The following is a 72,089-nucleotide window of genomic DNA, read 5'->3' on the forward strand; positions in this document are numbered from 1 at the left end:
TTTTGTTGTTATATTAAAACTGAAGAATGGTTGGCGATATTGGCTCCAGAAGCTCAGCTAGGGAAGTTCCTGACCTGCAGGGACTCCCAGGGTTAGGCAGGGAGCATCTGACCTGCAGGAAGTCCTGTGGTTACACTGAGCCCTGTGGTCCGAGGTCACCAGCTACCATCTTGGCTCTGGGAGATCAGCCAGGGAAGCGCCTGCCATTCAGGGAATCCAGTGGTTAGACAGAGCCCCATGGTCCAAGGTCACCAGCCACCATCTTGGCACAGGCAGCTCAACCAGGCCCACAGAATGTTCAAGCACCAGCCAGTGACAACAGGACTAACTAACACCAGAGATAACCAGATGGCAAAAAGCAAACTCAGGAACGTTACTAACAGAAATCAAGGCAATATGGCAGCATCTAAACCCAATTCTCCAACAACAACAAGTCCTGGACACCCCAACACACCAGAAAAAACAAGATTTGGATTTGAAATCACTGGTCATGATGCTGTTAGAGGAACACAAGAAGGACATAAATAAATCTCTTAAAGAAATACAGGGGAACATGAATAAGTTAGAAGGCCTTAAAATGGAAACACAAAAATCACTTAAAGAAATTCAGAAGAATATGGGTCAACAGTCAGAAGCCAATAAAGAGGAAACACAAAAATCACTTAAAGAAATGCAGGAGAAAAAAAATTATAACTCTAAAAAAAAAAAAAAGAAAGAAAGAAATGCAGGCGAAATTGAGTCAATAGCCATGAAAGGGGAAACACAAAAATATATTGAAGAAATACAAGAAAATACAAACAAACAAGTGAAGGAACTGAGCAAATCCATCCAGGATCTAAAAACAGAAGTAGAAACAACTAAGAAATCGCAAAGGGAGGCAACTTTGGAGATAGAAAACCTTGGGAAGAAATCAGGGGCCATAGATGCAAATATCAACAAGAGAATGCAAGAGATGGAAGAAAGAATCTCAGATGCGGAAGACACCATAGAAACCATTGGCTCAACAGTGAAATAAAATGCAAAAAGCAAAAACTCGTAACCCAAAACATCCAGGAAACCCAGGACACAATTAGAAGACCAAACCTAAGGATTATAGGTATAGATGAGAGTGGAGATTTATAACTAAAAGGGCCAGCAAATATCTTCAAAAAACTTATGGAAGAAAACGTCCCTAATCTACAGAGAGAGTTGCCCATGAACATAAAAGAAGCCTACAGAACTCCAAACAGACTGGACCTAAGCAGAAATACCTCCCATCACATAATGATCAAAACCGCAAATGTACTAAACAAATAAAAAATATTAAGAGCAGTAAGAGAAAAGGGCCAAGAAACAGATAAAGGAAGACCTATCAGAATTACACCAGACTTCTCACCAGAGACCATGAAAGCTAGAAGATCCTGGGCAAATCTTACGCAGACTCTAAGAGAACACAAATGCCAGTCAAAATTACTACACCCAGTAAAACTCTCAATCATCATAGATGGAGAAAACAAGATATTCCATGATAAAACCAAATTTACCCAATATCTCTCCACAAACCCAGCCCTACAAAGGAGGAAAACACCAATTCAAGGAGGGAAACTACACCCTGGAAAAAGCAAGATAGTAAACTTCTTTCATCAAGCCCAAAAGAAGATAACCACTCCAATATAAAAATGACATCAAAAATAACAGGTAGTAATAGTCACTACTCCTTAATATCTCTTAACATCAATGGACTCAATTGCCCATTGAGTAACATAGACTAACAGACTGGATATATAAACAGGGCCCTACATTTTGCTGCTTACAGTAAGCACACCTCAGGGCCAAAGATAAACACTACCTCAGAGTAAAAGGCTGGAAAACAAATTTACAAGCAAATGGTCTAAGGAAACAAGCCAGAGTAGCCATTCTAATATCAGATAAAATTGACTTTTAACCTAAAGTCATCAAAAGAGACATGGAAGCACACTTCCTACTGGTCAAGGGAAAAATCCACCAAGAAGAACTCTCAAGTCTGAACATCTATGCTCCAAATGCAAGGACACCCTCATTCGTAAAAGAAACTTTACTAAAGCTCAAAGCACACATTGCACCTAACACAATAATTGTGGGTGACTTCAACACTCCACTCTCCTCAAAGGACAGATCAAGAAAACAGAAACTAAACAGGGACACAGTGAAACTAATTGAAGCTTTGGACCGATTGGAATATATATATATATACAAACACACAGAGAGAGAGAGAGAAAACATTTCATCCTAAAGCAAAAGAATATACCTTTTTCTCAGCACCTCATGTTACCTTCTCCAAAATTGACCATATAATTGGTCACAAGACAGACCTCAACAAATATAAGAAGATCAAAATAATACCATGTCTCCTATCAGATCACTATGGAATAAGAGTGGTCTTCAATAGCAACAAAAACATCTGAAAGCCCACATACACATGGAGGCTGAACAACACTCTACTCAATTATACCTTGGCCAAAGAAGAAATAAAGAAAGAAATCAAAGACTTTTTGGAAATTAATGAAAATGAAGGCACAACGTACCCAAATATGGGGCACAAGGAAAGCAGTGCTAAGAGGAAAACTAATAGTCCTGAGTGCCAAAAAACAGAAAAACAAAACAAAACAAAACAAAAAAACAAACAGGAGAGAGAATACAATAACAGCTTAAAGGCACAACGGAAAGTCCTGGAACAAAAAAATACCATGCCTCCTATCAGATCACTATGGAATAAGAGTGGTCTTCAATAGAAACAAAAACATCTGAAAGCCCACATACACATGGAGGCTGAACAACACTCTACTCAATTGTACCTTGGCCAAAGAAGAAATAAAGAAAGAAATCAAAGACTTTTTGGAATTTAATGAAACATAAGAAGAAAAATTAATTCACTCAGGAGGAGTAGAAGACAGGAAATAATCAAACAGTACTGAAATCAATCAAGTTGAAACAAAGAGAACCATAAAAAGAACAGAAGCAGGAGGTAGTTCTTTGAGAAAATCAGCAAGATAGATAAACCCTTAGCCAGACTAACCAAAGGGGACAGAGACAGTATCCAAATTAACAAAATCAGAAATGAAAAGGGTTAAATAACAACAAAAACTGAGGAAATCCAAAAAATTATCATATCCTATACAAAAGCCTATGCTCAACAAAACTGGAATATCTGGATGAAATGCACAATTTCCTAGACAAATACCAAATACCAAATTTAAATCAGGATCAAATAGATCAACTAAACAGTCCCAAAACCACTAAAGAAATAAAAGGGATCATAGAAAGTCTTCCAACCAAAATAGCACAGTATCAGATGGTTTTAGTGCAGAATTCAATCAGACCCTCAAAGAAGACCTAACACCAACACTCTTCAAATTATTCCACAAAATAGAAACAGAAGGAACACTATCCAACTCATTCCACGAAGCCACAATTACACTGATCCGAAAACCAAACAAAAATCCAACAAGGAAGGAGAACTACAGGCCAATATCCCTTATGAATATCGACGCTAAAATACTCAATAAAATTCTTGCCAATCAAATCCAAGAACACATCAAAATGATTATTCACCATGATCAAGTAGGCTTCATCCCAGGGATGCAGGGATAGTTCAATATATGGAAATCCATCAATGCGATCCACTACATAAACAAACTCAAAGAAAAATCCACATGGTCATTTCCTTAGATGCTGAAAAAGCTTTGGACAAAATTCAGCATCTATTCATACTAAAAGTCTTGGAAAGAACAGGAATTCAAGGCCCATACCTAAACGTAGTTAAAGCAATATACAGCAAACTGGTAGCCAACATCAAACTAAATGGAGAGAAACTTGAAGCAATCCCACTAAAATCAGGGACTAGACAAGGCTGCCCCCTCTCTCCATAACTTTTCAATATAGTACTTGAAGTTCTAGCTAGAGCAATTAGACAACATAAGAAGAACAAAGATAGCCTTTTCAACAAATGGTGCTGGCTCAACTGGAGGTCAGCATGCAGAAGAATGAGAATTGATCCATCCCTATCTCCTTGTACTAAGCTCAACTCCAAGTGGATCAAGGACCTCCACCTAAAACCAGACACACTGAAACTAATAGAAAAGAAACTGGGGAAGACCCTTGAGGACATGGGCACAGGGGAAAAGTTCCTGAATAGAATAGAAATAGCATATGCTCTAAGATCAAGCATTGACAAATGGGACCTCATAAAATTGCAAAGTTTCTGTAAGGCAAAGGACACTGTTAAAAGGACAAAACAGCAACCAACAAGTTGGGAAAGGATATTCACCAACCCTACATCTGATAGAGGGCTAATATCCAATATATATATAAAGAACTCGAGAAGTTAGACCCCAGGGAACCAAATAACCCTATTAAAAAATGTGGTACAGATCTAAACAAAAAAGTTTCACTTGAAGAAATTCAGATGGCAGAGAGGCACCTTAAGAAGTGCTCAACATCATTAGTCATTAGGAAAATGCAAATCAAAACAACCCTGAGATTTCACCTTACACAAGTGCTTGCTGACAGGAGCCTGATAAAGCTGTCTCTTGAAAGCATCTGCCAGAGTCTGACAAAGATGTGGATGATCCCCCCACTGGACTGAGCACGGGTCCGAAATGGAGGAGCTAGAGAAAGGACTGAAGGAGCTGAAGGGGTTTTGCAGCCCCATAGGAGGAACAACAATATCAACCAACTAGACTGCCCCCCCCACACCCCTCAGTTCCCAGGGACTAAACTGCCAACCAAAGAGTACACATGGAGCGACCCTTGGCTCCAGCGCATAATTAGCAGAGGATGGACTTGTCGGGCATCAATGGGAGAAGAGGCCCTTGGGCCTGGGGGGAGGGTGTTTGATGCCCCAGTGTAGGGGAATGCTAGGGTGGTGAGGCAGGAGTGGGTGGGTGGGAGGGGGAGCACCCTCATAGAAGCAGGGGGATGAGGGATGGGATAGGGGGTTTTCGGAGGGGAAACCAGGAAAGGGGATAACATTTGAAATGTAAAGAAAGAAAATATCTAATTAAAAAAAAAAAACTCAGGAGAAAGTAGGTATTGGTGAGGATGTGGAGAAAGAAGAACACTCCTCCATTGCTGGTGGGAATGCAAGTTGATACAACCACTCTGGAAATCAGTCTGGCTGTTCCTCAGAAAACTGGGCATAACAATTCCAGAGCACCCTGCAATACCACTCCTGAGCACATACCCAGAGGATTCCCAACATGCAATAAGGACACATGTTCCACTATGTTCATAGGATCCCTATTTATAATAGCCAGAAGCTGGAATGAACCCAGATGTCCCCAATGGAGGAATGGATACAGAAAATGTGGTATATTTACACAATGGAATACTACTCAGCAATTAAAAACAATGAATTCATGAAATTCCTAGACAAATGGTTGTATCTGGAAAATATCTTCTTAAGTGAGGTAACCCAGTCACAAAAGAACACACATGGAATACATTCACTGATAAGTGGATATTAGCTCAGAAACTCTGAATACCCGAGACACAATTCACATATTAAATCACTCCCAAGAAGAAGGAAGGAGAGGTCCTGGATCCCAAAAAGGCTTGTTCCAGCATTGTAGGGGAGTACCAGGACAGAAAAGTAGGAGGGGGTTGATAGGAGAATGGGCAGAGGGAAGCGGGCTTAGGGAACTTATGGGGAGGGGGGAATGAGGAAGGGGAAAATCATTTGGAATGTAAACATAGAATATAGAAAATTAAAAAAAAGAAACATAATAAGTAGTCACTTGAGGTTATTGATAAAAAGGTAAATTCTAAAAGATGAAGGTAGATATCTGCCTGGCTATTCTTGTGTTGTTTAAGGTTTATAAATAATAAAAGTTGTGTGTCTTTTATCCAACATCTAAATAATCAAAGTTGGGTAAGAACTCATGGGTTGGGATTAACAATTTCTACCACATACTGTTTTGTTTTTGTTTAACATAACTATGAGTCTCCTCAGACATAAGTCTGAAAAGATACAATGGATAATTTTGAGGGGGTGGGACGGGACGAGGTGTATTTGACACAGTTTTTCAACTCTGTGTGTAGAAATCACTGTCAAGGAAGAAACTCAGAAAAAAAAAAAAAACTTGGGTGGCAATGATGTGCATAAGGAAAAAAATAAAAACGAAAAATTTAACAGTTCCTCCAGTCCCTCCATTTGTAGAGCTTTGTACTAATTCTGTATTTACAAACTGGGCATTAGTATGAATGAATATAATCCTAGCTTTCTGTAGTCTGAGATAGACAAGCTCAAGGCTGTTTTGGGGTGTATTACAAATTTTAAGGCAAACTAGATGATGACATTCACTTTCAAAAGAGTAGGGAAAACAAAAAGTTCTACTACAAGGTATGTGATTAGTAGGCATGTCATTCTTTAGCACCATTACTGATAAGATCTTTTCTCAGACAAGCTTACATAAAGGAATCTAACCTCCTGGGTCTTTCAAATGTAATTAATACTGGGTAACAAGAGTTCTTTGGATAAAAGGAGCTTTTCAAGTAAACTACTTATAGATGTTATTACATGGTAATGATAAGAGAACACATTTGAGAATATTATTCACATGAAAACTTGTAATTCTAAGTATGAGTATAATGAAAAACAAAAGTTCTGATAAGCGCTATTTATCTATATGTCGTTATTGCATGCTTTGTTATGAAATCAACCTGAAATTGTTTATATGTGACTAAAAGAAACACCATGATTCTCTTAGAGTTTTATTGCTGAGAAGAGATACCATGACCATGGCAACACTTATTAAGAAAAATATTTAAATGAGACTGACTTACAGTTTAGAGGTAAAACATTGTTCTCTAGGAAGGAAGCATGGTGACATGCAGGCAGACATGATGCTGAAGAGTTCCTGCGAGTTTTACGTACCTAGGCAGTAGGCAGAGAGCAATGCTATGCCTGCCTTAAGCATAAAATTATCTCATAAATCTAAAGTATAGACAAATTATGTTCTAAAATTTGTACCTTATTGAAACCTCAGCATACTTATTTCTATCAATTTGATCTATAAAATACTGTGTACAATAACTGTCTTTACCATTTTAGAGATCTTTATTTTTTCACAATAAATGTCATAGTGGTTTGAATAAGAATGGCTCCCATAGATTCAAATGACTGCTCAACTTTGAGTGGCAGTACTTGACAGGTATTAGGAGGTATGGCCTTGTAGGAGGAAGTAAGTCAATGGAGGTAAACATTGGAGATCTGCTGTTAAATTTAAAGGCATTAGACTATAGAGGTCAATTATTATGGATAGAATTTTAAGACAAAAACAAATGTTATAAGAAAAAAGTCATTCTCCTAACTTCAATACTATAGGAGAAGGAGGTTTAAGTTACAGTCTATTATATCATATATGACTCATTTCTATCAAAATAGAAGAGAAGAAACAGTAGCTAGAATATTGTTTTTAATTAACTTTATATTGAAGAGGAATATAACTAGTTAATAAAATTCATATATTATGAAAAAGAAAAAAATTATATTTAAAATTAACATATGACTGCATATTATTTATACATACAAACAAATGAATAATTTAAGTATGCATTTGTGTGTGTGTGTGTATGTGTATGTGTGTTACCAAGATTCAGAAGTTTACATATTCAAAGCATCCAAAGGAAATATTTAATGGATCTTCTCAATAGAAGAATACAAAGCATTTTGTTTATTCATTGACACATAGTTAAGGAACAAGACTTTTTTTTCTGTGATTTTTTTTTAATTTTTTTATTCGATATAATTTATTTACATTTCAAATGATTTCCCCTTTTCTAGCCCCCCACTCCCCGAAAGTCCCGTAAGCCCCCTTCTCTTCCCCTGTCCTCCCTCCCACCCCTTCCCACTTCCCCGTTCTGGTTTTGCCGAATACTGTTTCACTGAGTCTTTCCAGAACCAGGGGCCACTCCTCCTTTCTTCTTGTACCTCATTTGATCTGTGGATTATGTGTAGATATACCACATTTTTTGCATCCACTCTTCTGTTGAGGGATACCTGGGTTCTTTCCAGCATCTGGCAATTATAAATAGGGCTGCTATGAACATAGTAGAGCATGTATCCTTATTACATGGTGGGGAATCCTCTGGATATATGCCCAGGAGTGGTATAGCAGGATCTTCTGGAAGTGAGGTACCCAGTTTTCAGAGGAACCGCCAGACTGATTTCCAGAGTGGTTGTACCAATTTGCAACCCCACCAGCAGTGGAGGAGTGTTCCTCTTTCTCCGCACCCTCTCCAACACCTGCTGTCTCCTGAATTTTTAATCTTAGCCATTCTGACTGGTGTAAGATGAAATCTTAGGGTTGTTTTGATTTGCATTTCCCTAATGACTAATGAAGTTGAGCATTTTTTAAGATGCTTCTCCGCCATCCGAAGTTCTTCAGGTGAGAATTCTTTGTTTAACTCTGTACCCCATTTTTTAATAGGGTTGTTCGGTTTTCTGGAGTCTAACTTCTTGAGTTCTTTATATATATTGGATATTAACCCTCTATCTGATGTAGGATTGGTGAAGATCTTTTCCCAATTTGTTGGTTGCCGATCTGCCCTCTTGATGGTGTCCTTTGCCTTACAGAAACTCTGTAACCTTATGAGGTCCCATTTGTCAATTCTTGCTCTTAGAGCATACGCTATTGGTGTTCTGTTCAGAAACTTTCTCCCTGTACCAATGTCCTCAAGGGTCTTCCCCAGTTTCTTTTCTATTAGCTCCAGAGTGTCTGGCTTTATGTGGAGGTCCTTGATCCATTTGGATTTGAGCTTAGTACAAGGAGACAAGATGGATCAATTCGCATTCTTCTGCATGCTGACTTCCAGTTGAACCAGCACCATTTGTTGAAAAGGCTATCTTTTTTCCATTGGATGTTTTCAGCCTCTTTGTCGAGGATCAAGTGGCCATAGGTGTGTGGGTTCATTTCTGGATCTTCAATCCTGTTCCATTGATCCTCCTGCCTGTCACTGTACCAATACCATGCAGTTTTTAACACTATTGCTCTGTAGTATTGCTTGAGGTCAGGGATACTGATTCCCCCAGATTTTCTTTTGTTGCTGAGAATAGTTTTAGCTATCCTGGGTTTTTTGTTGGAACAAGACTTTTTAATGATTACAAATATTGTATATAGAATACATCAGGACTTTGACATGAACTCACAAAATATTAATTTCCTTTGCATTTTCTCTGAACCATCCTTGGACATTATTTATATAAGATTTAGTCAGTCATTCACTTGCTCAGCAAATATTTATTAAGCACTTCTTGTATATTAGGTATCATACTGAATAATGGAAATGAACTAGTGAAAATAGAAGAATATCTATGTCTCTTAGAGATTTTAATCTTCATAAGAGGGTTTCTAAAAGTATAAATATCTATGAATCCTTTGAGAGTTTCAGTCAATGTACTTTGATCCTATTTACTCTTGCCTCTTCCCTGTCCTTCTCCCAGATCCACCACCATCTCATCTCATCTCTTCTACCTTCTTTATTTTTGTTTTCAATAATCAAGCCTATTTTATGATATATATTAATAGGTTTGGCACCATCCACTGTTGCATGAACAACCATCTAGAAGTAGTCATAGACTTAAATAAACTGATACTACCTCCACCAGAAACAATCAACTGTCTATATTACTTTACTTCAGTTAGGGTTGTAGAATCATAAGCCCCTCCCACCTGCATGTGTACTGGATTTATCCAAGCAGAACTTGTGGAGGCAATAACATTTTCTCTGAATTCATTAATGCAGCAGGCAGCCCTTTTGTATCCAGAAGACACTGTTTTCCTTGTATTCCACAACGATTGGCATTTGTAATATCTTCTCACCTCTACTACAATGATCCTTGAGCCTGGGACAGGAGATGTTGAAGCAAAAATGTCTCATTTCTAGGTGAGTATTTAACAGACTCAAACCAAGCAGAGCATATTCTTATTAGGGTGAGACTACCACGAGCCTGAATTTGTAAAAGTGCAATGCTTGAAAGATGGCTTTCACGTTGTTAACCCAGACATAAGAAATAGACTCAAGCCATAGCACTGGACAAATTTGTGTTAAGATATAATTGGCATAAAAGTAGAAACAAAGATGAGAAACCAAAGCTAATATAACAGATTGTAAAATATTGTCCACAATTTAGCATTTTGATAATGTAATAAAGTTAAATTCCTAGGATGTATCAAAATAGAAAGCAAAATAGACTGAGTATCTGCCACATATACAAAATTATTAATAGATATGAATCAATAAAATGTGTGGGAAGAGAACTAGAGCATAAGGTTGATTAGGTATATAGTAAAAAAGTTTGAGTATAAAGTATTAAGAATAAGCAATCAATAAACTCAAAAAAGATGTTCATTAAAACTAACACTGACACATGATCTATGTGACAATATTGACTAAAGTAGAGTTCTCAAGAGAATCACAATTGGCAGTAGTTACATAGTTCTATAGTTTCTTTTCTGTTGCTGTGATCAAATACCTTGGCAAAAATAAATCTGGTTTATTATAACTTAAAATTCCAGGTTATAGTCTATACTTGCAAGGAATGTCCTTGAAGGGAAACTAGTCACATGATATCCACAGTCAAGAGTAGAGAGAAATAAGTGCATATGTGTTTAGTTCTCTGGCTCAACTCACAAACTCATGCTCTTGGTAATCTCACTCTGATAAGAATGTCATGGATGATTTGAGCCCATGATGTGCTCAGCCACAAATAAGGCATTTGCAGGGCTTAAAGTTTAAGAGTGGAGCCACAGGCCCTCAGGCAGGGTCTTCCCACATTACGAAGGTAAGAAATGAAAACAATCTCCCACACACTCCAAAGATCAACATGAACTACATAATCCCTCATTATGATTCTCTTTCATGCTGATTCTAAGTTCCAGCAAGTTGAAGATTATAATTTCACCATCACATCTCTACCCCTCATCAATATGTCACACAAACACATCATTCTATTGCATACCCATTCATCTCTTGGGCCCAATGTCCTGTTAGACTCAGGTCTGCCTCATTAAAGAGGTGCCCAGAATGTCTGCTTCCTGCTCAGGGAAGGCAGAATGCAGTCTATAGTTGGAGTTCTCAGTCTATGGACTGAGTGGAAAACAGTGAAGTCTGGGATGATTGTTGCGTTTCCCAGTCACCTGGGGTACCACTAGGGGTTGGGGCTAGGGGTGGGGTTCAAAGTCTGAGCTTCCCCTCAGGGCATCTACAAACCAGGCCAGGAAAAGGCTGAGCCTGTGTGAGTGACAGGACCATAGAGGGGCTGGGGGAAGGAAGGCCTTCTCTGCAGATTTAAGCTCACCTCTCTTTACCACTAAGTCCCCTCCCCCAGGCAATCCTTGATGAAGAGACAGTCCTTCCTTTTCCAAACTGTTTTATTTGATGGCGGATGTAATTGTATACACCTTACTTGGGATGAACCAGGGATTAAATACATCCATTTTTATACACATAATTTGGAAATAAATACTTTATTAAGAGATGTATTGTGATTAAATATAGGTGAAATTTTCATTCCTGCTTCAGCAGAAATAATACAAATACACATTTTTTTACCCATAAACACATCTTTCAACAGTGTGAAAAATCATATGCAAGAATATGCTTGTATATATGTGAATTTGTATAAATACATATTATGCATTTTTGGTTAAGTCAGATCATTCACTTATTCAAATGTATGTACTCAAATAAACAAAAAATGTAGTTTTTGTGAACATAATATAGATTATATACGTAGATGTATTTATTGGTATATTTGCATTGGCATACAATATGGGGATATATATTACATTAGGCATTATGTGTTTGTGTATTTGTGTGTGTATTCATATGCTCTCAATATTTCATAAAGTTATGTCTGAAGGTACTATCTCAGAAGCATAAACAATATCCCAATTAGATGCAAGAAGGAATACTCAGGAAGGGAAGATCAATGATGAACACTCAGAGCCTATCTAGATTCCTCTTCAGCATGGAAAACTCCAGGTTTTTAATGCTACATGACTAATTGCCATTGTTCTCCCAGTGGGGTGTCACGGGTATGTGTTCCAGAACAGGCAGAGCTAATCAGGGAGCTGGCTCCACTCCTGCTGTTCTCAATTCTGAGGTTCCCCGGGGTCTGAGTCTGCTCAAACTTACCAGGTCTTCTGTGCACTGGCCCAACTAAGTTTCACTTTTAAAATACTATAAAAGTACATTACAGTATTAAAATTCTCACAATCTTGAAAATTTCCAAACTTTTCAAAGGCCAAAGTCTCCTGTGAATTTTTATAGAATTAAAAACTGAGTTAACACTTTCAGCAAACAATGTAACAGTTACATTCTTATTAATAAAGGAAAGGATCACAGCAAAGTGATAACCATACCAAAGCAGAGGAACAATATGAGCTACCCAGTACTCCCAGAGCTCCCAGGGACCAATCAACCAAAGAGTACATATAGAGTTATCCATGTCTCCAGACACAGAGGCAGGAGAGGATGGCCTTGGTGGACATCAAAGGGAGGAAAGGCGGTTGGTTGGTCCTGGAAAGGCTTGATGCTACAGTGTAGGGGAATACCCAAATCCATCAGGTGCTACACCAAATCTTGTAGTTTCTAGTTCTGAAATCTAGGGCTTGTCACATAGTCTTCTGTGTTCCAAAGAGGTTAAGCAACCATACCCTCTTCAGCACATCAGTTTCTCTCTCTCTCTCTCTCTCTCTCTCTCTCTCTCTCTCTCTCTCTCTCTCTCTCTCTCTCTTTCTCTCTCTCTCTCTTTCTCTCTCTCTCTCTCACTTAAACAGCTCCAGTCCACATCTACAGCTCTCAGTGGTGATTCCTGCGTGGTCCCGATATGCTGCGATCTCCTTTATTATCTAATGATTTGCCTTCACAGCTCTATAAAACAGTCTCTCAGGGACTCTCTGTCTGAAGTACAACCCTGACACAAAGTACCTGGCCTCAACTATACTCCAGGACTTCCTCTCTCGTGCATCTATCATACTTAAAAATCAATATCATTTGATGAAACTTAAACATTGTCAATGTTTGTTGCTAGCCCCATATATAGCCTCTTTCTTTTAGACAACAGTGGTATCATCTTCTGTGTTCTGCTCCCAAGGAAACACTAACCTGTTTCCCCATTGCTTTGCAATGGCACTTTCTTTGCTGTGTGCTTATTTTAGGACAAATCACAGAGGTTTCCTCAGCACCAACCAGAATAATCTTCTGGGAGATTTCTTCTATCAAACAAACTCATTATCATTACTATAAAAACTCAATTTCTCAGGAAAAAGTGAAGCCAGATTCTTTTTTTTATTAGATAAATTCTTTATTTACATTTCAAATGTTGTGCCATTTAGTGGTTTCCTAACCCCCAAAAATCCCATAAGCCATCTTCCCTCCCCCTGTTCCCCAATCAATCTTCTCCTGCTTCCCTGTCCTGGTATTCCCCTACACTGCAACATTGAGCCTTTCAAGGACCAAGGGCCTCTCCTCCTTTTGATGTCCAACAAGGCCATCCTCTGTTGCCTATGTGTCTGGAGCCATGGGTAGCTCCATGTGTACTCTTTGTTTGGTAGTTTTGTCCCTGGGAGCTCTGGGAGTACTGGGTGGCTCATATTTCTGTTCCTCTGACAGAAGCCAGATTCTTAATCAAGGTATCAAGAGAAATTTCACACATCGTCATCCATGAAGGATTCCTTGTTCCTTTCTAAAACCTCGTAACCTGGGCCTTCACTGGTCTCATCTTTCCCATCATTCTCATTTTCTAAGACCCTCACAAGATTATCGCATCAGTCAGTGGCTTTTCCAATCTCAACTTTCAAAAATTCATCTACATTTTGTTGCACAAATCTGGTTCCCAATTTTCAAGATCCACACGGTCATGTTCATAACAGCAATGACCTCACTTGCTCGGTTCAAAATTCTGTCCTTGATTCACTTCATATGGAATCATCATTTTTATAATAAAAAATGTAAGGAGATAAAGAAATTCTGATCTCTCAAACACTATGTTACTTTAAAAGAAATGTTTGTTGCTAGTTGTTAAGTAAATAGAGAATTAAGAAAACCAGAATCAGTACAGATCAGAGTAAGGAATGGAACATGATAAAAGACTTATAATGGGAGAAGAATAGTATTTCTAAAAAGTATTGGAAAGGAACAAAAATGATGGAGCAGTGTCTAGAGAAGGAATTCCATCTTCAACATAAAAGATCCCTTGTTCTTCCTAAAGACACCGTTTCTTGTAGTTAAAAGTGACTTTTGAATGATCTTTTATAGAAAAATGTTAATAGAAAGCTTTGTGACGACCTTTTATGGAAAACTATAAAAAGCAGTTTGGGTAACAATCACTTCGAAAATCAAATAAAAATGCCTCAATGAGTAAATTAGTGAATTTACATAATTTTAATAGTGACTATAAGCACCTTTAAGTATTGAGCATTGCCATAAAGCCAGTTTTGATTTTACTGTCTCAGCAGCCTTACAGATCCCAGCTGTAAGGAGGATCTTGATTATCATGTTTTGTCAAACTTTCCTTATACCATTCTCAACAAGCCCATAAACAAAATGACTTGCCTTTTTCCAAAAATAATAAAGTGAGCAGATAGGTGCAAAGAAAGCTTAGAAACAGAATGTTCCAGCTTGAGTGTAGCCTTTGAATATATTTCCTAATTGTTGCAAACAAATGGTCTGATTTTCTTATCTAAATGGATGAATACACCCCTCCCTGCAAATAGAATTTGGTCTAGCCACACTACACTTGGTGTTTTCATAGGACTGTTGAGCTATAAAATGAATTCAAGCAGTGCTGAAAAGCCTTGCTTATTCTCAGTTATTAAGTATATCATAATTTGTGGTTATTTTGGTTTTATCAACATGGAAATTAGTGACTATTGATTAATTGTATTTTCCCACTCTGCTCTTTCCTATTTTCATCAAGAAGTTTGTCAATGATGGAAATTAAAATATTCCTGATTTTTTAAAAAAAAATTACAGAATCTTTTATACAGCCATTCTTCTAAAAAAAGTATTCAGTTCAAAATGATCACTCAGCCATTGAGGACAAAAATACAACTGTTGGATAGATTCTCCAAGGTCCGCATCTACTTTTTGAAACATCAATATATTCAAGTCTTTAAAATGGGTTAAAAACAGACTTGATTGTGGTGGCTCCATTGCACAACAATGGGCCATCTGTTTCATTAAATCTTTAACAGTGTTCAGTCCTTTACTTCCTCTTGGCTAAATGTGGTTTTCCCCCCAAAACTGTTGAGTTTCAGCCAGACTAATTCAGAACCCTCTTGAAGAGTTGTTCTCTTGTTAAATAGCTGAGCATCAGCTGCTTCAGCCACTGAATCACAACTATGAGAATATTATTGCCTCCTTCTTCCTCACATACCCATTATTTAAAAGTCTATTTTCTTTAGTAAATGGAACAGCTGAAATAAATTTGAACTTTAGTTTTATACAATATAATTGATTCAAAAGTATTGTTATGTGTATACACTTGAGTGTGCAAGTGCATCAGTATATATAAATATGCATATATGTATATGTATATATGTGTATATGTCTATATGATGTGTATATGTGTATATGTGTATAAGTGTATATGTGTATATGTATGATATGTATTTGTATGTGTACTGAGATGGCTTAATTTTTTGATAACATATAAATTGTAAACTTAGAATGAGTCATCAAAGTAATGCTATTTTGGCAGCTACTGCTGCTTAATTTCTCATCACTCTCTCTACCACCATTTATTTTTTTCTCTTTCAAAAGATTTCTCATGGACCTTACCTAATTTCTTCTACTGACATCACCCCATGCTTCATCTTTCCCCACAGAGGAAACAGTCTCAGTGAATCTTAGGTTAACTGGTTTGACTAGATAATGGCAATAAGAAAATAGAGACTCATTATGTTTACCCTTGTGAATGAAAACTAAAAATGAGGTAGGTACTGTTGTATGACAGAAACTGAGGCATGTTTTATAATCTCTGGAGAGCAAATGGTAAGAACTTAATTTTTTGAAATACTCCAGGAATTAACTCTATGTATTAGCATTCACACAACATTAAAAATGGTCAGTCAAAGGGGATTGCTGGATAGAATATTAATGTTAATAGGCTCAAAGAACAGATTACGGTGTCATCAGGATAGTTTCCTAGTTAACTAAGTTGAAATTCACTGGCTGAGACAGAAATGCCCCAAAATACAACAAAATGTAGTAGAATGACCATGGCACAACAGCTCATTGTTACCTTGTATAGGCAGTAAGCTCCATAGGAAGCTGGAGAAGCCCTAGGTCATGAATTTCAGAGATTATTTACTTTCTATCTGTAGTCTCATACCAATCATAGTTCTGTCAATCTGGAATTAATAATTTATAATATATTAATTTATTAATAATAATTTTCACTTCAAATGCATACACACACATAGTCAGAGAAAAGAATGACTTACCCTAAACTGATTCTCTCTCTCTCTCTCTCTCTCTCTCTCTCTCTCTCTCTCTCTCTCTCTCTCTCTCTTGCTCTGTCTTGCTCTTTCTCTTTCTCTAGAGAGAATTGAAGGTAAAATAATCACTGATGTTTAAATCTGCCAGTGATGGTAGTTAGCCTAGTGACAGAAATAGAATAGACCAATCATATTAATGTGGTTCACCAGCAGATGGAGTTGAAGGAGATCACAGGTCAGTTGTTTGTCTGTTCAGGCTTACATACTTAGACACTTGGCTAAACCACTTCTGAGTGATCCATGATGTTATCAGTAACAAGCAAAGCTAATATTATCTGTAGTCATTGAAATTCACTGTAAGCTTGAATGTACTCAAACATTGGTAAGGAATCAATTCTTCCTAGCCATGAAATTACATCATTATTGGCAAACATATAGACCAAAAGATTTTAGCTTAGTCAGAGTATGTTATTAGGGGTGAAGAATCAAAACATCCACATTTATTTGTTATCCCTTTTGTCATGGCTCATGTCATTTGGAGCTTCAGAATTAACAATGATCTTCATTTAGATTGTTTTAAGATTAATTTTTAGTAAAGTATATTAGTCAGGGTTCTCTAGAGGAACAGAATTAATAGAACAAATAAATACTTAAAAGGAAGATTACTTAATAGGCGTTTTGCAGTCCAAAATGATTATTTTATTAGTCTTGATATCTGATTATTCCCAATCTGGTGACAAATATGAGAAGGATTTGTGGAGGGCTACTGATGTGAGTACACATTACAAAGTAAAATGAACAGGTTTCTTATGTCAATGAGGAGCAGGGGCAGTGGAATCAACAATGGACCATACACACCAAAAGCAGGCAGAATGTCTTAGTTAGGGTTACCATTGCTGTGATGAATCACCATTACCAAAAGCAGCTTGGGAGGAAAGGGATATTTGGCATACACTCAACAATACTTACTGTTCATCATCAAAGAAGGACAGGACAGGAACTCAAACAGGACAGTAACCTGGAAGAAGGAACTGATTCTGAGGTTATGGAGGAGGTGCTGCTTCCTGGCTTGCTCTTCATGGTTTGCTGAATCTTCTTTCTTAGAGAATCCAGGACTATCAGCCTAGGAGTAGCACCATCTACAATGGGTAGGACACTCATTCATAAGTCACTAAGAAATACCCTAAAGCAGGTGTTTCTCAACATGTGACTTGTGTCCTCTTTGAAAGTCAAATTCCAGATATCCTGCATAGCAGATATTTACACTACAATTCATAATAGTAGCAACTTTTCAGTTATAAAGTAGCAACAAAATAATGATTGACGTTACCAAATATGAGGAACTGTATTGAATGGTTAAAGCATTAGGAAGATTGACAATAAAATAGCATATATATTTTAAAATGTGAGGCTATCACAAAAATATTAATAAAACCGGTAGGTTTCTCTGAATATATATATATATATATGTGTGTGTGTGTGTGTGTAGTCCACAGACAAAACATTTGAATTTATAGCAAAAATTATTATGTTTCTGTAACTTATTAATTAAAGAAGTCTGTTTCTTTTTTAAATTCTTACTAAAATATAGAATGAAATATGAATACAATAATATTTTCTTAGGTCACTTTTTTATATTTTTTAATTTAGCAAGAAATAATTCTTTGTATTAGAAGTTAGACCCCAGGGAACCAAATAGCCCTATTAAAAAATGGGGTACAGATCTTAACAAAGAATTTTCACCTGAAGAAATTTGGATGGCCGAGAGGCACCTTAAGAAGTGCTCAACATCATTAGTCATTAGGGAAATGCAGATCAAAACAACCCTGAGATTTCACCTTACACCAGTCAGAATGGCTAAGGTCAAAAACTCAGGAGACAGCAGGTATTGGCGAGGATGTGGAGAAAGAGGAACTCTCCTCCACTGCTGGTGGGGCTGTAAGATGGTACAACCACTGTGGATATCAGTCTGGAGGTTCCTCAGAAAACTGGACATGAGACTTCCAGAGGAACCTGCTATACCTCTCCTGGGCATATACCCAAAGGATTCCCCAGCATGCAATAAAGACACATGCTCCATTATATTCATAGCAGCCTTATTTATAATAGCCAGAAGCTGGAAAGAACCCAGATGCCCCTCAAAGAAGGAATGGATACAGAAAATGTGGTATATTTACACAATGGAATACTACTCAGCAGTTAGAAACAATGAATTCACAAAATTTTTAGGCAAATGGTTTGATCTGGAAAATATCATCCTAAGTGAGGTAACCCAATCACAAAAGAATACACATGGAATGCAATCTCTGATAAGTGGATATTAATTAGCCCAGAAGCCCTGAATACCCAAGGCACAAATTGCATAACAAATAACTCCCATGAAGAAGTATGGAGAGGGTCCTGATCCTGGAAAGGATTGATCTAGCATGGGAAGGAAATATAAGGACAGAGAAAAAGGAGGGAGGTGATTGGAGCAGGGATGGATAGAAGAAGGTTTATGGGACATATGGGGATGGGGGATCCAGGAAAGGGGAAATCATTTGGAATGTAAACAAAGAATATAGAAAATAAAAATATTTAAAAAAAACTAATTCAAGGGAGAATTAGCCCTGCTTCTGCTTTCTATTATAGTCCAAAAGTCTCATGAGGAATGCAGAATAGTCATGTGGGATCTATATATGCAAGGATAAATATTTCTGCCTCATCAGTCAATCTACAGAGAAGGAGGCGATGCTGTATAAAATGTCATATGGCAAACTGGAGAGATGACTTGGTAGTAAGAGTTCTTGCTGTTTGTCCAGAGACCTGAATTCAGTTACCAGTTCCCATGTGGATACTTCACAACAACCTGCAATTTCAGGGGCTTTCCACCAACTTCTTACCTCTGAGGAGACCTGTGTGCACATGGTCGACAAACAAATAGTTTTTTAATCTCTCCTCTTCCCTGATACTAATGACCTTCCATATATTCTTTGAATCTAATTGCTGTTCTTTTATATATTTCTGTTGATAATTCCTCTTTGCCCACCCTCACAGTAAGTGTACTGTAGTGAATTCTCTCTTCTCTTTTCATTTCATCCGAGTTTCTATAGGATAGAAACTTGACAATTATTTTCTTGGTATTATCCTGCACTCCAGGTTTCAATACATTTTCTTGGATATTGGAACTGTTTAGATTCATGCCTTACTATCTACCTACTAGATTTTAGTGTTCTTAACAAGGTTCCTGGTTTCCTTGTGCACTTCTGTAAGGGCCACACAGAAAACAAATCTTTCTGGATACAGAAGAGACTGGAGCAGGATAGTTAAGTCAAAAATAGGAAGCTATTAAATAATAAATTAAACTTCACAGTAGTCAACAATCTAGTTGGTATCACTTTCTTAACCAACTGTAATAATGTCAGAAGTACATTATGTAAAAAATCATGGTGTATCTAACTTTTAAATAGTTTTTAAAATCATAGTTGGTGTATATACACTGCAAACATATATACCTCAAATTAGCATAATTTTACATAGTTTCCTCTGAGAAGCTAATTTTAATAACTTTCTGTTATATTAATATTCAGGCACATAAATGCATAGAAATACACTTATTTAAAAGAACACATATGTGTGGTAGGCATACATTTATTTTTGAATCTAAATACTAAATGATAGCAATGTAATTATTTTAAAAACTATAAATCAGGTTAGCTAAATTTTATCCATTTGTGCTTACTTATTAGATTATATACAAATTAAAAACAATGAAATACAGAATTATCAAGTGCAACATTTTGTGTAACTGATACATTAGGAGAATTTAGAAATGTATATTAAGTATACATGGAGTTTGTTTACTTAGAAAAGCTACATATTGTCTTATCTCATTATTTTATGTATTTTCTGACTAAACCGTGTATTTACTTACATGGTTAATATGCACTTAGTTTAATAAATGTGGGATGGTTTATGATAACTTGTCCATTTCACAAGATCTAGCATCACCTTAGAGACAAATCTATGGATGTTTTTGAGACATTTTCTGCATCAGGTGCCCAAAATTTAATTAATTCATTAGATTTACTTACATTTGAATGAAGCTGAAATGATAAATAATAATTTCAGATAAGACAATAAAAAGTAATTAGGAACATTTAGTGAACTAGAAAATTTTCTTTACACTCACCAACCCGGCAGGTAAAGACTGAATAACTCACTGTGACAGTTGCATTTTCATATACAAGGGGGGCAAATTCTCTGCCTTTATATGTAACAAAGTAGGTGAATCAGATAGCACTAATAATAACAAAGAAAACATATCGAGATATTATATTGTGTAAACCATAGGGAGAAGATAAAAGAAATGTGAGTCAGAACATTATACAATGGGTCATATGTATAAAAATTCAATAATATAGCATATAAAATCTATATATTTTATGTTACATGTTTTGTACATTAGATCATAGCTTTATACCTATATACCTATATAACAGTGTCAAAGAAAATGAAAAATGTCAACACATTTTTAGGTGGTGAAAAGTAGGTGAAACTGTACTGAGAAGGCCACATCATAGCAGCTGAGGACAGTCACAAGCAGAAAGATAACATAAAAGACTTAACTGAGAAAACGATGGCGTCCAAAACAAACGCTCAAAGCTCAGCATCAGGAAAAGAAATAGTTCAACTACAGAATATGAACACTTGTTACTTGTACCCAAAGTCATAGAGAAGGCAACTATGTCCTCAATAAGAGGCAGCTGGTCCTTATATATTGTGAGGCAATTACAATTTAAAACAATGGCTAAGGACCAAAGCATGAAAGCATCCAATACTGGTGAGGATGTGAAAATTTCTTTCATCTTAATAATAGTAAGAAATGGGACAATGACTTTGGTTCACAGCTTGGTTTTCAATAAAGACCGAAAAATAATTAAGAAATCAATGAAATAATTCACCAGCTACAAAAAAAAAAAAAAAAAAAAAAAAAAACCAACTAACCATCAAAAATTAAATAAAAACAAAAAAAATGTAAACATGAGCTTATGTAAAGGTGAATTTTAACTCAATTTTAGAATACCAATGACCAAAAAACCTTTTCAGAGACATTCAAGTTAAATAAAACAGCAAGTCTCACCCACAATTAGTAGTATATAAATTATCTCTACCAGAGGAATTTATACTACACTAAGACAAATTCATTACAATTATGTGAATAATTTGAGCCTAAAATGTCTTCAACTGAGACAAATAAAGTTATTTTCAAAACAATTGTAAGGGTTTAAAATACCTATCTATGTGACTTTTCATCTTAATGGGTGAGTACACATGTTTCCTATGTAAGAAAGTTAAATAATCACACAAAGACATAAGATCCGGTAAACAGTGTGTCTACACAGGCTTATCAAGAAGTCCAGTATGGAGGGAAAGAAAGCCCAAGTGCTCAGTCTTGTTCTGCAGCTGCCTTGATATCTATTTACCCAACCCGAAGTAAGAGGAGAGCAGGATCCAGCAGAAAGGACTTCAATACACGTGATCATTTTGCTTTGTTAAATATTTGACCATGTAGTAAATAACATAGTATGAAGGAGTCACATTCTTTAATTGTCCCATAGATACATCCAAAATTACCCTTCCCTAGGCCCACTAGGTAAACATTCCATTCCTCACCCTTATCCATAGGAAAATTAGAAATGCATGTGTAATGTACCTGGATAAAATATATTCTCATAATAAAATACAATGATTTGTGTGGCAATTAGAATTAATTTAAAAAATAATTTAGAAAGATGGAAGAAACAAGACAACTTGAGCAATAATTCATTATCTTCCATAAAAATGGAGCAGAAAATAGTTTCATAACTCAAGAAATAGATGTTAAAGGTACAAGTTTTAAATATGAAAATCTATAGAACAAAGCCTTTTTGGAAAAGGTGACACATCGTCCATAGGAAGTCAGGGGAGTGTGGTTGAGACAAGAGTCTGAGTGCTTTATTACAGCCTTGTGGTACGAGCTGACTTCTTAAACTATGTGCATTTATTACTCTTTTAAGTATAGAAGTAGCTAAAACAAAAGATTAAACAGAATAATAGGATGAGTAGGAGTAAAGAATTTCAAGGTTTGATGATTTTGACAGTTCCTTACCTATGGGTGCACAGAAAGCATTTACCACTACTGTATAGCTATTGTTGTAGCTGAGACAGGCTCCCAGCTCCTCTCTAGGCAGAATATTTAAAGAACAAAGAGATTTTGAAGTCGGCATAATTATATTTAATAATATACATTGTTTTTACTATAAAACAACTCCCCTCAAATTACTCAAACTTTTCCAAGTTCCTTGAAACAGTCATCTGAACAGAGGCCTGCAGATATGTTTCTGTTGATCATGACTGTTCATTTGGCTTCTCGGCCGCCTATGAAACTACACACCTAAACACAAAAGGGAAAATACTATTATTAATATTATACTACATTACAGATAACAATTTCACCTTTTGCATTTAAATTTTACATCATTCTAAATGCTACCCATCATGTTGTCAGCTGGTGGCATACCTTTACCATGCATGTTTAAACTATTCTTTCTTTCTCTCTTCCTCTTTTTCTTTGGTTTTTTACTTTTATGAATATACATAGGTTTGCATATGGTTTATGATTCATGCAACATGGCTGAATCACTCTTTTAAAAGGATTCAAAACTATATATGTTAACATGTAAGAAGACAAAGTAAGATGATCCTTTCTCAAATATAAGTGTGAACATGTCCAAATTATGAACAAATTTATTACAATGAGTTAGCCTCTGACTAATTTCAGTCATAAGCACTATCCAAAGTACGTTTCTTTGGGATGAGTTGGGGGATATGTTGAATATGATGCGAAGCCATTTCATGAAATTCTCAGAGAACTAATAACTAATTTATAAGTTTATCATTTGTCACTTTCACTTCTCTTCTTCAAACCGTCCCATACACCTCCCATTGTTCTCTCTCAAATTCATGTACATTTTATTCTTCTTTTATTTTATATATATGTGTTTGTGTTTGTGCATGCATTATTATTGTATACTTAAAGAATACAAAGAGTTCATACTCAATCCATACAATGGTATTAATAATTTTAAGTACATTTCCCATTACATTTAAGCAAAACATCATGTACAGAAATCTCAGAAAAAAAGAACACACACATTTTAAATTATTTCTGCCTTAATTCAGCTTTACTTTCTATAAATGTATTTTGTTATTAAGTACAAGTTAAATAAAAATAAAATAATAGATTATGGCTAGACATGAGAGTATATATGATGAAACAGGTAAACATACAGCAGAGTTCCAGTATATAGTAAACATATATCCATAGTCATGGAGATGGCACCGTAGTAAGTCAACAAAACACAGTTGTGTAACTAAATGAACTATTAGCTTGCATCAAGAAACACAGTCACAATTTAAAAATGTATAGGACGAAAGTGGGAGAAAGCTAGAGTTGCCTTAGTGAGAAAATTGTGATTTGTATCCTTTCTTCAAAGTCTTGAAGTTCTCATATAGCTCTTTGCTTGCTCAGAGTAACACTAAGGTACTTTATATTATTTGAGGCTATTTTGAAGACTGTTTTTTCCCTAATTTCCTTCTTAGTCCATTTATTATTTATATATAGAAAGGCTGCTGTTTTGTTTTGTTTTGTTTTGTTTTGTTTTGTTTTGTTTTGGTTTGGTTTGGTTTGGTTTGGTTTGGTTTGGTTTGGTTTGGTTTGGTTTGGTTCAGTTCGGTTTCATTTCGTTTGGTTTCATTTGATTTCATTTGGTTCTGTTTGGTTGATTGAAAAGAGGAAGAAGAAAGTTTGTAGGAGCCAGAGGGATCAAGGATACACCAAGAAAACCAGCAGAATAAACTAACCTTGGCTCATAGAGGCTCACAGAGACTGAACCACCAACCAGGGACAGTGCATGGAATAGACCTAGACCCTCTGCAGGTCTGTAACAGTTGTGCAGCTTTGCCTTCATGCTGGACACTTAACAATGGGATCAAGGGCTCTTTTTGACTCTGTTGCCTGCTTTGGGGATCATTTCTTCCTACTGGGATGCCTCTTCTATCCTCAACAGAAGATGTGCCTAGTCTTACTCCAACTTGATATGCAAAGGCTGATAGGTATCCATGGTAGGCCTTTCCTTTCATGGTAGGAAAAAGGGAGAAGAGATTGATGGATGGGGAGGGAAGGGGGAAGAGGACTGAGTGGACAGGAGGAAGGGGAAACTGAGTTCAGGATATATAATAAATTATTTAATTAATTAAAATTAAAATGAAAGAAAGAGTAAAATGTATACCATAAGGATCAAGAGATTAGAGAAGGGGACAGTGCCCAAGATGAATAATCTGAACATCAATATAATGCACTTTAAATAAGACCATACACTCATTCATTTTTCTATGAGGAAAAATATGGAGGAAAATCTCTTCACTGCCAAACTTTGGAGACTATTAGGAAAGAACATTATTCTCTAAACTAATAAGTAAAAGCACAAATGAATGAAAAAAATCAGAATTTTTTTTATGATGCACAATTTGCACTTGTTTTTTGAGATGAGTTTTACACTATTTTTAAAATAAAACTACTTTCTAGTTTTGTAATCAGAACTTGTGGCAAGTGGTTTGGTTTCATTGTGGTTGTGAAATATCCTGCTATCATGTTGGTTGCCTATTTTTATATGTCAAATTTTTCTGAAGCTATACAGTAGTCCAGACACATACTGCATCTTTCCATCAACATTTCTAGAATTGATAATTCCATGGAGGTGCTATCATTGTTTGTTTCAGAGAACACTAGAAACTGATGGGTATTTCTCTTTCCTGAAGAGGATGTTTTTACATTGAACTTTTATTTGAGCAATTTTTAGTTCATTTCTATTGATTTTAATTTCTTACTCTCCTAATAATTGCTCCCCCTTTTGTTAATTATTCTAGACTCAAGTCATGATTATTTTTTACATTTGTGAACAGTCATTATGAGAGTATTTTTAAATGTTAGACTATCTTTCTGTGTGTATATATATATATATATATATATATATAATATACATATTATTTTCTTTTACTTATGAATATGGTCTTGTTCTTCACTCTGTTGCTTTTTGCCATCAAAGTTGTTACATTTGAAAGAACTATGGAGAAAGTATAGGATTGAAAGAATGGAGAAAGAATGAATATGGTTATGCTATCTTTCTTCAGAATCAAGTAATATATGTTACTGCAGATAAACAATTCCACTAACAACCCAGATCCTGAGAGTGAAGGCCACCTAGGACAAAATGCATTTAAAACTCTCCATTGCTACTATTATACACAAGATACAAGGCTTTCAAAAGTCAAAAATTAAATGACACACAGAAAATAAAGATAAGTGATATATTTCCAAGATATAGTACCAGGCTTCTGTGACAGAGGTATTAGAAAATATAATTGGACACCTAAAAATAGCTCTGGTTAAAATGATAAGGTGTCAGTGTAAAATATTAAAATTTTCAAAGATATCACTATTACTAAAAGCCAATGATGAAATTGTCTAGCAGAAAATACAGGTGCCAGCTACTACCTAAATACCCCTTGAGTAATAAAGATTAATTTTTCACTCTTTTACCAACTTGTTTAAATGTTTCTTCAAACTCTACCTGATATAGGAGTACAGCAAATGTAGATACTACAGTTATAGGTTAAAAAACACCAGAAGTCAAACTTGTATTTGAGATGTGAGAGAAGTATCAGATGAAAGATACCACCTCACTTTTTGACTTGAGACATTTCAACAGAAAGGCCTTGGGAATAAACATTCGCTGAAACCTATCCTAGAGTGGAGAGTACCAGGACCAGAGGACCAGTGTGTCATCTTTAGAATGAGCATCTATGCCACTTTGAATAATTGTAGATACTTCTATTATGCTGCTTATCCATAATCAGAGAAAACCTTGGGCTAAACTCTAATTTCTATGCAGGAATCACAGTAATAGACAGAAAGGGAGGTAGATGATGATCTAGTCCCATGGAACAAATACAGAAAAACAGAAATAAGTAAAGCTTGTGTCACAATCAACCAGCAGGCTTTTATTGTTATTATCATAATCGTGCTTATGTGCATATGGTTATAAACATTAGAATTCCAAATGGATATGAGCAACTTGATAAAAGCTATATTGTGGAAAATGAGCCTGGTATATATATAAAATGTGTGTATATATATGCGTATGTGTATGTGTATATGTATATGTATATATAGATATATATATATAGATATGTATACACACACACACACATTGAAGGAACTGTTTAACATGTAGCTCATTGAGATTTACGTTTTATATTTTCCTTAAATTATAATCATGAGATTGTAATTCTCTAATGTTATATTAGTTATATTTGAGCACTGAGAGGACTTCATATACCAACTTTTAAAATCTGATTACAAACCTATGTAAATAAGTTGTAAGACTGAGTAGTCTACAAAGATGCTTTGTGATCACCTTGACTAATCAAGATTTACATATGCAGTAATCAAACCACACAGCATATGCCTTCTGCTCCAAAGCCTAAGAAAGGCACAGCACCAATGTGGCAGTATTTCTCACTAAAATGAAAGAGCATTCATCGAGTAGTGAGAAGCAACAGAAACACTCAATATTCTATAAATTGCTTTGCCTGTTCCAAATCAGAAAGTACTCTAAGGGGCAGATCAGGGAAATAAAAATATTCATTGTCTCAGAAACATCTGTCCTCTAGTTTTGTTTCTATAGACATTATAAAATATTGATAGAAACCAACTTGGAGGAAGAAAAATTTATTTTATCTTACAATCCATCTTGGAGGGAAGTCAGAGCAGAATGCAGGCTATGAACTTGAAGCAAAGACCAGACGAATGCTCTGTACTGGCTTGCTTTGTCTGGCTTGCCCAGCTATCTTTCTTATATAGTCCAGGTCCACCTGCTTTGGCACAGCACAGCTCACAGTGAGCTGGACCCTCTTGCATTAATTAGCCCATAAGAAAATGCCTCACACATATCTCTGGAAGCTAATCTTACCTGGGCAGTTCTTCAGTTCAGGTTCCCTTTTCTGGATACTTGCACTGAGAAGCAAAGTTTGTTATGACAGATTGGAAAAAAACTTAACAGGTGATTCTGATAATTAAATATAATCGTAAAAGGCAGAACACTATTAATTCTAAATACACAGGACTGAAATCCTTCATGCTGTATATATGAATTCATAGGTATAACTCATGTATAACTCATAGGTATGTCTGTCTCTCTCCAATATTCACCAGATAACTCCATTCTCTCTTCTTGGTAGTGCAACCTATATAGAAACAAATATAAGTGAGTTAGGGTTTGGGAATGAGGAGGAGGAGGGAGTATGAGGCATTGCTGAGGCGAATCTCTTAAACATTGAATAGTTGAAAAAGAAGTGGGAAAGAACTGTGTAGCTAAGATCATTGTGTGATTTCCATTCTTGAAAATTTCAAGGGCTCAAAAACAAAAGTAGAAATACTTCTGTGTGGTAACTTAATTAGGATTCATGAGGTCTGAATTTCATAGAAATACACACCACCACCAACACCAACGCTACCACCAACAAAACAGCCAAAAGAAATATTTTTTCCTGCCAGTGAGGTAAATTGTACATTTTTCAAAATAAATTGCTACTTAGTTGTAACAGTTTAGGTTAAATGAATATAACAAAAGGCAAAAACATACTTATAGCCAATACATTAAAACTCAGAAATAATAAAACAAACAAACAAACAAACAAACAGCAAGGTAACTTTTTCCCCCACTAAATTATTTTCCAGGATTATTTGGAGATACCTATCATCACCTTTATTTGTATTTTCAACATAAACTTTGCAATTAAGGGATTATGGTTTTTAATAAGCTCCATCTGTCAAATCAATTGAGGCTTTCATTTTGTTGGGTAATCTTTTCATTTTTCTATGTATTACTTATGATATATACAGTTTCTGCACTATAATTAATGATAAAAGACACAATTCATAGATTCTTATTTAAAGTACAGATGAATCACCTTATATGAAGTACATCAATGTCTGAATCGCACAACTGTATTGAACGCATTCCTGTAGATACAATGCCATACCCTGAACTGAATTTTAGTTGCTCTGATATTTTCAAGAAATAACTCTCAAGGTCAAAGCTTGAATGAAAACATTATTCTCTCTCATTGCCTCAGGATGTAATGTTCAACCACCTTTGATTTTATGGATTTCACTGCAACGTTAAGCAGTTTTAGGCTCTCTCCCAAAGCTGGATGTTGTCTATAAAAGCAAAACAAAAAAAAAATACATCTGAATTTTTTCATTTTTCGCTTTCATTTCATTTTCATTACATTTCATTTTTCAATGAAATATAAGAGGAAAAATGATGAAGCTGCTGGGAACTGGGAAGTTGGGACTCAAAAGGAAAGAGTTTTGTCTTTGCAATATGGCAAAATCTAGATATGTTCTTCCATGCACTATTGATCTGATCTGATGAAGCCTTTTACAAGGAGGTTAACAGTCACACCAACCACTAAACAGCCTTTATGGCTGCCAGTTTCAACAAGTGTGTTTGAATTACAACAGAAAGCAAAATAATCATGATCTCTGGGAAGAGCTGGACCCCATGTCTCTGCACTGATGTTGCTGCCAGCATTGGGTTTTTTTTTTTTCAGTATTTCTTTCAGTATTTTTTTATTTGATATATTTTTTATTTACATTTCAAATGATTTCCCCTTTACTAGACCCCCACTCCCCGAAAGTCCCATCAGCCCCCTTCCCTCCCCCTGTTTTCCCACCCAACCCTTCCCACTTCCCTGTTCTGGTTTTGCCCTATACTGCTTCACTGAGTCTTTCCAGAACAAGGGGCCACTCCCCCGTTCTTCTTGTACCTCATTTGATGTGTGGATTATGTTTTGGGTATTCCAGTTTTCTAGGTTAATATCCACTTATTAGTGAGTGCATATCATGATTCATCTTTTGAGTCTGGGTTACCTCACTTAGTATGATGTTCTCCAGCTCCATCCATTTGTCTAAGAATTTCATGAATTCATTGTTTCTAATGGCTGAATAGTACTCCATTGTGTATATATAACACATTTTTTGCATCCACTCTTCGGTTGAGGGATATCTGAGTTCATTCCAGCTTCTGGCAATTATAAATAGGACTACTATGAACATAGTGGAACATGTATCCTTATTACATGCTGGGAAATCTTCTGGGTATATGCCCAGGAGTGGTATAGCAGGATCTTCTGGAAGTGAGGTGCCCAGTTTTCAGAGGAACCGCCAGAGTGATTTCTAGAGTGGTTGTACCAATTTGCAACCTCACCAGCAGTGGAGGAATGTTCCTCTTTCTCCACATCCTCGCCAACATCTGCTGTCTCCTGAATTTTTAATCTTAGTCATTCTGACTGGTGTAAGGTGAAATCTCAGGGTTGTTTTGATTTGCATTTCCCTAATGACTAATGAAGTTGAGCATTTTTTAAGATGCTTCTCCGCCATCCGAAGTTCTTCAGGTGAAAATTCTTTGTTTAACTCTGTACTAGAAACCTGTATAATGGAAACACAAAAATCACTTAAAGAAATGCAGGAGAATAAGGCTCAAGAGATAGAAGCCAATAAAGAAGAAACACAGGAGAACTTGAGTCAACAGGCAGAAGTCATGAAAGAGGAAACACAAAAATCTCTTAAAGAATTACAGGGAAACACAAACAAACAAATGATGGAACTGAGCAAAACCATCCTGGATCTAAAAACAGAAGTAGAAACAACTAAGAAATCACAAAGGGAGACAACTTTGGATACAGAAAACTTTGAGAAGAAATCAGGGGTGATGGATGCAAATATAAACAACAGAATACAAGAGATTGAAGAAAGAATCTCTGATGCCGAAGATACCATAGAAACCATTGACTCAACAGTCAAAGAAAAGGCAAAAAGCTTGTATCCCAGAACATACAGGAAATCCAGGATACAATGAGAAGACCAAACCTAAGGATTATAGGTATAGATGAGAGTGAAGATTTACAACTGAAAGGGCCAGCAAATATCTTCAGCAAAATCATGGAAGAAAACTTTCCCAACTTAAAGAGAGAAATGCCTATGAATATATAAGAAGCCTACAGAACTCCAAACAGACTGGACCTGAGCAGAAATACCTCTCGCCACATAATAATTAAATCCCCAAATGCACTAGACAAAGAAAGAATATTAAAGGCAGTAAGAGAAAAAGGCCAAGTAACATATAAAGGAAGAGCTATCAGAATCACACCAGACTTCTCACCAGAGACAATGAAAGCTAGAAGATCCTGGGCAGATCTCATGCAGACTCTAAAAGAAAACAAATGTCAGCCAAGACTACTATACCCAGCAAAACTCTCAGTCACAATAGATGGAGAAACAAAGACATTCCATGACAAAACCAAATTTACACAATATCTTTCCACAAACCCAGCTCTGCAAAGAATAATAGGAGGAAAACTCCAAGAAAGGAGGGAAACTACACCCTGGAAAAATCAAGATAGTAACCTTCCTTCATCAAACCCAAAAGAAGATAACCACTCAAATATAAAAATAAAATTCTTTTTTTTTATAATTTATTTTTTTATTCGATATATTTTTTATTTACATTTCAAATGATTTCCCCTTTTCTAGCCCCCCACTCCCCAATATTCCTTAATATCTATTCCTTAATATCTCTTAACATCAATGGACTCAATTCCCCAATAAAAAGACATAGATTAACAGACTGGATAAGGAAACAGGACCCTACATTTTGCTACATATATGAAACACACCTAAATGTCAAAGACAAAAACTACCTTAGAGCTTCCAGCATTGTAACAGGAGATAACTGGTGTGCAATCCATCCTTTCTGAGGACACCAAAACCTACACATTATTGCTGATTCCCAGAAGGGCTTGGTGACAGGAGTCTGGTATAGCTGTCCTCTGAGAGGCTTTGCCAGTGCCTAACCAATACAGATGTGGATGCTTGCAGTCAACCATTGAACCTGAGCCATTGGGGACCCAATGGAAAAGCTAAGGGAATTAGGGGAAGGACTGAAGGAGCTGAAGGGTTTTACAACCCCAATGAAAGAACAGCTATATCAACTAACCAGTCCTCCCCGTACCCCCCACCCCCCAGCCAGGAGCTCCCAGGGACTAAACTACCAACCAAAGAGGATGCACGGCTCCAACTGCACATGTAGCACAGGATTGTCCTATCTGGCTATAATGGAAGGGGGAGGGCCTTGATCTTGTGGAGACTAGCTGCCTCAGCATAGGGTGGGTGAAAGCACCCTCATAGAGCACGGGGTTGGGGGATGTGATAGGGGAAGTTGTGGAGGCAAAATCAGAAAGGGGTCAACATTTAAAATGTAAATAAATAAAATAACCAATGAAAAATTAGTTCAAGAAAAGCAGAGTTCCACATGAACTCGAGATGGTAGAGGTATCAATTTTGAGGCTTGAGCAAAATATTCCTTAGTGTATCTGACAGATGGTGACATAGATAATGCTGATTATTTATAGGAATAATTGTGCTAAAATATACTTTTCAGAGAGCTATTACCCTCTTGGATAAGTAGAAGTTTAAGTATAACTACAGCCTTAGTTTTTAAATTAGTGAAATGTATATGTAAAGCAAATTACATTTGTTGGAAAAGTAATATACCAAACAATTTTCAAAGTATTCTGGTAATAAAGAGTTCTAATAGAAGATGTCAAAATAAGTTGTTCCTTAAAAGTTTATCAAGTAGATCATGACTGTACAATACAAAAATAGCACATGCTTTCTGTCCTGAGTCTGTGAATGGATAGTTCAACAATTCAAGAGTCAAACTTCCCCATTAAGAAACAGGTGTTAAAAATTTCAACAGCATTAATATGTAGACTGCATGAAAACTGACTAGATAAATGTATGCTACAATATCTAGACAATTATCTCTCATTCTTATAAAGTCATGCAGTTTACAGTTGAGCAGAAGAGCAAGAGTCTTCGTACACTCCTTGCAATGTTATATATTCTGGTCAATAGACATATTTATAAGCAGTTGAGCAGAACAGAATATTGAATTGGAGGAAATAGTTTGATTTTGAGAGAAGCCTGGTGGTACATGGTAAGCATCCTGCACTAGGGAGGTGGAAACTGCCTGATCAGGAGTTCAAAACCATACTCAGCTGCATAGAATGCTAAATCCACCTCAAAAATTACAACAGCAGCAGCAGCAACACCGTGAAGGCTTAAGGCAGGTTTTTATTTAATGCTCAGTCTGATGCTGTTTGGTTAAGATTTTGTGGCATATATATGTTTATTTGGCTAAGGTCTTAATCATACTTTCCTAAACACATTTTCTTTAAGCTTATGAAGAAATTGTACTAGTAGATACAGAGTCACAAAAACAAACCAAATGAAAACGTTAATTTCAGTATAAATACTAAACATTTGTTTTCTGCTAGAGGCCTTCTTTATATCTTTAAAGTGAGCTTTTTCCTTCCTCCGATGAATGTTGTAATATTTAAAAATTATAATGATGATGTTTTATACCCATTAGTAATTCATCAGTTAATGATTATGAATTTTCTTTAAGGGTTAACTTCATATTGGGGAGGAGGTCAGATAAAGGTTGTCAAATTATACATCCCTATTGAAATTCAAAGCAGTTTAAAAAAAAAAAGACAAAAAGAAACATCCTATCCAGACCCAGGGTAAAAAAGAATGCCAGCAACAATTAAGCTGCAGCTGCTTTCTGGGCCTCTGTTCTCACTTAGACTCCTGGAACAGTAGTTAATCAGAAGGGATTGGGAAAAGATTACAAAGGATTGTGTTTACCTTAACCTGAGCACTGACTACTGAGCAATATAGAACCAGGCCCTGAGCTCCAAGTTGTAACTGTGGATAAGATTTAAGAAGAGAAGCAGTGGAGTCAAAAGCCCCATTAAAGCAGGAAGCCCCATCTATTTCCTCTGAACTTTCGAGTTTTGGTTAGCTCAGCTGAACACAGGGGACCCTTTCTATTGTTGGCTGCTCAGTAGACAGTAGGAAACTGTAACTGATAGTCGTAAAGGTTAGCCTGTGTTCAGAACAGACAGAGAAAGGCAGCGAGGCATCTGGCATTATTTATCATCTATAGACAGAGTCCGTACATAATGTCACTGACTTCTAAGTCAGGAAAGAACTCCATGTAATCCTGTTCAGCAGGTGCCCACCTGACAGAGCACAGCCCCCACTGAGGCCCAGCAGAGAATGAATCAAACCGACATGTCCTTCTGTGAATCACCAGTTGTTATGAAGAGCCTCTTCTGTAACCAGAGTTCAGAGAAACCTGCAAGGGTTTGAAAGGAAAAAAGCAAAACAAAACAAAACAACAAACAAACAAAAACAAAAACACATACAAACAAAAGTATTTAAATAGATATATCTGACCTGATGGTTCACTGACATGCTTTAAAGGATAGCACACATTATTATTATTATTATTATCATCATCATTATTATTATTATTATTTCCACTTTCTTCTAAAATAATGTTCCTAAAGTATGTATTAAATTTTCACAAGATCCATCCTGTTTAATTGAACTTCTGAAAGAACCAAAATAAATAATAGCAAAAGGAATTAAATATGCAGTAAGCACAGTGGAACTTGCTTTGGAAGAGATGAGCAGAAAATTACATGGTTTTTACAGGTCTAAAAAACCTAGTAGGATTTATATCAATGTAAAAAAATACCTTAAGATATGTATTAGAACAAGAAGAAACACTTCTAAAAATTGTGGTCATAATGCAAAGAAGACAAAATTCTGCCCTTAAAGAATAGGTAAAATTCAGAAGGGTTTGTGGACAATTTGAAGTTTCAGCTAAGCTTGAAAACTCCTATTTTTCATCAGTGGAGACATCTGCTCTCCTCTGAATTCTAAACGTTTCCCCACTGCTCCATGTATTGAGGAAGTAGTCCCAGCTTGGTGCTATGGAGAATGAGAGAAATGTTCAGAACTGAAACCTAGCGATGGTCACAAGGGGAAAAGGACCCTTACAGGAACAGGAGTGGCCCAAACATATTCTCCTTCCTTTTGTTTGCACCATGTGCTTGCCAAACCATGTGTACACAGTATAGTGTGCTTTCTCTCCATAGGAGCAGAAGAAATAGGGGCAATTTAAGTTTCAAACTCTGGACAGTGGCACAGGTATATTTAACATATCAAAGAGGACCTGGACTCCAGGTTCTCCCAACATCCTTCAGTCCCCATCTATTAAAGGGCCATCCCCTGTACTCTACCCTGAATTTTTCAGCCCAGGAGCTGGGCTGCCCTTCCCCCAGAGGCTCTTCCTGTATAATCCAGACAGTTTGGTTACCTAAGACTTTTCTTTTGTATCCTTTTGTACCTTTGGCCTCCTGGCTGCCTGATTCCTCTCTCTCCCTTGCCCTTCCCCTCTTTCCACTTGATTCAGAGTATGACCAATCAAAACTCTCCTTGATGTGGGTGTTTCTGTCTGTGCTCTCTCACATTTCCCCTCCACCTTACCTAGGAACGGCCATGTCATTTCCTTTCCTTTCACTTATTTATTTATTTTCATTCACCAACCAGATGTTGAAATCTCTAATATCTGTGAGCCAAAAAGAGTCTTCTTCTTAAGTTGATTATCTCAAAGAATTGTTCCTGTGCCAAAAATTCTAAGTAATGAGAACATAATTAGGATGGAAACAGTGTAGTATAAAATTGGCTGGGATATGGGACTGTATAATCAATCTGAGTTTAGTTGAGGCTGTTGGGTTTTGTTTTGTTTTGTTTTGATTCTTTAGTTTTTGTTTTTTCATTTTGTGGTAGAATGGTGTGTGTGTGTGTGTGTGTGTGTGTGTGTGTGTGTGTGTAGGCTTCAAACTTGAGATGAAGGTGACTTGTGAATTATCTTGGTTCTGGTGGCAGTTTCTATCAGGTCAAGAGAGGAAGAAGGAAAACAAAGAGAACATGAACATGAAAGAACCAAAACAAACAAACAAACAAAAAAAAAACCTCTGGCCCCTAAGATATGGTTTATGATTCTTGAAGGCTGAGGATCAAGGATTTTGACAGAACTGACCCAACTGCTGTGACAATCGTGTGCATAGTGACTCTCCTATTCCCTGAGAGTCATCTCAGGAGAAATAACATAGCTAATAAACCAGGATTAGGGCCAACATTGAACCTTAATACTTGTGGTATTACCAACGCTGTAATGTCATTTGTGAACTGCACCATGCGCTCACTGCCTGCACAGGGAGTCCACCTAAAAATGTGACTAGAGCAGAGGAGGAGGAGTGCTGATGTTAATCTCCCTGCTAATTTTCCCTTCAAATTCTTATAAAGGTTTTTCAATGAAAAACATGTAATAGATATAAATGAATATTTATATATCAATATACAAGTAAAATATTCATCGACTCCCATATAGCTACTACATTCTGTCACCTTTCTCGACATTATTTTTCTCATAGGCTACAGATTTTTCTCTACTGCTGAAATTTAACTGCATTTACAAGTGGTGTATTATTTTTTGTTTGTTCATTGTTTTACTGTGGACAGTATCTGTGTAGTTTATCATCAGTCCAGAGAAATTTAATATACCTGTGTCTCTTCTCTTGAGTCATTTTTATTTCTAGAAAAGCTATCCTTGAAGCATAGATGAAAACATTGCTATCTCTGACCTCACTCAAAAAAAGATTAGTCTACATTCTTCCAAACCATTTTTTAACTAACAACAACAAAACACAATCATATAGAAGGGGCTGCTTGCCCTCTCTGAGCTCTCTTGCCTTCTTGCTCCCCCTCTATCCTCTCTCCCTTCCCCCCTTTCTCCGCATTTTCTTCTGGGCTCTTTCTCCATCCATCTCTCTCCATATGCTCATAGTGAGCCTCTACTCTACTCCTCTATTCTCTCTCTCTCTCTGTTTCTCTGTCTCTTTCGGTCTTTCTCTCTCTCTCTCTGTCTCTCTCTGTTTGTCTCTCTCTCTCTCTCCTTTTCTCTACATTTCTACTACCCTCTCAACTCCACTCTCCCTACCCTGAATAAACTCTATTCTATACTACACTATCTTGCAGCTTGTCCCTCAAGGGGAAGGGGCTACCTCTGCTGAAGCAGCCCCTTACCCCAACACCTGACTACACCTCCACCAAACATATTCCTTCTCTCCTTATCTTTTTATACATACAACAGTCCTGATACATCAATAATAAGTAAAATTTGTAAACCCTGAAGAAAAATGATAATATTACCCAAGCTACCCTTTATTTTCACTGTAAGTGAGCAATTCTACAATAATTACATAATAAAGCTACTAAAATCCAACATTGAACTACTTCATCTGAGCTGAGGATGGGAAAAGGACGGGAAGTAAAGTGTAATGATATAGAAAGAGATAGATAGAGCAACAATAAAATTAAATTATAATGTAATTTAATAGGAAGAAAAGCTATAAAAATAAATATTTCCACTACAATATAATGAGTAACCTTGACCTGTGTTCAGTGACAAAATCTGTCTCAGGGGGATAAATTAGAAAAGGATAGAGCAGGACAACAGATGTCCTTCTTTGGCCTCTGCAGATAAACATCTGTACACACCAGCAGACACTTGCCTACCTGCTCACACAGTGCAATGTTGATAGAATTGCAAATTGGCATTAAGTATCCTTGAAGTGCATAGGAAGCAAACCTAAACTTCCTAAGCCTCACAAACACTGTCCAGGGCAAGCTTTTGTTTTTAGCTTTTTTTTTATTCGATATATTTTTTTATTTACATTTCAAATGATTTCCCCTTTTCAGGCTCCCCACTCTCTGAAAGTCACATAAGCCCCCTTCCCTCCCCCTGTTCTCCCATCCACCCCTTCCCACTTCCCTGTTCTGGTTTTGCCTTATACTGCTACACTGAGTCTTTCCAGAACCAGGGGCAAGAGTTTACTGCTTCCTTTTGTTTGCCATGGTGGTTTGTGTAATAGGGGCATTCCCACAGCCTCCTAGAGTTGCATACTTGTTCACCAGGCAGTGGCACTATTTAAAGGATTAGGGGGTGTGGTCTTTTGGGAAGAAGTGTGTCACTGCGGGTCATGGCATTTCTTCAGAGCAAGAGAACAGTTGCTTAAGACACTTGCCAACTTGAAGAGACTTCAAGGATACCCCAGAATCCTCAAGAGAGAGCAAAAAACGATCATTTTGAGTATCAGATTTTACTTTTATACATAAAAATATGTAAAACTAATGGGAAAAGAAGTTATTTTGCTACCCCATGAGTTAGTCTTCTTTGCTGGTGAAGACATCAGTTTGACCATAGGAAAATAGTATTCCTGCTTCAGAAATCTGAACAAAATAAACATGTCTCATTTTTGGCCAGCTGGGACAGGGGTGCTAATGTTGGCTTCAGGCAAATCTGAGCAGCAGAGTCCAGCAGGGATAAGATTGCATGCAGCTACACTGAAGAAGTTTGTTTTATTCTAAGAGCAAATGAGAATAATTTAGGATCTGTATATAAAGGAAGCTTAGGATCACACTTGACTCCTGGGCTTACCTTATAACCACCAGATGGGCATCAGAAACAGCAGCTTCACATTTTAAATGATGATTTCTGCATATGTCTGCACACTACAAAGTATTGCAACAAAACTCAAATCGTGACTCTCTAAATAACTTCAGAGTAAATAAGCATGCACCTATTTTATTATGTACCAACAATGTGATAATTCAATATCCTCACCATGTCAGGGCTAGTGAAGTCTGAATTATGTGTATACATATACACATGAGTCTGTTTCCATATCAATGCATATATCAATGCAGTATCAATGCATGATGAACATGTGTGTAATTATGTGTGCATGTACATGCATGTGCATGTGCATGTGCAAGTATATGCATACATGTGTAAACTTCAATTTGTATATGTGTGCATATGTATGGGAATATAAGTCAGTATCTGTACAATATTACAGACCTATCTACAGTTGGAAAAATAATTAAAATAAAAGGTTTAAGGATAAGCATAAAGCATAGTTTTCAGATATAGTTAGTAAGTTATCATAGGTGCTGTTGTTTCACTTGTTATAAAACTTTTGCATAAAACAGATTTTTTCCAAGCTATAGTAAAAGGGAAAAATAACAAAATATTGCAAAGTAAAAATTATCAATATAAGCTGAGTCCATCAATGATGATGAGATGTTTATGAAATGACTCCTATTTCTAGTTTTCATTTGAAGATAAAATATCGAAAAAATATCAGTCATCTCCTTGTCCTCATGAATTATAAAATGACTTTCAGAATGAAAACACAAAATCACTAATCACTATTGATTGTGCTATGTGGCAATTAGAATACCACATAAAGGAAGTATGATTTGAAAAACGTGATTTCTGCATCGTGTGGGAACATGTCTGGACACAGGCAGTGGCGGAGCTTTCTGTACCAGAGAAATTAAAGAGAGCTGTATCCGCAACAGTGGAGTGTTTTTATCCTTCCAGACAGGCGACCAAGAGACAGCCCACCGGTGTAAGAGCCCTGCGTTCCAGACTGGATCCTCTGCTTGGCTGCCCTGCACTGGTCAGTGAGCTAGAAAAGGAAGCCCTGAGCCCACTGCTGAACAAAGGCTGAACGAGGCTTGCATAGCTCTTGTGCGTCTGCTCTCAGCAATGAGCAAAACATGTTTCAGAAGGCAAGCAATCCTTAGTGCGCCTCCATTAGGAGGAGTTTCATAGAGTTCTGACCAGCCATGGTAATGGAATTGTATTCAATGGTGAACAAAAATAATATGTGGGAAAACTGGTCGAATTGCAAAAATAGTGACTCCACACTGGCGATATAACATGAAAACTCTTAAAAGTGTAATTGCTTGCGACCAAGATACTTAGAAGTCTCTAACATAGTTCAAATCCATCATAAGCTTATTGAAAGAATGTACAAAGTAACGGAGATCCAATGGAGATTGCTAAACAGGTCAGGCTAATTCTAGGTCAGAAGCTTGCCCTCTGAAAACTGGCAAAGCCCACCTCTGCCTAACAACCACCAATGCAGAGGAACCCAGAAGTTAAGTTTATGCATTGGCTCCCAGTGAGAGCCAATTATACAACAGCCACAGTAGCACACCAGTTGGATGCTTGCCTGGCTAGAAACACTCACCCCTTTCTTACTGCTGGCTATAAAAGCTTGCCCTAATGAGTGCTTGGGGTTCTTCACCAAAACCATCCTGAGGGTCAGCGGTGGGCTTGTGAATAGAGTCCCTTGTGTTGTATCGAACTGGCTTCGGACTTGTCTTTCGGGGTTCAGAAACCTTTCTTGGTGCAACACTAGAGATAGAGACAAACAGACAGAGACATAGTGACAGAGATAGGGGTGGAGAGAAATAGAGATAGAGACAGATAGAAACAGAAGCAAGGAGAGAGAGAAGGAGCTGTCTCTAACAACAACATCCTGCCGGCGAGGCTTAAGCGAGCCTCTCTGATGCTGTTATTGTTGTTTTCGTTTACTTTTGACTCACATTTTCTTGCCTCCAGCCCCTTAACATCCTTGACCTCATTCATAATCAGTTCACAAGCGTCCACCAGAAGTAATTTCTAACTTGAGATACTATTATAAAACCGAAAGGGATCACCGGAACAGCCGTCGCCAGAGGTAGAAAAGTAGTGACTTATTCTTGTAGCTTTCAGAAACTAGGACATTTCTAATGGTATTCTCCTAGAAAGAATAAAAGGAACAATAAAAGCATATGAGATTTTAATTTTCCAGGGTATCTTTATTAAGGCTCAAGACAACATGGAAACTTCATTTTCCAAAGGTATTTTCAAAATCAAGAGCCAGTACCACATTATAGCATTTTGCCAGCAGAAACAGTGTTAAGAAGTACAGAGAATGCTGGATGATCTGCCTTTGGTGGAACATGACTCTCCCAAACATCTGAAATACAACTGTCTTTTATTAAATTGAAGTGGAGAGGTCTGAGTAGCAACCCTGTGGGGATAAAACACAGCCACAGAGCCAAAGTCCTACATTTCTTGTTATCTCTGAACGCTCACCCTTGGTGCTATCTAACAAGAAGAGCATTAATAGCTTTGAAGGGTATCTGACACAATTTGCCTTGAAGACAGCTATTTTGGCAAGTCCACAGACATTCTAAAGAACAGCACTATTAAAATGGTGATATTGAGGAAGTATTGGGAAGTCTTCTGGAGTCATAAGCCCCCATGCCATCTCCAATAGCAAATGTAGGCAATGCATTCTCATGTAATGGGGTGGGAGAGACAATTCTTAGTTATAATGTCTTCAAGAAATTACATCTAACCAGATTTATAAAGAATGTTTTCTGTATTACTTAAAAATTACTTAAAAATTTACCAACATACACACATATATGCATATATAAATATATATCATACATTTCCCAAGCTTACTATTTAAGTAGGGAATCACTTCTTGCATGTGTATTCAAGATTAGAATTTCAAAATCCTCATTAATATTTTGCTATTGCATGGGAATGAATCATGCTACACTGCCTCTGCTAATTAAATTAATAGCTACAAATGCTTACCAAGGAGATTAGCTTGTGCACTGCCCTGCCCAGAAGAATGGTTGCTAGGCAGCCCCGGGTGAAGGCTTGGCATCCAGCTCCTCTCCCAGGACTGAGACGGCTATGCATCTTTGACTATGAGAGCGAATGTTTGCTATACTGCCCTCAGAAAGAGCTTTCACCTTTGTCTTTACATCTCAATTGTTCCAGTTTAATTATCTCAATCACTTGGTGCATTCTGGTGTTTCAGGTCTATTTCATCTTAAGAACAGTTTGTCTCATGCTTTGTGGACTTGCTTTAATGTCTCACCTTACTCTTGTTGCCCTACAAGGAAGAGTTCTCAGTGACACATGGCTTTCTCACCTTAAACAAGCACACTTCCTGACTACTGAAGCTTGAGCCGTGATCAGTAATAATTTTGATAGTTTAAATAGGACTTCACTCATAAACCTTCTATTACCAAATAGTTGCCTGCAGTAACTCCTTTGTTTCCACAGTATCCTGCTTTTTATTTTGAGATCATTCCTTATTTTTTCCTAGTTTCCAAATCAAATCTAAAGCCAATATAGCTACTGAGCATTCAAACCAAAGATAGATGTAGCAGTTATGTCTCCTCTAGGTTGTGTTTTTTGTTGCTAAATTTGCTGCTCACCAGTTTGTCACTTACGAAATTTGGCCAGAGACCAACCTTGAGCTGAGTTCTTTTTTTCTTACAAACAGGTGGCTCCTTTAAATATTACATCAAATAAAATCGAACACCATGCATGTGTTAAGGAAATTTTGAAACCTAAGCAATAAAGGTATATTTATTAAAGATAAAATATTCATATTAAAACTAGTTTTTCTCTAATACCATCATAGCTCCTCTGCAGTTGATAAGATACTACTCAAGTGGGGCTTTCCTAGAGAAACTGAACAGCAATTAGTCCAAACAGCTCACCTCCCCACGTAAAAGCTGTTATAGTCCTCGGGCTATTTTGTTTGCCCCATGTCTAATCAATATCATCTCAGCCATCAATGTATGTCTCCTTCATGCTTGCTATATGTACAGAATCTCTGTCTATCTGTCTGTCTGTCTGACTGTCTCTCTCTCTCTCTTTCTCTCTTTCTCTCTCTGTGTGTATGTTTGTGTGTGTGTGTGTGTGCACGTGTATATGTCTGTGTACATGAACTTATACAATGGGCAAATATTTATAAAATGGCCACTGAGGAAAAACAGCAACAGGATAATACCTACAGTTCCACACAGAAATGTCACAAAATATCACTAGGATTGAGGCAGAATGGACATGCATGTATACATTAACTAGGGACAAGGGAAAGAAGAAGACCATTTTGCTTACCATAGAACAATGATTTATAATAACTTTGTGACAACATATGCAATTGAAGACTAATGAAAGTGTTCTAATTAATAAAGAAGTTAAATTCAGTCAGCCTGGTTGAACGTTTCTATCAATTGAGACAAAAAATCGTTAGGGGACTCTTGGAATCAGAGCATTACCACAAATGACCATTGGAAAGAAAGAATATGGAACACTGTAGCTATGTGGGGTTGTCATTTTGTGTGCATCTGGAAGATTAGGAGCAAACCTGGAAGACCCAGAAGTTCAGAACCTGCTTCTAGTCTCTGAAACTTCTGCAGCCTTCCTCTACTGACCATGTAACCCAGGGACATACTTTCACTAACAAGGCCACGCCTCCTGATCCTTCCCAAACTGTTCAGTCCACTAGGAACCAAGTATTCGAACCTTTGAGCCAATGTACTACAATACATATGCTAGTAAATGATAGAAGATAACTGCAAGTGTCATCCTACAGAACAGTCTACTGTGCTTTTGAAGGAAGGCCCCTTCCTTAGAGGGAGCTCACCAATACTATTAGATTGGTTGGCAAGTGAGCCCCAGGGATCCACTTCTGGATCACAGTGTTGAGATTAAAACCACTCACCCAAGGTGGGAGGGAGAAAAAAATAAAACCGCTCACTCAGCCATCCAGAATCTTCATAAGGATTCTGTGGGTTTAACTGAACGTCTCATGTTTGGGCGGCAAATACTTTACCAGCTGAGCACAAAAGACTAAAATTTTTGTGGTTTGTAACAATGAGTATTCTTCCACAAATCATTCCCACATATCTTTTGCATTACACTTTGTTATTCATCTATTTGCTCACATTTTATTTTTTAAAATTTTTTTGGTTATTTTCTTTATTTACATCAAATATTACCATCCTTCCTAGTTTTCCCTCTGAAAACCCTCTCCCCCCTGCCTCCACAAGGGTGCTCCCCACCCACCTACCCACTCCTGCCCCTTGCCCCACTGTCCTAGTATCCCCTTATGCTGGGAGATCAAACCTCTTCATAACCATAGTTCTCCCCACCCCCTGCACACAGTTGATGCAAGAAAAGACCATCCTCTGCTACATATGCAGCTGGAGCCATGGGTCCCTCCATGTGCACTCTTAGGCTGGTGGTTTATACTCTGAGAGCTCTGGGGGTGTCTGGTTGGTTGATATTGTTGTTCTTCCTATGGGGTTGCAAACCCCTTCAGTTTCTCAATCCTTTCCTTAACTCCTCCACTGGGGCTCCTGTGTTCAGTCCAATATTTGGCTGGAAACATCCACATCTGTATTGGTAGGAAAGCTCACAAACAATGCATAAAAATCAAGAGGGGCAGGGTAAAGAAAGAATCAAGCCAGTGGGTGGTTGAGCACCTCATCTGGCTGAATTGAGTCAAACTAGATATGAATATAAACTTTTCACAACATTACAAATAGCCAAGCAGAAAATATATCAAAAGTAACTCTATTACATTTAAGTTTTTGGTATCTCTTAAGCATTTAAGCTTTAACGTACATTTTAATCTAACATAAAAAGACTGCGTCAGTAAGCTCCATTGAATCTAACTGGAATAGTATATGGCTATCACTCGTATACAAATGGTAATTATTCCAAATGTTCTGTATACAAATTATGGAAGGTGTTCATGCTAAGGTGCTATCATGCTGTGTTCTGAAATATTGATGGAAAGTAGCATTCACAGAATCCAGAATATTAAAGAATGGTTCAATCCATCATAATTCTTTATTTTGCTGCTGAGAGACTGTGGAACATTAACTTTGAGACAGGTGACAGAGACTCATTTCTCCCTAGGACACTATGAGTTTTAAACATTGCTAAATTTTATTTCAAATCACACTTAAGTGTTAATGAAAAGTTCTTTTAACTATTTTTAAGCATTCTCTCTGGTGTTCATTTTCTGTAAAAGGGAAAATATGTTAAGGATGGGCCCGTTTGACTCCCTTCTTAGGAGGTGTCACCTGTTTCTTATTGTGCTGCCTCTGTCAACCATGCCAGTCAGACATTAGAACTGCTCTTCCACCAGCACTGGCCAGTTTGAACATTTCACTAACACCTTGGGAAACCTACACAATAGTTACAACTCCTACTGCTGGAGACTTGGCCTCAGACAGGGCTGTTAAAAACAATTTGTTTAAGTAATTTTGGTATCATAAGCATTGTCCACTATTTTCTAGAGAACCCTAAAGCCACATTTACCAATGTCCCAATGGGACCTAAGCACTTGTTATGCCATCGTCACAGAAGAACTGCCCACAGGGATATTAAAAGGACAGTGTTGTGATTGTCACATACTCATACTTTGATTTGCATAGTGAGCTTGCTATGATTGGTCCAAACATCCTTTCTCTGGCTAGGTAAGCATTCAGTTCAGTCAACTTGGTGAATCAGTAATGAGACACCTAAAAGTGCTGCCTTTTGTGGTTTTCCACCATGGGGGGGGGGGGGAAGAGCCTTCCGTAGGGTGATCTTTTCATGCCTGCTTTTAGCAGTGTGAGATAGCTGCTAACTCAGAGAATCATCAGACAGCAGAGTGATAGTGAGGGTGGTAGTGACAGCTCATCAGTCAGTAAGCTGAGCTGCCAAAGTGGCGTGGGGCTGGATGATTGACAGATGAAGATGAGCGAGTGAACTTCAAGATAGCAGTCAAGGCAGGAGCAAGGAGACAGGATGTAGAGGATAGAGAGCTGAGAATAAAAAGGAGACATGGCTATAAGAGTCATAGAAGAGAAGTTGCCCTGGTTATTGGAAGATTTCCAGAGAGGTGACACGCTTTTAGGCTGAGTGTCTCAGACAACCCAGATTTAGGAACATCTCTTGGAGACTGTCACAGACTGAGGAATCACAATACCTAGGCCTACCTAGATGCGTCAAAGCCAACTGCTGGAAACCATAAGAAATTCTGATTTCTTTGACCTACACAAGACCTGAAACACCTGTAGAGCATAGGCCCCAGTACTGTAGACTTGCATGGGAGCTGTGACAGTAGTAGGTATCACCTCCTGCTGCTTCTGCCTGCCTGCTCCTAGCATTCACCAATATCTGTCACAGGGAATACACAAGCTGGTATATGGCCAGCATCTGGCGAGGACTACTGTATTGTCTACTATGATATTTTGCTCTGTCGAACAAACTGACCCTGATTCTGAGGTTTTGATATCATGTTTTAAGCATAGCAGTCCTCCTGTGTCTTGAAGCCTTTATTCCATTCCTTCCCCCCCCCATTAAGAAATAATTTGGGACCTAATGATCTATTTAGAAGTTGAAGTGCATGAAAAGATGTTTGAAGATAAGGTCACAAAAATACTTAATTTATGAAAAATATTCATCTAATATCTTGGCTTAGCTTATATTTTATTTATTGAGGGAGAAGGCTCATGAGAAGAATAAAAAGTTTTTACCTCTTAATATATAAATAGAAACCCAGAATACTCTATGCACAGACTCCTGGAAACATTATTAATAGACACACAACATCCTCAATCCTCCTCAATGAATAGACCCAAATATGACTGTGGTCCAAGACTCTGCTAGATAAGGTGTCAGAAGCAGATGGCAATTAGAGGAAGATGCTAATGAGGAGAGCTTTAATTTACAAAGAGAAATTGAGCCTTCAGATGAGTAGATAGATGGGCCTTGAGAAATGTGTGTGCTCTCTGAAATACTAAAACTAGTAATCTATTGAACCCAGAGCACTGCTCTAAAGGAGATTATCCTTAATGCCCATCAGATATTTAAATAGGGCTTGAAAAGACAACAAAAGCCCTACTGTCATAGAAAAAGAAAATAGAGGACAAACCTGTGGGAGATAAATTTAAGATTAGAGTTCTTTTTTTTTTGAACTTCTAAAATTACTTTTTATTACTGAATATTATTTCTATTTTTATTGGTTATTTTATTTATTTACATTTTTTTATTTTCTATATTCTTTGTTTACATTCCGAATACTTTCCCCTTTCCCAGTTCCCCCCTCCCCATCGGTTTCATAAGCCCTCTTCCCTCCACCCATTTCCCAATCACCCCCCTCCCATTTCCCTGTCTTGGTACTCCTCTACAAGGCTGGATCAACTCTTTTCAGAACCAGAGCCCTCTTCTTCCTTCTTCATGGGAATCATTTGATATGCTAATTGTATCTTCAGTATTCAGAGCTTCTGGGCTAATTAATATCCACTTATCAGTGATTGCATTCATGTGTATTCTTTTGTGATTCTGTTACCTCACTTAGGATGATATTTTCCAGTTCCATCCATTTGCCTAAGAATTTCATGAATTCATTGTTTTAATTGCTGAGCAGAATTCCATTGTGTAAATATACCACATTTTCGGTATCCATTCCTCCATTGAGGGACATCTGGGTTCTTTCCAGCTTCTGGCTATTATAAATAAGGCTGCTATAAACATAGTGGAGCATGTGACCTTACTGCATGCCAGAGAATCCTCTGGGTATATGCTAAGGGAGGTATAGAAGGGTCCTCCTGAAGAGTCATGTCCAGTTTTCTGAGGAACCGCCAGACTGATTTCCAGAGTGGTCGTACCATCTTGAAATCCAACCAGCAGAAGAGGAGTGTTCCTCTTTCTCCACATCCTTGCCAATACCTGCTGTCTCTTGAGTTTTTAACCTTAGAAATTCTGAATGGTGTAAGGTGAAATCTCAGGATTGTTTTGATTTGCATTTCCCTAATGATGAGCATTTCTTAAGGTGCTTCTCAGCCATCAGACGTTCTTTAGGTGAAAATTCTTTGTTTAGCTCTGTACCCCATTTTTAATAGGGTTATTTGGTTCTCTGGGGTCTAACTTTATTTATTCGATATATTTTTTATTTACATTTCAAATGATTTCCCCTTTTCTGGCCCCCCAATCTCTGAAAGTCCCAAAAGTCCGCTTCCCTCCCCCTATTCCCACATCTACCCCTTCCTACTACCCTGTTCTGGCATTCCCCTATACTGCTGTACTGAGTCCTTCCAGAACCAGGTGCCTCTCCTCCTTTCCTCTTGGACATCATTTAATATGTGGATTGTGTCTTGGGTATTCCATGTTTCTAGGCTAATATCCACTTATCAGTGAGTACATACCATGAGAAATGAACCCACACACCTATGGTCACTTGATCTTCAACAAAGGAGCTGAAAACATGCAGTGGAAAAAAGATAGCCTTTTCAACAAATAGTGATGGTTCAATTGGATGTCAGCATGCCGAAGAATGTGAATTGATCCATTCTCATCTCCTTATACTAAGCTCAACTCCAAGTGGATCAAGGACCTCCACATAAAACCTGACACACTGAAACTAATGGAAAAGAAACTGGGGAAGACCCTTGAGAACATGGACACAGGGGAAAAGTTCCTGAACAGAACATCAATAGCTTATGCTATAAGGTGAAGAATTGACAAATGGAACCTCATAAAATTACAAAGTTTCTGTAAGGCAAAGGACATTGTCAAAAGGACAAAATGTCAACCAACAGATTGGGAAAGGATCTTCACCAACCCTAAATCCAACAGAGGGCTAATATCTAATATATACAAAGAACTCAAGAAGGTAGACTCCAGAGAACCAAATAAACCTATTAAAAAGTGGAGTACAGAGTTAAACAAAGAATTTTCACATGAAGAAATTCAGATGACTGAGAAGCATCTTAAAAAATGCTCAACTTCATTAGTCATTAGGGAAATGCAAATCAAAACAACCCTGAGATTTCACCTTATACCAGTTAGAATGGCTAAGATTAAAAACTCAGGAGACAGCAGGTGTTGGCTAGGATGTGGAGAAAGAGGAACACTCCTCCACTGCTGATGGGGTTGCAAATTGGTACAACCACTCTGGAAATCAGTCTGAAGGTTCCTCCGAAAACTGGGCATGTCACTTCCGAAGGATCCTGCTATACCACTCCTGAGCATATACACAAAGGATTCCCCAGCAGGTAATAAGGATACATGCTCTACTATGTTCATAGCAGCCCTATTTATAATTTCCAGAAGCAAAAAAGAACCCAGGTATCCCTCAATGGAAGAATGGATGCAAAAAAATGCGGTATATATACACAATGGAGTACTATTCAGCCATTAGAAACAGTGAATTCATGAAATTCTTAGACAAATGGATGGAGCTGGAAAACATCATACTAAGTGAGGTAACCCAGTCTCAAAGGATTAATCATGGTATGCACTCACCATGCATGAGTGGATATTGGCCTAGAAAATTGGAATACCCAAAACATAATCTACACATCAAATGATGTACAAGAAGAACAGATTAGTGGCCTGGTTCTGGAAAGACTCAGTGTAGCATTATAGGGCAAAACCAGAACAGGGAAGTGGGAAGAGGTGGATGGGAGAACAGGGGGAGGGAAGAGGGCTTATGGGACTTTCAGGTAGTGGGGGGTCAGAAAAGGGAAAATCATTTGAAATGTAAATAAAAAATATATCGAATAAAAAAAAATGCCCGAGACAGCAGGTGTTGGCGAGGATGTGGAGAAAGAGGAAAACTCCTCCACTGCTGATGGGATTGCAAGATGGTACAACCATTTTGGAAATCAGTCTGGTGGTTCCTCAGAAAACTGGGCATGCCACTTCCAGAGGACCCTGCTATACCACTCCTGGGCATATACCCAGAGGATCCCCCAGCATGCAATAAGTACACATGTTCCACTATGTTCATAGCAGCCCTGTTTCTAATAGCCAGAAGCTGGAAAGAACCCAGATGTCTCTCAATGGAGGAATGGATACAAAAAATGTGGTATATTTACACAATGAAGTACTTGCTATTCAGCCATCAGAAACAATGAATTTATGAAATTCTTAGTCAAATGGATGGAGCTGGAGAACATCATACTAAGTGAGGCAACCCAGTCTCATAAGATTAGAGTTCTTTCAACTTCTAACCAGCAACCTGACACATTCTATTAAAAAAAAAAAAAAAAGCATAAGCCTGTAGGTTGGTAAGTTAGAAATACAAACAATGTGTCCTTTGTCCTGAGTTTGGTGCTTCTGTAATGATGGGTGTCTTCTCTCTTGGAGGTGATTTCCTAAATGCAGGGAACTCAGGCTTATTGTGGTAAGTTTATTAATGCATCTAGAATTCTCTGCTTCGTTGTCATGGATGTGATCATTACTATCCTGCAGCATGCACACTTGGGTTTGTTATTCATAGGAATTTCAAGGTCTTAGTTTATTATGCTATTTCTCAAGCAAATATGTGAAAATAAAAATAAAAAAGGCTACTGATTGAAAGTCGATTCCTATGCAAAACTCCTTGCTTATTGAAAATTATAATGCAAATGTAAGCTCTGTGGCTCTAAACTGTGATTCTTTAGTAACTGAGCACTTTTTTGGTTCTTGGCTATAAATGTCTACATGAATTAGAATAATTTCTCAATGTTTTATCCACAAATGCTTCTATAAAATGTGACTAATGATTTTAATGTGATATTATGCTGATCCATTCAAAAACAGAAAAGGGGAAAGAAGTGAGCAAGTCCTTGTGAAGTGAAGAGAATAGCTTCCAGCCTAATGCAGATGTCGTCTCATTTCATGTTCTCTGCAGAGCATCTCTGAGTAATCTGCAATGCATCTCCGCGTGGTCTGAAGTCACCCTGGTCTGTTCAAACTACTTAACATCTATTTTGTTTGAACCAGACTCAGGCTTCTGATCCTTTCATTAAACTGTTTGTCCCTTTCTTCTCCCTCTCCTTGAATTTTTACAAGGCTTTCAAACTCTTGAGGGAAATTTCTAAAGTTGTTTATAGGTTTGTATATTTACTGAAAATGCATTGTTCACAACAAAATTTACAACAAAGGGTATCTGTTGAAGGTACTTCTAAAATCACTTCCTTTAATAAAAAAACAAGTGCATATATCAAAAATCAGAGCAAATAATCACTTACCATTGAATTATTTCTTATGTATCTTTGAAAAGAATTGCCTAATTCTTATTTTACAAAGTTTATAATCCACATTTCCAGACCTCTTGAAATGTGTATAAACTAGCTGCTTTTTTTAAAGATAGAAATATCAGAAATTCATGAAGCTACTAAGTTGCAAATTGTAGTTGGGCTCATACTACATGTGACCCATTACTTATTGATAGATTTGAATAGAAATAGAAAATTTTCAGAAACAGACAGAATAAATATCAGTTTCTCATCTCCAATCAGGGTAAACAAATAAAACCTTAGGTTAGGATAAATAACACTATTCAATACATATCTAAAATATACTCACTCTGCAAGGTCCTCCTTGCAATACTTACTCAGTTGCGGATAGCACCCATAATTTATTTCCATAGGTAAGAACATTTCTATTACTGCACATATTTATTTAGCCCTAAGCCTCCTTTTCTAAAATGTTACCCAGTACCAGGTCTGTATCCTTTTAACATGTCCCAAACACATTCACAGCAATAATGCTACCTCAATCTTATCACATTGTACAAGGGATATTTATTAACTTCCAATTTGATTCTCATTACAAACATTACTGTCAAATGATCTATTTAAGATACACTTGTAGTATTAATCACCCCAGTAAACACTTGCAGCTGCTAGTTTGTTATTACAGTACTAAAAGCAAACACCTGGATGGCCCTGGCATGTGATTTAAGGATTTTGGAGGTAAAGGCAGGAGAATATGAAATTCATGACCATGCTTGGGTACACAGAATGTCTCACAAAATAAATAAACAAAGCTCAGTAGCTCACCTGTGTGGGCCACACTATTCTGAGACATGGGAATATGAACAAATAAATAGACATTCCCTGCCTTTAATGCGTCTACTCTCTGGTTTTACTGTGAGTGAGCCAAGGTATATCCCCTACCTCTAACAATAGAAGCCCCTTTCATATCTGTCTTTATCTTTCTTTAAGAACATATTTAGATACATTATAATTAAACCAACACTATTTTATTTGCTCTTCCAGAAATACTTTGATCATTTCATTCTTCATAAAATATTTCTTATATCCTAAATGCCCTCACTCTAGTCTTCTTATGCATTCTATTCTGTCTTCATGCAAACTGATTACTCCAGAAGCTTTCTCCAAATGAACCCTTCCCTAAAACTGCCTTTCTAGACACAGTCTCTATTATATTTAGTTTTTTATTGTGTCTGGAAAAATATATCTTTGTCATATCTCTTACTGCTGATTAGCTTTATTAGGGATAGACATTCTTTCCCATATTTCATTGTATATATATAGATAGATATAGATATATAGATATATAGATATATATTCTATTATACGAAATATAAAGTATAAACCTACTGTTTAACTGAACTTTTGTTCTAACATTTAATCCCATCTCATTTAATTATTTTCAATTCATCATATACTAATGAAGTTCCACCAATATTTCAGAAGTATGTCATTGTTCAGGACAGTAAAATTTTGATAACTTAGATAGTCATTTATTACTAAAAGTTTCTATTCTGGTTATAGAGAGCAAGCTGAAAGCATTAAGGATTTCCTAAAAATATTAAAACTTCTTGCCCATTATTACTAAATGGAAAGATATTTTTGTCACAACTTTCAAATGTGTTTTAAATGTTATTTTTCAATCTGTCATCATGGTAAGAAATTATAAAACTTTAATTAATGAGATACACATCTATAATACTTACATAAAAAAAATCAAAGGAGTTAGTCACAATCATTGTTAGGCCTTATTATTCAAAACTTATCCATGCATAAAGCCATAGAATCTTTATTACTTTTCTCAAAATAACCCTTTAGTTTCAAAAGTTGATAACTGTTCAGATTTTAGTCTTTCAGGGGCAAAAGACTGCAGGGCTGGTGCTGACTCTAAAGGCCATTCTGATTCATCCTCCCTGCTCCCCAACATAGCTGCCATGATTCCTTCACATCAGTATTACACTGGATAATTGTTGATTTTGATTTTCCCCTCAAGTATAAGGAGCCAAATGTCACACTGAGGGTGATCCCAATCAAATTTCTTGTCCTGAAGGAATATATGTATATGTATGTGTGTGTATGTATATTATACATACACACATATGCATATACCTATTAACATATACATGTACACTGTAGAGGCTTCACCTCCTGAAACTTCTTATGGTTCATGCTATCACCTTGTCCTCTACTGGTCTTCTGAGGCAACCCTATGTTACCTTCCACTACCATTGGACTACTGACATTTATTTTCTTCAAGGATTATGTGGAGTCCCTCCAGGGCCCTATTACATATGCCTGAGAAGGGATGATTGCTACTTGTAGACAATGTTAGTGCTAACTAGAGAGTTAAAGATCTCCATTTTCTCTATCTTCAGCTTTATTTTACATTTTTGTGACAGTCAAATTAGATTTCAGTCCCAGTAGCAGAGATCCCACTGGGAACTGTGTAGGGTCTAGAAGATTTTAAATGTCAACAGAAAGGGACGTTCCTGAGAATACTCTCAGACATGTTTCCTTAAGCACGGAATTTGGACAGAGGGTAAAGCCAATGTCAAGTGTCTACATTTTCACAGACTTTATTGAAAACTGGGGAAGGAATGTAGAATATGGAAAGACAAGAGACTGAAGGGCAAGGAGTACTTGAAGCACTTTTGCTGGGTTTTTGAAAGTATGAGTTTGTGGCTCTGTGCACTTCAAGGACATCTCTACAGTTCACTAATGCCAGATTAAGCAAGGGTACATTTCATGTATTATCTTTGTTCAGCTCACTAGAAAAGGTGCTAAAACAGAATTATACCTGAAAACTCAGGAATTCTTAAATATGCACAGTGACTTACACGGGGAGACACTATGCAGTAATATTTGTCTTGCCTTCAAAACAAAAACAACAAGACTCCTGAAGAAGGTCGATTAAAATTGCATTTACTGGCAAACTGAGGGCTTTATAAAATGCAAGGAAGAACTTATTATGTGGCTCCTCTTTCAAAAGGAAGCCATCCCTCCTAAAGGGAGGCTCATAAGATTACAGAAGTTAATGAAATTTACATGGGTCTGGAAGCATCTGCAATTAACAAGATTTTAAAATCATTCTTCTCTGAAGCTATTGGCAATGGTTGCCTGGGGAGAGGAGATTGTCTTCCTAGAAAAATGGGTGGCTTTTCAGTGACACACTTTAGTGAGTGGATAACCTTGTCTGGGGTGGAGCTTTTGGCAATCTAGCTGCCTCTGGGCTATTTATGTTTTTGTAAGCAGTCCCTGTGTTCCTATATGTAAGCCCAGTTACTCATTGCTTCTCCAAGCTAGAATTAATTAACACTGAATCATTCTTTTATTCTTGTCTTTGGTACCTTATCTGAAGTTAGAAACATGTGTAGAAATACTGTTTGGGAAAGTGATACAAAAGAAGTTTATAGGAATATATTCCAAAAATGTAAGAGACATATAAATGATTTTCAGTCAAAAATGTCTTAGCATAAAAATTTGTGACTATATATACATACAACCATGTGCTTGTGGTGTGGTGTGGTGTGTGTGTGTGTGTGTGTATGTGTGTGTGTGTTTGTGTGTGTGTGTGTTTCATGATCATGGATGGGCCCTTGTTAACAAAAACAAAAACAAACAAAAAACCAAGTCTTCTTAATAAAATGGAAAAAGTGATTTCAGAAATCATGAAAATACTATGTAAAGATACATGAGTAGTGTTTAGACTTGAGTTGCATTTAAGAGAAATATAGCCTCATGTGCTGACACCCTGTGTGAATCAGCACCAGAGTGACTGAGGATAAAGTTCCAACCTTGGCTGCACAGCAATACACTGCCTCCAAAATTAAAATAAATAAAACAAAAGGAAAGTAAACAACAGACAAGAATGTAAGTGGAAAAGCAAGTGTGTGAGATGTAAATGACACAGCAAAATTTTGTTAGTGTTATAGCAATGAGCCTTGTTCTTCTGGAATACCTTCTCATTTAGAGCAAAACTAATCTGCATACTGTTCACGTGAAAAGGAATGATATCACAGGATCTGATCATGTGTAGAGAATAATAGTTCCTTAATGGAATTATTTATGTCCTTCTGGAAGCCCTCTATCAGCATCATGAGCTGTGATTTTAAATCCAAATCTTGCTTTTCTGATGTATTGGGGTATCTAGGACTTGCTGTTGTGGATGAATTGGATTCATATGGAGCTGAAGGGATTTGCAGTGCCATAGGAGGAACAATGATATGGGCCACCCAGTACTCCCAGAGCTCCCAGGGACAAAAACATCAACCAGATAGTACACATGGTATTACCCATGGCTCCAAATGCATAGGCAGCAGAGGATGGCCTTTTTGGACATCAAAGGGAGGAGAGGCCCCTGGTCCTGGAAAGGCTCAATACAGCTGGGTAGGGGAATACCAGGACAAAGAAACAGGAGGGGGTTGATTGGGGAACACTGGGAGAGGGGCTTATGGGATTTTTTTGGGGGGGGGGGGACCAGGAAAGGGAAATCATTTGAAATGTAAATAAAGAATATATCTAATTAAAAAAAGAGAAAAAAAACTAAAAAACAAAAAAAACAAGCAAAAAAAAAAAAAGAAAATAATAGTTCCTTACCATCTTCAAAAGACACATGTTAAAATTATCACATGACACAATCTGAGAATATGGCATCTTGGATTCCATTGAATGGATTTCTTTTGCTTGTCTAAGTGTTCACTTACCGCAGATGAATTTTAATACTATGGACTAGAAGAATGCCCTGGTTAATATTCCATGTAAGGCTCTTTTCTTTCTAATAATCTTTTGAAATTATATTTCATGATTTTAACATGCTTGTGAAGTTAAAGGTAGTTAGGTCATTTGTATCAATAGAGTAAAATTGGAAATCTGATAAGACTAATACTAATTAATGTATGAAATCTGTTTCAGCTGTCAAATGAGTAATTCCAGTTTTTTTACATTTTCTGACAATGCTTTTGCATAGGTAGTTATTTATTTATATGAATAAATACAAAGGTGGATTATAGATAGATAGATAGGTAGATAGATAGATAGATAGATAGATAGACAGATATAGACAGGCATATAGTAGATGATATATGATGCATACTCACACATTTCTAGAAGGTTCCTTGTTTTGTCCATTTCTGCTTGTAACACTGATAAATTCATAGAAAACAGATAAGAAGTCATGCTTTAATTATGTACGAAATTATTTCCAATGTTCTCATAAGATAGATGGAAAGAGGAACAGGAAGAAACCTGAACTGGAGAACAAAGAAAATCACCATTATTTTTTGTGCAATAGGTAGCACCTCCATGCATAGCCAGACTCAGGAGTCAGTCCAGAGAGTAAGCATACACCCTGCATTTTCACTTTATGATCCAAACATTGACTCCACCATACATAAGATCCATTTAAAAGAATCTGTCTATATAAAATAGTAAGAGCTACTACAAAAATCCTTCCTCAAAAAGTAAGATCTGGGTGTATATCACTACAGTTATTATAGAAGCAATTACAGTACAGGAGACACTGGAGAAATATGTTGTCCCAGGTGTTCAAGAGAGGACTTTCTATCATGAAATCCTTCTGCTACAGCTTCCTACCTTGCCTCTCATTTAGGTTCATGTAGTCACTGTTCCAGGGTTCTCCTTGTCCTCAGTGCATACACATGTAAGGTTTGATTCAATTGATCAGTAATTTCTTGAGGGTTATTTTTTTAAATCTCTTTATTTCATTGATAAAGCATAATTTCCCTACAATAGAGACTTCTTGCCTACTTAGGTGTGGTGGTTTGAAGATGTCTGCAGAGGTGTGACCTCCCATAGACTCAGGTGCTAGAATGCTTGGCTCTCTAAGGAGGTGTGGCCTTCTGGTAGATGTGGCCTAGGTAGAGTAAGTGTGTCTCAGTGGAAGCAAGCCTTTGAGATCTTAAGTGTTCAAGCAACTATGTCTAGATTGAAATGCATCCAGTATCCTCCTTGCAGCCTTCAAATCACAGTATAGAAATGTGGGCTCCTCCAGCAACATATCTGCCTGCATACTGTCTTTCTTTCTGCCACAACGATGATAGGCTAACTTCTGAAATTGTAAGCCAGTACCAATTAAATGTTTGTCTTAAAAAGAGTTGCCTTGGTCATGGTATCATTTCATAGCAATGAAAAGCCAGACCAACAGTAGCTGCCTCCTTTTGTTATATTTAACAGATAATTTTATGTGCCCTTGTTAGCAGCTGAATATTCCATTTCGTGCCACAAGTATGTCTTCCTTAGATTGGATAATGGCTTTACTAAGGTTCTGTAAATAGCTGGTGAATGATTAGCCAACAGTTAAAGATTTAGTAAGAGTCCTTAGCAGTTGAGAGGCGGGGCATTGAGAAAGTGATGTTTACAGAGAGTAGTATGAATTTGAGATCACTGTAAATGTTCTCCTCTTTCTTTTCTTTTCTTTTTTTTTTTAAAGTGGGTTTAGAGGGCAGAATCTTGAAGAAAAGTATAAAGAGTCAGTTGGATCGTTTTAAGTAACTGATAGAGTTAGAGGCTTATTTGATTACTTGTGTTTCCATAAACGTGTGAGCATGTAGGAGCCAAGGAGTGTGAGCTGAATGGAAAGCAGACTACCTTAGTGTTCTCTGTAGCACACATTGTTATAACTGATGCAGTCTAGCGACAAAGTGTTGCAGAGTTTTTGTTTCTATGTAATCCAAGATTGCTTGCTGCATCTCAAAATTAGAAGAGGGTAAAAGTAGAGGCTTCCTTGGGTGTGCAGTCACATCTAGCTATTGGTTAATATGGTCACTAATAATATATGGGCCAAGAAATAAAATTTAGTGTTATTTTGCCTTATATCATTACAAGGAAGTAGGATGTGCTTGGTTGTGACAGCCAAACTCTCAAATGGGAGTCTGCATTGAACAGTGGTTCTTTGACGAAGATTTGAATGTCATAAGAAAGGAAAGGACTTTGAATTAGAACATCACTGCTGTGAAGCCAAGAAGGGCACTCTCTAAGATAAGATGTTTTCAGAAGCATTTTGTGATCTAACTTAAGAGTATCCAAAAAGCTTCCAGGCAATCAGAGACTTAAAATCTGTCCTCAATCACACTTTGAAAGACTCAGACCTCCTTGAGATTTTGAATAGCTCCCTCAAAGAGCAGCTGTGCTTTGGTTGATTCTATGATTTCCTCATCTACTAAAATACAATTGTGTGGTTAGGGCCTGAGACAGTTTTGGAACCAGTGACTAGGATCATGTGCTGTATTGAGGAAAATATGAGAGAGGGCAAAGTAAAGGGCCAGGCCGTGGAGAATCTGCTGTTTAACAAAAAAGCTAAGTTCTAGATGACTAATGAAAGACTGCAAGGTTTGAGTCAGAGAGATGGCCCAGAGGTCAAAAATATTGACTACTATTCTAGAGCACTCATGTTCATCTTCCAGCACCCACACAGGTGCTGGATATCCAAGGGTATCCAGTACATCATTCTAGACTCCACACAAGGCACACAGACAAACATGACACATAAGGAAAACACCTATAGACATAAAATTAAAAAAAAATGAATCTAACAAAAGAGGAGCAAACTTTATGGTGATGATTATGTGAGGGAGTTTGGGATGCTTTCCTTTATGTTCTGACAGAAAAATAATTTGTTTTCGTTATGAACAAAAATTAGTATAACTCATCCTTTTTTTTTTTCTTCTAGCATAAAAACTGAAAAGAATCACATAGCTTCATAGCTTTTGCTTGTTTAGTTGGTTTTTGGTTGGTTTTGTTGTTTTGGTTTGGTTTGGTTTTTTTATTTCATTATTTATTTTTCTGAAACACTAGAAAAGGGAGACAAGAGAAAACACATTGCTTTTGTTGACACTGGAGATTCTCCTTGGACTGAGACTTCCCTCGGTTTTGCCTGACAGCTTCTGTATAATTGCATATGTGTGTGCTGGCCTTGACATCTGACCTGCTCCAGGGTCTCCAGTAGAAGCACATCTACAGAGTCTGAAGGCACAGAAGAAATGCAGAATCTAGGTATAGTCTGGCTGTCCATGTATCTCTTTATGAGTGTAATTTCCAGCACCTCAAAACCCATAGGCAATTCTCTAACTAAATGTATTTGTGTTCAAAACATCTACAGGAGGTTTTTTTTTTCACTTGATATTGACTCACAGGAGACCTGATATTTAGAAAAATCAGGAAAGTGATGACTTATGAAGTTAAATATTCAAGACATTTATATCTATCAATGAACATTGATATCTTCTGAGGTAGTCAAAGTATTTCAAATTATTAGTGGAAAGAAGTCGCTCAACTTTTCTGAGTTCTTCTTACTTCAAAAAGTTTTAAGAGGCTATGTAAACAATTTTTATGAATCAAAAAATATGAAATGATAAAAATCTTATTAATCCTTAATTTGTGCTATATAGAAGTCTGAACATCAAACACCAATAATGGGAAAAATGATACAGTAATGTATTTTAATATATGGTTATTTTAAAGATGTCTCGTTGTTAGTGTATTTGTTTCCAAGTAATGAGTAATGCTGTGAGTACTGAGAAGTCCATAGAGGAAATGAATTTTAGTTGTAACATAAAGTCTGATTCAAATCCAGTCATAAAAAAGGATCACTAGCCACTTGTTATAAAAGAAATAAACAGAAAGTGTATATGTTTGACTGAAATTCTAAAGCTAGCAACATAATAGCACATACACTCTAATCTCATCCACCTGAAATAATCAACAAAACTTGTAATAAACATGATAATTTTATATTATAGTTACATATGTAACTGATAATCAAGACATATTATATGTGTTTTATTACATGCTCTAAGTGTGTTATGAATGTGTTTGGTGGTATCTCAAGAGTATGATTGCGATCATTTCAATGTCTAGTGAGACTGAGGCTTATGTCTATAATCTATTGCACACAGGTAGGTTTTAGAGCAGTAGTAGCTCCTCCTATCATGCCTGTCGTGTGTCTAGAGAACAATCTGGTAGCTTCATAGACACAAAGCTGCTCCCTCATCAACTGTTGTTTTCCAGAGCATCATCATGCAAAATGACTGGTGGTGAGAGCTGTTGTTACTGGCACTCACAGAGTAATTTATGATGTTGGAAGGGCCTCCGCCATTCTCCTAATTAACACTCTAAGTCAGGATTGCATTTGGATTTGTTCTTGTCACTTGGTTGTCACAGAGTCAAACATAAGCTGTGCATTTTAAGTGCATCTTTCTGTTGACTGTTTCTTCTGTCTCCATGAGGCTGTAAGCACATGTTTTGCATTATTATATGTCATGACTGTGGGCTCAAACTCATAAATTTGTGTTCAGAATCTGAATGCATTATCTTAAACTCAGCAAAATGCCTCTAACAAAAAAGAATTATTTCATTATAATTTATTAACCATCAGTTTTATTTGAAAGTGGTCATAAATAAAATCTAATTCAAACTTAAGGACATTTATAAAACATGAGAATTATCACGTTTCTTCAAATGACCCTTACTAAGTATCAATATGAGGGACTACCATAAATCAATTTACACAATTATTTGTCATACAGAATTCATTCTAAAACAGTTTGAATTTTATTACATTCAGAGTACAATTATAAAATAATGCGCTAAGCAAAAGTTGTGACCCTTGGTTATCTCCCATTTCAATACAGATTCTAGAAAAACAATTTGACATGAACTCTAAAGAAGTACTCCTGTCTAATATGCACTACAGGTCGGATTTTATAAATTTGCTTCTCATTTTTATGTTATTAATTACTAACCAATAGATTACCCCAATATCCATGATTTGCTTTCTAATATCAAAATACATAGAGTTATTTACAATATTTTATGCTACTTAAACAATTAATACTATTCACTGATAGAGATTAACTTATCTATGTTGTTTATACAAAATTTGAACAGGGATGAATCAAGTATAATAATACCATCAACAACTATAAATGGAAACAAATATGTCAGATTTGGATAAATGCTATGAAAATAATAGTTTTCTACTTTGTAAAAATAAAATTAAATTACTAAGAATACTTGTTCAAATGTCAAAGAATCAGTTAGGTATAAAAATATCAATTTGTAGTTAATGGGCCATTTGTCCTTGTTATTGTCTTGTGTCAGCATAGAGCGTGGAAAGCTACAATTATTAGAAGGAATTTTACAGTGTGTATTGTTTACATATACCCAGGAGGCTTTGACCTTTCTTCAGTTCTAAGAAAATGGCCTTTTCTGTATCAAGAGATGAAAAGCAGAAGAGTTGGAAGACAAAGCTAGAGACTCAGAGAGTAGGCTCCTGTACTCATTCACTAAACACATCTTTGAAACCTTAGTTTTGTTTTGGACAAAGTCTTTCTGGACATTTGCAGATTGGCAGACTCATTTATAAAGTTTTTTTCTTTCTTCAGGGTAAACTAATCCTGTGTTACTGTGTAACAGTATGCCAAGGTAACATTATATCCATAGCCTGGGAAAGATGTTTATAGTATAAATGATTTGAGTTTTTACCTAAAACCAAAGTTCTACTTTCTGCTCATACCCATTAAGATTTTTCCTTTTAACTACTGAACTTCAATTACTTTTGTCCATTCCTCTGTCACCACATCACTGTAAAATTTCATCTCTGTCCCATGCTGCTGTTTTGTTTTTCCTGTGTGCATCAATATTAACTCTTGCAAAATGGGGATTCTTCACAATCTTGTTCTACTTCAGTTTGCAATTTTTCATTAATGAAAATTATTGTTTCAGTATGTCAGTGTCAATAACATACAATTGCGTCCATCATCCATGGTGGTTTTGTCACTGTTTATTATCTGGGTTCTGCGACCTATATGGGGCCAAAGTTATAGCTTTTTAATGAGACCATAGTTATCTCTTTGTCTTTAGTATTTCTTCCCATTCCTAGCCCATTTTTATTTCTGGCTTGAATGGCTGGACTCAGGAGACATCTAGGCAAAGATGCTCACTCAGCCTTAGAGCATGAGGTTCAAGAACTACAATGGATTCTACCATAGATGCAAGGGATTCTCCCCCTTTTCTGTAGATTATCCCTGTCTAGCTTTGTTGCCTTTTCTGATAGAGCTGCAGGACTCATGATTATTTCTGTTGAAATCTTAGAGGCCAACATAAATTGAATCAACTGAGTGTTTAGTTCTAGGCTCTGACTTGTTTCCAATCTAGGGAAAATGAATGCTCTGCATGTCTGCTCATCACAGTTACTCAAAATGTGTGCTGGCCAAAACCAAAGTTCTTTGTGATACCAGGTTATAGCAGAAAGAAGTAATTTTTAAGAGCATTCCAAGTAACTGCCTTTTCTTATAAACTTGTAACATATTGGTTATTTGAATTACATTGAATTTGCAAATCATTCCTTACAAAATTAAGTATAAGTAAATAAGCTGAAGAAATGTTAAAACTTTGAAAAAAGAGCTAATGAGAGATGCTTCTATTGCCAGGCACCACAGTGTTTAAGTATTCTAGACTGTACACATAGGAATCACAGTGTTTAAGTATTCTAGACTGTACACACAAAGTACAATGCTTGTTTGATTATGGGTAGGTGTGAGCAGAAAGAACATTCACAATCAAAATGGCTATTTTGTACTAACAGATCACACAAAGCAAACTGGAAGGAGAAGCTGGAGGATTCTGAGGATTACTAAGCCTTGCAGAGTAACTGATGGTGCCCAGAAATCTACTGAAGCCATCCAACAGTATGGCTTCCTCCTCCAAGCTGTACTTGGATATCTCCATTATGGACCTTTAGCTGACACTCCTCTGAGGACAGTTTGGAAATGTCCTCATCTTTAAAGTATTCCTTTGGAAACATATTATAATTCATTTTGTATTTAGCATCAATTTAACTTAACTCTCTGAGAGACCCAATATACTTTAGCTGTCATTTCTTTGTGAAAATACAGTACAAACACATATGAATTTGTTTTTAATTAGTTTATTTACATAGACAAACATATTCACTATTTTAAAATCACTTACCAACTGCTCTTCTTATGCCAGACACAAGTCTAAGCTCTTGAGAAGTGCTATTGAGTTAGGTAAACATAGACTACTGTGATAAATTTCAGTGAAAGAGGAGACAGGGTGATTACAAGGACTAATCAAATTTGGGTTAAACTGGGGAAAGGCAGTGGTAATGGAGAAGGCAAGATAAGGTTATTAGGGAGTGGTGAGAAGAAAGCCAGGGGTAGTAGGTAATGTGAGTATGAGACCCAACAAGGGACAATAAGGGCAGTTTTATGATGTGCACATAACTGTCAAATATTTTTATATGTAAAAATTCACCAACTTTCCTTTAAATAAATCACAAATGAATCAAACTTCAAACTCTCTGATGTAAGCAATTCTAAGTTAGAGAGCTGAAGCATGCTTCCAAAATACGAAATTTAATTCTATGGGGAAAAAATGTAGCAAGTGACTGTTCTAAACTTGGCCCCAAGTAGGACTCATGCTTAGACTTCTTTGCTGTCTCTAGAAAGCTGAGTACCATCCTATCTACCAAACTCACACACAAGCATATAAAACAAAATAGATGCTGGGGAAAATAAAACAGCTTAGCGAATTTAATGCTTAGCAAGCACCGATAGAGAAGCCTCCTTTGTTTTCTTTCAAAATGCTTCAGCTAAATGATAGGGCATTGCTGCATTGCAGACGAAAGCTTAGCATTAAGGTTATTACTGGAGATGCCTTCTGAAGATGTTGTTTCGCTGAGGCTTAACCAATTGCTTCTTACTGAAAGCTCTTTGATACGATTGAATGACTTTCCCTCCCCAGTGCAACCATCAACTGCTTAAATCAATACTGAGAAAATCATTCTGTACAATACCACCTGGGCTACAGAGGGCAATTTTCCAATTGCAGAGCCATATATACAAGACCCCATATGGAAAAAAATACACTCAGTGCCAAACATATGTCAAAAAAATCTGTCTCTGGTGGGGGAAGCAAACAAGGCAAAGAAATGAACCTTTGAGTTCATGAGGCATTTTCAAATAAGTAATGCCATCACTTCACAAGGTACAAATTAAAGAAAAGGCACAAATTAAAGAGAACTCGTGGAAATATTTTTTCACCAATTTTAGGCATCAGGAAACAAGAAGTTCTGAGTGAATAGTGAGGGTGTGACTGCTGGGTGACTTTATGGGTAAACATGCCAAAAGTTTTCTCAGGTGCCAAAAAACAGATGCATTATAATGAACTGAGGCTTTTACAGGTTAGTCAAAAAGCTGGGAATATGGTTCAGCCAGAAAAATGGTTGCTATATAAGCAGAAGGACTGTATTCCTGTATTTAGAACCCACTTAAACATTGATGTTGTGTACACTGACATGTTAGGGAGGTAGGCCTAGAATCCCTGTGGCTTACCAGCTAGCCCTCTAATGGAACCAATGATTTTCATGTTCAATGTGTCTTACTTAGGGTTTTAAATCTGTGAACAGTCATCATGACCAGACAACTCTTATAAAGACAAGCATTTAATTGGTGATGGCTTACTGTTTCAGAGGCTTAATCTATTATCATGCTGGGAAGCATAGCACCATCCAGGCAGGTATGATGCTGAAGAAGGACCTGAAATTTCCACACCTTGATCTGTAGGCAGCAAAAGGTGACTCTGTGATACACTGGGTGTAGCTTGGGCATAGGAAACCCTAAAGTCTGCCCCCCCCACAGTAACACACTTTCTCCAATAAGACCACATCCATCCCAGTAAGGCCATACATCTTTATAGTGTCACTCTCTATGGGCCAAGCATTCAAACATATGAGTCTATGGAGGCCATTACTGTTCAAACCACAACATAATGAGAGATTTTGTTACGAGCATTAGTGTAAAGAAGTCACTGAAGAAAACACCCAATATTTACCTTTGGTCCTTACATGCACACGTACCTTATAAACATGTTCATGTGCAATGAAATAACAGATTCATTATAATGAAAATGTAATTTCAAAATAAAAAAAATTCTGAGCAAATATAGAAGTATTGGGAATGACTCCATCAATATTCTCTCCCATCAATGAACAGTACGCTTTTGAAATGTACAAGTCAGTGATGAGAAGCTTTTTATGAACGTTAGGTGCTGTTCTTTGTGAAAGCAATAATTGTATAATATAACTTTCATTTGTGCAGCCATGGAGCTAAGTGTGTATTCACCAGTCACCCTTCTAAGCGATAAGCATAAAACACTTATTAAAATGTCAATAGAGTCTACGTTTCTGTGATCCCAATTCAAATTAGACATTTCTATTATTTTTATGTCACAATGGTGAAACCTATTTTAGACACCAATTCCTAGGTACACATGAATGAGAATCCTGATATTCCAGGCAAAATCTGAGGCTCAAATTATATGAAATAAAGATAAAGACAACATTTTACATAAGGTTGCAGATAACAAAAGATTCCTAATCTAATTAAGTAGATTTGTCTTTTGAGCCAAGATGATCATTTGTAACCAATTTGCTGTTATTGAACCATAACATACATATTTGAATGCTTATCAATGATATCTGCTCCTAGATAATATATCTAAAATACACTGGCTTTTAAAACGTTGGGAGAAAGTGATTATGATCTTTTCAGTGAATAAAAGCAAATAATGTATTTGGTAAAATCAGACTTGTTGAAATTGGTTAAGAGAGAAAATTAGAGATGATATAAAAATCAAGTTTCTTTCCAGTAAATAACTGTATAGGCTAGCAAGATTACTCAATAGATAATGAGTCTTTCTGGCAAGACTGATAAGCTGAGTTTACTACTCAGAAGCCACATTCTGAGTGGAGAGGACTGACTTCTGTAAGCTATCCTCTGACCTCAGCACATGCAGCAGGATGTGAACATCTGTGTGCAGATATTCACACAACAAATAAATGTAATCCTAGAGAACACTAAGTCATTTTACATTCCTTTCTTCATATCTTTTCTTTTATCTTTCAAGTAAGGTTGAGTGAGTAACATTAATGCTATATATAATTGAAAGGCAACCAAGGAAAAAATTCTAAAGAATAAATATTAGGAAATATGAAAGCTACTAAGACTAAAAGATCTTTATGGAATCTATACAGTCTAAATTACTTGTGGGGAATTTCAATGTAAAGTCCCTCAAGTTGTTAATTGGAAAAATAAAAACATAATAGAATTTGAAACTATGTTAGCATCACACCATAATTATTAGTTTTACTATATTCATCATTCAAATTAGTTTCCCCTGAATTTGTATATATTTAAAATATTTTTATTATTTTTCTTTTTTCAAGTTTATATTTTTTATTCAATATATTCTTTATTTACATTTCAAATGATTTCACCTTTCCTGGATTCCCCCTCCCCGAAAGTCCCATAAGCCCTCTTCCCTCCCCCTAGCACAACTAAAAGGAAACTTCAAATATACAACTGTATTAGCAGAAAATATCCCAAAAATTAAATGTAACCAAAAACCTCCACATTATCCTTAAAATGGTAAAAGCATTATATTAGTGGAGCCATAGTTATTTTTTAGCAGTTCAGAGCTCTTGCTCTCCTACAGAAGACCAGTGTGCAGTTCTCAGCAACACACAGTGGCCCACAAACCATCAATAACTTTAGTTATAGTGATAGAGTGTCCTCTCCTAGCTTCTATGAACACTACACAAATGTGGACTACATTCTTGCAAAGCAAAGAGTAAAGAGACAAAAATCAAAATAAATATTTAATGCCAATATAAGCAACAATAATGCGCACAGAACCTTCATAATGAATCATGCTTCTTCAATAAATAGAAAAGGTATTAGCTAAAATGAGAATTATCACTTAACAACTATCACTCCTTGCTGTAGGCTTGGGAATGATGTCATTACTGAACTTTTGAGAACTCTGCAAAGATTTAATTTACGTTCGGGAAAATACTGCCATTCTTAAAGTTCAGTCTAAGTGTTATTTACTGTATTGGAACATTTAAAATCAACCAACTACTGAAGTTTCCTAATAACAGACTGACATTTCATTTAACCTTTTTAACTAAAATAGCATATAGCATTTATTTCCTTGAATCGATCACACAGGATGAAGCTAATCTTTACTTGAATCAACAACACAGATAATAATGTGACATATCATCTTTATTAATGAAAATATTGGTTTATTTTAGGGGTTTTCAGTAGAGGGCCATACCACTCTTTCAAACAGTTGAAATAAAATTAAATGTTATGAAAATATATTATAACAGGTTGATTTATTTTGGAAAAAATCTTACATAGAATGTTTTATTCTTAGCAAATAAAACATTTTAAAAATCTAGTTTAGTTGATTGATATTGTTGTTCTTCCCATGAGGTTGGAAACCCCTTCTGCTTGTACAGTCCTTTCTCTAACTCAAAGCTCCCAGGGACTAATCCATCAACCAAGGTTCTAGATGAATAAGTAGCAGAGGATTGCCTTATGAGGAATCAATGATAGGAGAGGTCCTTGGTCATATGAAGGCTCCATAGATACCCCAATGTAGGGGAATTGAGAGTGGGGAGGTGAGAATGTGGTGGGTGGAGGAATACTCTCATAGATATAGGGGTAGGTAGGATTGAATAGGGGCTATCTGGGAGGGTGGAACCTGGGAAATGTAAATAAAGAATATAAACATTAAAAAATCTAGTTTAATTGCTATGAACTCATTGCGATGGGATGTGAAGATAGTAAATCAATAAAAGAAGATATGACTAAAATAATATTCACATGCTTCTCATAAGATGCAAGGCTAATACTTCCACAGATGATTTCTACCATTCTACAAAATCCTTTTTACTTAAAATAGCTAAAATTAGCTAAAAAAATGTTTGTTATTTTTGTTCATTTATTTTAAATACACCTGCTTGAATCTGTCATGGAGCTGTCAAAGCTAGGACTCAGAACAAGTGACCAGGGTGAGGTTGTACTGAAATTGCATATCAGACATTTCTCTCAGCATCTCCCTTTCACAGGTAGCACAGGAGGAGGGTTGAAAGGCTCCAAAAAGAATTCCCAACTGAAAGCAATAGCCTGAGCAATTCAGGAAAGGTAGTCTCAAAAGACTAGAGAAACAATGATTGGATTTTAAATCTTCAAATCCTGGCAGAATTTAAGGAAGAAGGTCTTAGCGGGGCAGAACTTGAATAACTGAATGCACTCTGTGCCCCCTGACTCCTCAAGCCACTCAGCAATACCATGGCAATACAAACACAGCAGAGGGCTGCAAAGCATCTAAGTAAACTACAGACATTAGAATCATTAATCTATGTAGGAAAAATGAAGAAACACGGATAGTTTCGCCAGAGCATGAGAACCTATTTCCTAATAAATTATAAAGGTTTATAAAGCTAAATAATGCAGTAGCTGAAATTAAGATTTGGATGCATGACGAAGAGCTTCTAAATAGAAGATACGTAAGTGATTGAGCGACAAAACAGTGACAAAGTAACAGGTAAGGAAGTCAGAGTTACATGAGCTTGAGCCAGTTTGTGAACAATCACAATAGATGATAGACACCGGATACACACACACACACACACACACACACACACACACACACCAAGTGCATGAGCATCTTTATCTCACATCATACTTGTAAACTTTCTTCCCTGTGACAAGTTTGTCTAACACCAACCAAACCATGACAATCATGAAATCCAAGATAAGTCCATGCCAGGTCCATCATGAATATGGCGATTATCTCTTAGTCTGACATAATAAATCTAATCTCACATATCAATATGCATAAACTGAACTTTGCACCATTCTCCTTCCAGTTTGAAACTATGATTGTATGTTGACAATGAAAACATTGAGAGTTATTTTCTCTTTGATTTGTCTTTGGCTCTTTTTCAGCTCTTACTTTTCTCAAATTGATAAGATAAAGCAGAGACAGAACAGAACATTTCTTATTTGGCCTCTGTTCTAGCTGGGTTTTGCTGCCCTGACAAACACCATGGAGAACTTTGAAACATCCCTCTGAAACTCCATCCTTTGCAAATGCAAAGAAATCTTATAGTATCCTTATCTTCCAACCTCCCAGAGACAAGCCTGTTGAACTTAGAGATGACTTTTCCACACCAAAGCTTCAAAATACTGCACCTTCCATAAAAATGATACAAACCACAAAAGCCACCACTCCATCCTAGCGATACCCACTCTCTGGTACCAATTTACATTCTTGTTTGTTTTCAGTTGCTGTGATAAAATACGGAACAAAAACAAATTGGGGGAAGGAAAGTGTTTATTTGACTTACAGTTTACAGTCAGTTATTGAGGGAAGACAAGGCAGAAAGCCAAGGCAGAAACCTAGATACAGGAATTGAAGCTGAAACCATGGACTTTCTACTAGAAGAAGCAGAGAACACTGTACTCTTCTCACACAGCTAATGTTCGCCAGGCTAGACATTGTTCTGCTCCCATTGTCTTCCTACATCAACAAGCAGTTATGAAAATGACCATATGACAATCTGATGAAGCCTTTTTTTAAAAAAAAAAACTTGAGATTTCCTCTTCTCAGGTATGTCAAGGTGGGTCAAGCTGACACAACGATGTCACCTTCTGAGCTCTGTGCTCCATGAGCTTGTAAGACTCAGTAGGGATACTGAAAAGGTGCTTCCTCTGGGGCTGTATGAGGCTATCTTTCTTTAGTATCCTTTCATACCTATGACACACTTCAGTCAGGCTTCTGAAACAAGGTTCTGGATTCTTTCTAATGTATTACCCTTTTATTCTCCTCTTGGTTTGGTTGTATAGGATCCAGATTGACTTTCTCTAATTCCCCAATCCTAAAGGCTTCTCCATCTGACCAAAGGAGAATATTCATTACCCTAATATACATTACCTGGTGTGGTCTCACTTGCAAAAATTCCAGCTAAATTTTACAGATACCAGAATAAACTCTAAAGCTATTAAGCAACTCCCAGGATCATTCATTTTAGTCCATTTTAAGATATTCACTCTCTGACCATCTGCATGTGCTTTTTGAGTTACTGTGCAATGCACATTTTAGACACAAAATTCTTTCCTTGTCTCTCGGATTCAGAAGAAATTATCTGAACCCCCACAATAGTCTTCTTCTGAAGCTGAACTCTTTTGGCTTAAGATGTAAAGGAATCCACTGAGTCCTCCAATAGAGAGGAGACTCCACATAGTAATGAGTCTCTCTCCAAATAAATTCTTTCACCAATAACCATCTTCTTTTACCTTTTTGTTTCTACTATATACAAACATGTCATTGTGATTTAGAATTCTGCTTCTTCACAGAGAAATTCTATAAGTTACATGATCTGAATATTTCTCATACATGTATACTCACACATATATGCATATACACACATATAAATATGTATATACTCATATATACATATACACATATATGTGCACTTGTATTTCATGTCCTTATTTAATCACCTAGTTATAACTTTAAATCATTTTTTCACTTACTATCAAACGCTTATTTAGAGACTTCCAGTACTGTTAGGTAGACTGCCCCTAGGCTTGTTTTACTATATAAAAACCACTAGAGGACTTGGAATTACTAAAATAAATGGAAGGTAAGATGAAGTACTACATTTTATCTGTTCCTCATATCTTCAATTATCATATTTTAAAGGTATCATTAAGCCTCAATAGAACCCGCAACAAAGTCCTAAGGAACCAAACCAACCAAAGGTAGATAATGTAGAAGATGTAAGAAGACAAAAATCCTTTCTACAGAAAGGCCTGGTCACATAGCATGAACCTTATGTTGAGTGCCAGTCAATGGATGCTGATGAAGAGATATATGAGAAGGAAGCAAGTACCTCCAGATAACTGCTCCTGGGTGATGGAAGATTTAGAGTGACTCTGATCACTAGAGAAAAGTGGCAGGTGCCCATAGTAACTGAGTGCTGGAACAAATCCCAGATCTTCTCTAGCCTGGTATGGAGCACTGCAGAGTGCTGCTGTCCAAGTTGATCACAAAAGGGCAGATTGAAGATTGAAGCAAATACTGATGTAACAGACTTTGAAATACAGGTTCATCATTAGCCATTCAACTCAAAAGCAGCTGCCTCAGAATTCTGTTTATCTATAAATGAAGATTGCAATGACAGGCACCTAGCAGAGATGCTAGGAAGCGTCAGCAAAGATAGACATTGCTAAATCTTGGTCTATCATAGTGCTTCCCCTAACACTACCTCCACAATCCTGTGATCTGAGCAGCATGAAAATGTATAAAATGCATTTTGTCTCATCGTGAGTGGAGGAAGCTGTGTAGACAAAGTTAATACCCAAAAGTTAGCAATTGTAGGCACTGCTATTCATATTTAAATTCCAAGTAAAAAATAAAAATAGACATGTACGTGCTCTGCCTGACTGCTTATTTAAGACACACTTTAAAACCAGTTCGGCTAGGCAGGTTTGGGAATGTGATAAATGAATTAAACTGTGTCGGTTTCAAACTGTCACTATTAGAATCTAATTCAAATTTAAACAGCAATTTAAACAGTATAAAAGATTGCCCTCACAGGTCCGCTATAATCTTAACCTTTGGAGCTTCCCACAGAATAGATAGTAAATTGAATTAATTATTAGTCTTTCACCTTGGGGACCTTGGGTAGAATTCGGCAACTAGGAAGACAGCTAATGAGATTGGTAGCTCCTTTCAGTCCCCAGTGTACTCTAATCCCCAACACATATCCACCTGTCGTACTTTCCCACTGCCTCTTTCTAGTGCATAAAATTCTAGGAAGTCATGGATGGCTGACATTTAAAATCCTCTTTATAAAGTAGTATAATGCTGTATACCAGTAAGGTCAGAAGAATGTCACTAGTAGGAGACAGGAGAAAATAAAATGAAAAGCCATATTGAAATCAAGGTGTTTTTTTGCTAATTGGCTCCCATTATTTCTGGAATACATTTCAAACTCTGCTATTTCCTATCAAGGAAAACACACTATCGCACACCCTTATTCTTTTCTTGATATATTCGCTACTCATTTGTAAGTTCCTGTCATGTGTCAGAGTTTGCAGTTTCTGAATATTGTATCATAGACTATATTGTCTGAATGATAGGAAAAAAAGCATATTGTCTGGTTGGTTATTAAAACCAGTTGATAGGCAAAAGGAATAAGAAAAGAAATGGAGCTGCACAATTGTGTGTGTGTGTGTGTGTGTGTGTGTGTGTGTGTGTGTATGTGTGTGTGTGTGTATACCTGTCTTTCTCTCTGTCTCTCTGTGTGTGTCTGTCTTTCAGTCTCTGTCTGTCTTTGTCCCCATCTCTTTTTATTTCAGGGCTTTCACAGGATCCCACCCACTTGAGGCTTATTTAAGACACAGAGACATCTATAAAGTTTAAAGTGGTTGGCCTTCTGCTGGGACAGTCTCTCAGCTTGCTGCTGACTTAATTGACCTCTCTGCCATTGCACCACCCTATGTGGTTCTTGGTTCTCATTCCCTACATCTCATCCTGTCTCCCTTCTTCCTTCTGCCTGAGTGTATCCCTCTGTGTCTGCCTGTGTCTTTGCCTACACAGACATCCTGCAAGTGCTTCCTGCTCCAACTCTAAGTATTAGCTTTTTATTATACACAAAAAGCTACATTCTTTACTCAACCAGTTGGCTTTGGGGATACTGTCCCCATAGCAGCTTGCCTTTCTTTTAAAGGCAGATGAGGAAGTGACATTCACATGTTGTGACATGTTTATTGTGAGCTGCACTCCTGTTCCCAGAAATTAGGATTCTGAGGCTTTATTATATTGACAAACATCTTGGCCATAAACTTTGCTTTGTTCTCCAATGAGCTCATAACTTAATACCCCATTTATTCTAATCTAAG

This window comes from Apodemus sylvaticus, chromosome 4, assembly GCF_947179515.1.
Source record: "Apodemus sylvaticus chromosome 4, mApoSyl1.1, whole genome shotgun sequence".
In the NCBI taxonomy this organism is placed as follows: domain Eukaryota; kingdom Metazoa; phylum Chordata; class Mammalia; order Rodentia; family Muridae; genus Apodemus; species Apodemus sylvaticus.